Source organism: Atractosteus spatula, chromosome 19, assembly GCF_055471065.1.
Source record: "Atractosteus spatula isolate fAtrSpa1 chromosome 19, fAtrSpa1.hap1, whole genome shotgun sequence".
NCBI lineage: Eukaryota > Metazoa > Chordata > Actinopteri > Semionotiformes > Lepisosteidae > Atractosteus > Atractosteus spatula.
This window is the reverse complement of record NC_142724.1, coordinates 12,918,925-12,991,013: the sequence shown is the minus strand read 5'-3', so window position 1 is coordinate 12,991,013 and position 72,089 is coordinate 12,918,925. Positions and strand designations below refer to the sequence as shown.

The 72,089-nt window shown below is 41.7% G+C and overlaps 2 protein-coding genes across 6 annotated transcripts; one reads left to right on the top strand and one right to left on the bottom strand.

Moving 5' to 3' along the window:
• Nucleotides 1–16,659: 16,659 nt before the first annotated feature.
• pdyn (prodynorphin) lies at nucleotides 16,660–19,965 on the top strand. The gene is made up of 3 exons (XM_088937663.1): nucleotides 16,660–16,708; nucleotides 18,297–18,443; nucleotides 19,342–19,965. Exons 2-3 carry the CDS (start codon nucleotides 18,321–18,323, stop codon nucleotides 19,963–19,965), a joined length of 747 nt encoding a protein of 248 aa, XP_088793789.1. The 5' UTR covers nucleotides 16,660–16,708; nucleotides 18,297–18,320.
• A 7,564-nt stretch (nucleotides 19,966–27,529) lies between these two features.
• Nucleotides 27,530–65,931, bottom strand: LOC148818110 (3'-5' exoribonuclease HELZ2-like). Of its 5 annotated transcripts, none has more exons than XM_088937362.1 (21): nucleotides 65,735–65,931; nucleotides 58,350–58,546; nucleotides 56,004–57,152; nucleotides 55,123–55,306; nucleotides 53,762–53,869; nucleotides 50,992–51,509; nucleotides 49,340–49,972; nucleotides 47,645–48,443; nucleotides 47,201–47,276; nucleotides 43,606–47,113; nucleotides 43,312–43,397; nucleotides 42,073–42,210; nucleotides 40,835–40,990; nucleotides 38,813–38,957; nucleotides 38,572–38,688; nucleotides 38,133–38,325; nucleotides 34,567–34,701; nucleotides 33,901–34,113; nucleotides 32,606–32,762; nucleotides 31,234–31,401; nucleotides 27,530–30,583 (listed from the first exon to the last, which is right to left on the bottom strand). In XM_088937362.1, the coding sequence occupies exons 3-21, from the start codon at nucleotides 57,002–57,004 to the stop codon at nucleotides 30,474–30,476; spliced, it is 8,445 nt and encodes a 2,814-aa protein (XP_088793488.1). In that variant the 5' UTR covers nucleotides 57,005–57,152; nucleotides 58,350–58,546; nucleotides 65,735–65,931; the 3' UTR covers nucleotides 27,530–30,473. The 5 variants fall into 5 exon arrangements, 4 of the variants coding, with proteins under 4 accessions (XP_088793488.1, XP_088793490.1, XP_088793487.1 ...); XM_088937364.1 differs by having other exon boundaries at nucleotides 58,385–58,546; XM_088937361.1 differs by lacking the exon at nucleotides 58,350–58,546.
• Between the last annotated feature and the right edge of the window lie 6,158 nt (nucleotides 65,932–72,089).

Sequence of the window (72,089 nt, the reverse complement as noted above, 5' to 3'; positions counted from 1 at the left end):
GGGAAACCGGAGGATCCGCAGAGCCCTGGTATCTGCCTTGTTATTGGTTTTAATCATTATAATAATAATAATTGCTTACACTTACATAGCGCTTTTCTAGACACTCCACTCAAAGTGCTTTACAGGTAATGGGGACTCTCCTTCACCACCAGCAGTGTGCAGCATCAACCTGGATGATGCGACGGCAGCCATAGTGCGCCAGAACGCTCCCCACACAGCAGCTCTCAGTGGGGAGGAGAGCAGAGTAATGAAGCCAATTCAAGATGGGGATTATTAGAAGGTCATGATTGGTTATGGCCAGTGGGAAATTTGGCCAGGATGCCAGGGTAACACCTCTACTCTTTTCGAGAAACACCCTGGGATTTTTAATGACCACAGAGAGTCAGGACCTCGGTTTTTACGTCTCATTCGCAGGACGGCGCCTTTTTACAGTACAGTGTCCCCGTCACTATACTGGGCATTAGGACCTACATGGACCACAGGGTGAGCGCCCCACTAACACCTCTTCCAGTAGCAAACTTAGTTTTTCCAGGAGGTCTTCCATCCATGCTGAGCTTCAGTGGGTTCCCGGTTGTGAGTTGCAGAGTGACATGGCTGCATTATTTTGAACTAAATAATGAATCAATTCCTCTGAGCTAATTCAAGCAGCTTCGTCAGACGTTCTGATGCGAAGCTACAAGGTACTCTGCAAAAGTACATGACAAGGTAAGGATTTTGAGCTGCAGCTCCTTCAACTCCAAGACCACTTGGATTTCACACACTGGACTTTCTTCGCTGCTTTCCTTGATCTTATTCCCTAAAAATAAGATCAATTGATTTCATTTCATCAGGCTATGATGGAAGAAACCTTTGGTCTTGACAGGACATGGCTTGTAGGATCTCTGCGTCCTGCATCAAATTGGTACCATCAAATTCCATCAGAATTAATACTTCCCCATGACCCTCCATATAGAGAGACATGCACGTCATATATAGAACATATTAAAAGTCATTCTCTTTAGAAACAGCAAAACATGCTATGTGTGCAAGGATTTCACTTGAACTTTGTCATGTAAACTGAGTTAATGTTACCATGGCAGCAGATCAGGGTTGGCATGCCATAAATAATACTTGTGGGGGATGTAAATCTTAACAACCAAATTTGACTTCATTATTCCCAAGGCTGTGCTTTGTCACACAAATGAATCTGCACGACGCTTGCATGTTGAACAGGTGAAGCACAGCTGCAAGAATATGCACACCTTCTATCCTTTGACCAGCTGGTCACAGGAAAGACAAGAGCACCTGGTCAACTGCAGAGGTGGGGAGACCAGTTAGGTTCTTAGTGGAGATAAACCCCAGGTGATTAGAGTAGACAATCGCCTTAGCTGGCTTGTCTTCAAGATGTGGGGGATAAGCCTACTGGAACACATTAAGAACATACAAATTCCAGAAATGGTCCCAGTTTTCATCCCCACACCATTGTTCAATGCACATACTGTACCTGTCTGTGTACTGTATATAATGATGAAACACTGCAAAACTTTATCATCTCTACCAGGAGATCTGGACAAGTTAACAGCCCATTCTACATAGATGCACTGCAATGTTTTTTTTTTTTCTGTATTACATTCTGTATAGAAGGGGAGGCAGCTGGTGTAATGTGTACTTATTTCAGGGTCAGAGGTCAATCATGATGTCCGGGACTCTTATTGACCTCAGTCATGCGCCAGTGCAGTCACACCCAGACTGATTTCATTGGGGGGGGGGGGTGTCAGCATTCTCAGATAACCCTCTCGTGTCGCTCAACAATTACTCTCATACCAGAATGTTTTTTTTTTGTGCAAGTGTGTCAGGGATTGGTGTACAAAATGCATGTCTTTGGCTTCAGTTTGGTAGTGGAGTGAAAGAGCATACAAATATAGAGACACCACCACAACCAGGTTTACATCCACTCTGACAATATCAAACTGTCACAACAGGCTCATGATCTGTAAGATTTACAATTGCTACATAATTAATTAATGGGAATCAATATGTATATATGACTCACCAATTTATGTGGTCACTGTGGTGAGTCAGGGCTAATTTTCTCCTCGAGAGGACTGTTATGGTCCACTAGGGACAATGGCTGATCATTTGTTTATTGTATGTACAGTATATACATCCTCCCAGTCTTATTAGGATATATGTACATATAATGCGTGTAATAACCACACTCTCTGGTACAATTCCAAGGGTGCAGATAGCAGTTAAAAATCACTGTGTGAGGTGGTTGTTCTTCTCAGTAGACATCAAACCGCAAGCAGTGTACCAGACTAGTCTCCCCTCTGTTGGTGACATGCACAGACATAGACATTCTAAAAATGATGAGTTTTTCATGAAAGTCTTAATAAAAGGTGAAGATAACATGACTTAAGCTATAACACAAAAGCAAAATATATTTGGAATATTTCATTAACAAAGAGATCCAAGACTAATTACCCTCATTGGATTCTGAAACTGTTGGCACCTCCTTGAGCAGCAGTGGCTTCAACTAGACTTTCCTGTAACCGTTTATCAGTCTCTCTCACCAGCTTTTACAGATTTGGTTCCATTCTTCCTTACAGAACTGCTTCAAGCTGAAGACATTTGAGGTCTTGCTTGCCATAACAGCTTGCTTCAGGCCCCATCAAAACATGTCAGTGAGGTTTAGTCCTGGAGTTTAAGTGGGACAATCCGAAATGCAAACTTACTTCTTCGTCTGTTCTGTTGCCGATGTGCTTGTTGAGGATCTGCACAACCCAGAGGACGGAGGCTGGCCTGACATTCTCCTCCAGCATTTACCGACACAACAATGTGGTTCGTGCTTCGTCAATGGTTCATCATGATTTATCACGGTTCATCATGGCTCCATCAATGATGACAAGCCGTCCACGTCTGGAGGCAGCAAAGCAGCCCTAAACATGACACTTCCACCACATGCTCGGTGGTTGAGAGGAGGTTCTTTTGTTGTCAGGCAGTGTTTTCACAGGGTGCAGGGTGATAGCTCCTGGTGTATTACTTCCTAGATCAATTTCTGATATGTGGGGGAATTCACGGGGAGATTCTGATGGACATCCAGTCCTGGGAGTGTTACTGTGTTCTTCAATGTTTTCTGTTGGTTGATTATCTGACAGTGGATGAATGGAACTCTGAATGTTTTATAGCCCTCTCCAGACCGATGAGCATCAACTACTCTTTTTCTGACATGCTTCCATTAACATGTTTGGGGAAGATGTTTCTGATGATTATATAGGATAGGGCTACCCCAACACAGTTCCTGTTTACTTTTTAACCACCTCAAACTAATTACCCCCTTAATTGCATTAGTTAAACTAGGGGTTCACTTATTATTTCACATTCACTGATTCATTATTTTCTACTTTTCTATAGAAAAACATTGAACTGGAAATTATAAGCCATTTTATTTTATTTTGGTTTGTAATTCCCACAATGGTTTTTGGGGGGGTTCATAAAGTTTTTCTCGGCACTGTACATATACATCTACATCATTTAAGCAAATTTGTCTCTGATGCACGGATGCAGATGGAAGAATGGATTAAAAAAGCAAAGAAGTACATTTTCACCATGGGCAGAGACTAGCAAATGAGGTTATTGGAACTGTATTGCCCAGGTACACTTGGAAGGCTTTTGATCATTCTTCTGATCCTTTTAGGTTTTGTAAGATAGAAGATTACAAAGGAGCACCTCTGGGATCTCAATCTTTTATTCCTTAACGTGTAGGGCTGAGGTGAGAACAGTTCATTACAGAGTCTGAGAGGATGTCCTGTGGACTGAGTGTTTACTCAACCACATGGGCTTGTGCCATTCGCAGTGTGGACTGCTGTTCACGGGCAGCACAGCTGTAGGTGACAGATCAGTCCCCAGCTGTGTTTCGGCTCCTTGTTTTTTTAATTGGATTACTAATGATAACCAGATGTCCCCAGTGAAGCTCACAGAGCCTGTGATGTGCGCAGAAGTGAACCTGGATAGAGAAGCAGATCTGACAGTAAACATCATCATACCTTGCAGAGACAGAGCAACAGAGGGCCTCTCTGGTAGAGTCACACAAGTTACACCTGGAGTTCCCTGTAGTTTCCAGTATGGTGTGGTATATATTTTATGTGCGAAATATGGCAGTTTCGCTAGGAGGAAGAGAATGTATTTTCCAGTACTGTACCCAAGTCAGAACTTCCTTAAAACCACGTTTGCCGAAGAGATTGTTACAGATGTATCGTGGCCCTTATTTGTGTTTTATGTAAAAAAATAATGCTTTTATTTGAAAGAAGCTCGAATGTGAGGTTGTACACCAGCAATGGTTCTCCCCTCTCTTTTTTCTCTCAGATATTTCAAATGGGGGCTGTTGTCATGGCTTCTTTGTGTCAGTGAAAGCCTTTTGGCCTTGGATTCCTCCTAGACCCAGTGAAGGAGGACACCTGGAAACATCAATCGGGAATATTCCAAGCTACCGCAGTCTTAATTCCCTTTCCTTCTCTTAGGTAGAGCGGTGTGTGGAGATAAAAAGGGATAATTCAAGCCACTTGGTGCAAAATCCAATTTATTTCAGAATCAGAACAGATACAAATAGAAACAGCAGAAACATTTTGTGTGACAAGAGGCCCTGTTCCTCATTTGTTTTCTAGTCACTCACTAAAAGAGCTCCAAATAGCCCTGGTTAAGCTCATTATTTCAAACTTTTAATTTTAAGAGTATTTGGAGAGGTCACGATGCTTTCTCAAGAGCCCACTGGGTGGGATGCACCTACTGTACCTCTCAGTAGCAAATCCTTCTCGAATTTTGAGTGTATGGCACTCTGCCTCTGAGCTGCTTTCACTCCCATCAAGAGTCATTAAAGTCTCCCACAAAGAATAAGAGGAGATCATACAGTACTTCAGCATGCAATGCAACACCACAAATAATGGAAAATAAACTGAACCGAGACATAAGCAAATAGCATCAGAACTTAACTAGATGTCCAAACAGCCAATACAAATTAATTCATAAATCCGTGTGTGTGTAACATGCTTTTTATCCCCCACAATCCCAAAGTACTGCACATATACAGTAGGAGGGGACCTACTTCACTCCCGAGCGAAGTGCAGCTCCTATCGGTAATGCACAGGAGCCCTTCTGCACCAGCCACCCCAGTACTGCATATCAGGTAAATAACACTGCTTCCCCAGTTAAAAAGAGGGTGCACTTTAGGTAGGCCAGATTGTGTAAGCATGAGGTGGAATTGAGCCAGAACACCAGGGTTAACAGTCCTACTCTTACAAATATGGAATCTCTAATGGTAAAGCAGTCAGGACCTCAGTTTAACATCTTATCCGAAGGAAGCCACCTCCTACAGCACAGTGTCCTTGATCATCACATGGAGGCATTGTTTTGAGAAACGTTGACAAGAAAAAAGAGCAGCACCTACAGTATGTGTTTACCAAAAACAACACTTTCAGCAGCAACCTGCTTTCTTTAGAGGTACCCATTCCGGTGCAGGCTAAGCCCAGCCTTGCTTACAGTATCTCCTGTAATCTGAGGAGATCAGGTGGGAGATCAGGGTGGTTATTCTGCTTGGCTGTGCGCTCACAGCTCAAAGCAAACTATATTAACAGCAGAGTGAACAAATAGAAGTTAGGAGTTTAATTCGCATCTCTTTACAATCATCTGTACCTTGGTGCATGAAAACCACTAGAAAGCTTTAAAATAAGCCATTAGGCTCTGTTAAGAGATGACATTTCCTCTGTTGTTGCAGGTTTATTGACCTCAGGGCCCTTTCTTGAAAAATTCTAGAATTTAGCACTGTAATCCAGGTCACAACATTCTGTATGCAGTACAGCTGAAATCATAGTAATTACTCATGCAGCTGTCACAAGTCTAAAGTGGAGTTATCTACTGCTAGTAGCTCAGGTGGGGGGCTGCGTCAGCATGCGTAGGCTGCGAAGGAACAAGTAATAGGTTTATTCCATGCTGAAAAGAGAAGAAAGGAAACACAACGTTTCAGCTGTGGAGCCTTCTTTGGGTGTGAAAAGCACTAGAAAGTTTTAAAATAACCCGAAGAAGGCTCCACAGCCGAAACTGTCACGAACCGCATTATTACGAGCACCTCTCCCCGCCAACACCCGCGCACTAATTAATCAATTATCATTCCAATTGCTCTTCCCTATTTATACCCTCTCACTCCATTCAGTCCCCCCTCACTGTTGAGAATAACCTCTGGCTTTCTCTTGTGGGCGTTTAATACGCTCGACCTGATTCCTGGCTACCTGACCTTGCTTTTCCTCCGGCTTTGTCTTCGTCTCACCCCTTGTTTTGGATTTGGATGCTCTCGACCTGACTCTTGAGATACCTGACCTAGCTCTTCTACCTCGACTATGACTTTCGCCTTTTGCTCTTGGGATTTGAACACCAAACACTAGCTGCCTACATACTCCGCGCCGCATAGTGTCCACCCAGGTACTCTTAACGTCAGCCCTGACAGAAACGTTGTGTTTCCTTTCTTCTCTTTTCAGCATGGAATAAACCTTTTGTTTTATAACTTTGTTATCTACTGCTGCCTCGGTTGTACATTTCCAGAGAACAGACTGAGCTCTGGCAATTTCTCACAATGGCACACACCTGGAGCTTGCTAGTGACAAGACTTTTACCTTAACTGTAAGAATACAAAGCCCTCTGGCTGCATCTTCTTCCAAATATTTCTAAGCAATAATCCTGCTTCTCTTCCTTTCTTCCTCTAATTAAATGGGCATGGAACTGAAAACATGAAGCAGACATTCCCAAGAGATAAATGGCTCAACAGAATAAAGACTGCACATCTGTTGCAAACTGTCGCTTATATTAATCATCCATTTCTCCATACTGGGCCCTAAGGGAAAGGCAATTTGAACAGTAACAACACTTTTTGGCAATTTTTCTACCTTCATCTCATTTACAGTAACCACTGATCATTCAGTACGACCTGCGCTTTCTAAGCCTTGCGAGTGAAGATCCTGCTAATATTTTTTTCTGAACAGGTGACTGAGAGAAGTACTAGAAGTTTTTGAGTCAAATGACGAGGAAAAATCATCCAAATCTGTTATTTCCTGCTATGTCAGTGCTTCCACGATTGCCCGAAAAGGAAAACATAGCCAGCCCTTTTGAATTTATTGCTGTTGCTGGCCTTCACTTGCTAGAATGGAGAAAGATGCTTTCAGTGGCTCATTCATTCCGTATTGTGATTGCATTTCTCTACATGTGGGCTCTACAATAGAATTAGCAACCTGCGAGAAAGTAGCAATTAAATTCTGTTTGACCTTCAAGCACAGCGTCTGTTAACAAGCAAGGAGAGGACGGCGCATTGAGCAAACTAAAGAGTAGGAGGAGGTTGATCCGGGTGCTTTTCTCACCCAGCATCATTCTGATTCCCAGCAAGCACCAAAGGAACACAAGTATCGCACAACTGAGGAACACAAGTATTGCAGGAACTTCCGATTGTCATTGTCAAAATTGTCATCCGTTAACAATACATTTTCCAAGTGCAGGGATTTTCATACCTGGAAAACCAGTTGCATTAATATGTTCTATGTACAGGTAGATTCTGATGGATGGTGAACACGAGCAAAATGTAGGAACAAAAGGCCGAACACTGCTATAGTCTCAATGAAGACCAGTGAATTACAGCCAGTCTTTTCAGCACAGCAATAACACAGGAAAAAAGGTCATTCTTCACTTTTTTACCACACTGCCAGGCACTAATGTTAAAATAGCTGGTATATTTAAAACATTACATTACATTATCAAGACAGGATTCTTGGCTCTCTTCAGCATGACCCCTCAGACCCCATCACCAGCTGGATGTACCCCTTTGCAAAAGGCTATTTTCATATTCCTCTTGTAAAATGTATCCAAAGATATCAAATGTTACAAAAAGGAAAATGGTGGATGCAATGTTCTAAAACAGCTATAATCCTTTGCAGAGGATTTAGGTTTGAAGTTGAAATAAGCAGAGCTTTAGGAAAAAGTTTTATGAGAAATGTTTACATAAAAAATGCTTTTTTAAAAATGTATATATGTCATCATCAACATCTATCCTTAGAAGACTGTAAAATACTGATGTAAATAATTACTAAATTGGTTATATGACGAAATGCTTTAGAATAATCATTTTTTAACTGGCAAAATACCAATGGGATCTTAAAAGCTTGCATTAGCCTTTACATTTAAGCCTCACAAACATCCTCAATGGAAGAAATATATCTTTAGGTTACACATATCATGTTATCAAACAGCTGCACTGACCTAATATTCCTGAAAGACAGCCTGATAATTACAAGGAATAAGTAAAGATGAATATCTTTTCCTCAAGCAAGATGCAACATTTTTATTTTCATTATTGTGTAATATGTTTGAATTCTTGTTCAGACATGCTGGGAATCATAGAAATGCAATCAAATCTTCATAAGCAAACCAGATCAACACATCCTGCCCAATTTACAGGTGTCTAAAGAGGAGCTACACCAGCAACAAGTCCAGACTCTGGACTGGATGATGCGATGAATTGCAGAGAAGTTAAGAGATGAAAAAGTAAAGCTTTTGTTTATGTAAATGTAGATACTTTCATGTGATGGAACCTCTTCGATGAATGTCAGCGATGGTGAATACGACCTGTCACAATCGTAATCCCTCCTCTTAAGGGCGCTCCGGCTCTTTCACATTTTGCTGATTCTGTGCACCTGCCCCCAGTCCTGTCCCTCCTTATTTAAGCCAGGCGCTCTCACTACTCCTGGCTCTGCATTGGAAGTCAGACGCCCGGAGGTCCGCCAACCACCAAGTTGCCCTACGCCCGCGGCTTGAGGGCACAGGCCTCCTATCGGCGTCCTGACCCAGCTGAGTACGGGGCTCAGGGCGTCTGGCCTCATCATCCCGTTTTTATTTCCTGTCCCTGTACCGGATCCCTTTCCGGTCTTGTCTTCGTCTCAGATGGACCAACCGGATTTGAACCTTGGACTTCCCCTTGGACTCCCTTTGACTTGTTTGCCATGGTCACGCCCCCCCCCGAGCACCAGTTCACTGTCATCTTGCCCCCCTGTCTGTCAACCTGCCCTGATCCTCGTCGTCTCCTCCCCGTTGTCCTCCTCCACTCTCTTCCGGATTATACCGCCTGCACAGGGTCCAGCACTATGCATCGTTACATTACCTTACTGATTATGCTAGTGAGGCACAATGCCTTGGTGCAATGTAGACCACTTTATACGGCCCTGTAAACCAACATTTCCTTATTGTGGTCTCACACAGCAATTTAATTGAGCGCTTAACTAAATCTAGAACTTGGAACTAACTTGGTGCTTTTCGCTTTGTTTTTAAATTGTTTCTTGAGAACAAGTTTAAATCTGTAACTTTTGAGCAGCTTGGAATGGCAAGAAAAATGTCCATGTTAAGCATGTTATTAGCCTGGATATTAATTAGATATTAATTCAATTAAGCGGCTGAAAGCTCAGCTGAAATGATAACTGGCAGGCATTGGGGTAAGGGGTAACAGGAAGTCCATTGCAAAATCACCCACTAAAGACCCTTTAAAAATTTTTAATTGGACCAAATAGGCTGATAATGAGTTCAATGAGGTAATTAAAAGGCCGCGAGGAATTAACTCCGGAAGGCTTGAGGGGCCAGACTCTTGTGAGCTGGAGCTGTGTACCACTGCATCGGACTGGAGAGGAAGCTAACAGCCATCAGCTACTGAGCAGAGCAGAGCTTCCTGGTCCCAGTGTCTACTGGTTTAATTCCAGCTGAGCTCTCACTTAACTTTCATCCTTTCTGATTGACAGAACGTTGCAGGTTCTGAATGTTTTTTGTTTCCGAGATTTGGAAATCTTTAAAAGGTGGAATTTGACCAATGAAAGAGACATTAGAGACATTAGTGAGGCCACATCTGGAACCAAATTTGACCCAGGCAAAAAGCTTGACAGCAGAGCTCTAAAATGTGTTCAAGTAAACAGATTTATTTTCCAGCCCACTACACAGAAGTAGTTGATTCAATGAAACATAACTTAACGAACTACAAATGTCAGCTTCATTGTATTTCCAAACTGTTTGTCCAGACATTTCTGTAACAAAAAAAAATTACTTTGAATATCCTAGCCATTCTAGCACTAAATATCTTTAAGGTATTCCCAGGTTAAGGTCATTCTTTGCAATGTCTTTCTAGCTGTTATAATCGAGTGCAGTCCACAGGAGTTTGCCAGGAGAGAGACGTGACACTGTATTGTCAAGATTGTGCCTGCTTCCTGCTCATTCTTTGACGGAACACGTTCACAACTGAAGGTTATTGTCCAGTTCCATTTATTTTCATTTGCAGCTCTGCTTTCCACGTTTTCCTCCATACACTCTTTGTGATCAAGCACTATCTGTTGATACAGGATATATATAATGGCACAACAACAGAACAGGAGGAAGGGTCTGAATTTGTCCTTACTGACTCTTTGGGTTATGGATCTGAGGATCTCTTCCAGGCCTTTCAGGAAAGATTGCAGTGAATTTACTTGAATGACATGGAAGGACAACTCATCCCAGACACCCACAACTCTCAACGTCCAAAGAAGAGCTATGTCTTCTGAGTCCTAATACAAGTTTTTTTTGTTAAATATGTACTACTTGGGAAACATCCTGTTTCTTGCATCTGAATAAATATGGTGGTGCCACACCACAAGGTAGATTATGGAACATTGTAACTGGTCTGACAGATGCAGAGACTTACAACTGGTCTGTAGACATTCACAGAGCTGTAGAGATGAGGGCACTCAACTAAATTGTAATCTGACCAATCGAATTAGTAAATAATTTAGGTAACATTAACTGTTAAATGAAAGTTGTTTATCAATTATATCCTTTCAAACTCTACTGAACATTACAATTCAAACTGTCCTTTATAAACAGTAAATTTGACAAATAACTTCTGAATAACTCATCGTAAAACTGGGGTGTCCATGCTTTTGTGTGCAGCTGTCTGTACAGCAGCCCTGTAAACTCTATATTAACCACAACTTCATAGGAGGAATGAGTGTTTGGTGTAGAGCTAACACTGAGAAATAAGTATACTGTATCTCTGTCTTTATTGCGCTTACTGAAAAAGCTGTACTCCATAAATGGGGCGCTATTATTTTTCTATATACAGTACACATTGCATGTGCTGGCGGGGTATGTTGAATTTGTACTTTATCTGTATGATAATCAGGTTCCTCCTGAGTACTTAAATATGTTTGTTTTTCCTCATCCACACATACTTAATGATGTTAAGTTGTTTCGGATTGCTATATCACAAACAAAAATAAAACACAGCTAGTGCATTTTGTCGCACTGTTTTTATAGCTTGTTAATTTCTTAAATTGTCCTCGTAATAATGTCTTATAATAATGTCTCGCTTATGTCTTGGGACAACAATAAATTCTTTTCAGTTGTTCAAGCAAGCTACTTATCTGCCTCTTGTTAAAAGATTCTGGCTGTCTTTGCATTGGGAGACTATAGATCTTCTGAATTAATTAAATGATATTCAAAATAAACCAGATGATTACAAACTGATCAGAAATTGAGGAGTAGTATTCGATGTGTTCCATCCATCCATTTTCCAACAGCTTCTTCCAATTCAGGGGGATTGGGAGCCTGTCCCAGCATGCAAAGGGTGCAAGGCAGATGGGCATATGGGCACATACACTCTGGACGGGATGTCAACCCATCACAGAGCAGACACAGACACACATTCACACCAGGGTCAGTTTTACCAAAAGCCAATTAACCTAACAGAATGTTTTTGGAAATCGGAGCACCTGGAGGAAATTCATGCGAACCCAGAGAGAACATACAAACTCCACACAGATAGCAGTCCAGGACCGGGATTGAACCCAGGGCCCAACACTACCCACTGTGTCACCGTACCGCCCTCTGCGTGTTTCCATTTTTCATGTTTAAAAAAAAAAAAACTAAAAATGAACATTTCAATGTAAAATTCTGTCTGCAAGGAGCATTTTATAGATTGACATGTAATGAAATCGTGCCCATTGCTGGAAGAGACTGGGGCAATTGATTTTGGTTTTTTTTTAAATAATGTCATGAATCAGTGGCCTTTCTATTTATTTTACTATGCCTTGATAATACTACTACAACAATACCTTGTACAGAGAATGGCCTTGTTCCAGAGCAAAACGACAAAGCAAACTATACAATAAGCTTAACAAGACATCAGGAAGAAGAATAGGAATGTATGGTCGAGGTTGCTAAGAAACTGCTTATTCCTAGATTAGATCACCCTGAAAACAGAAAGATACATTACTTTTTTTTAAAAAATCAGGAACAACACAATATTTCAGTCATGTGCTGGCTTTAAATAATTCGACAGAAAGTATCCATTAATAATTTCCAGGAACACCTCACCTGTCTGCCCAGCATATTCTGCACCTCACCTGTCTGCCCAGCACGTCCTGCACCTCACCTGTCTGCCCAGCACGTCCTGCATCTCACCTGTCTGCCCAGCACGTCCTGCACCTCACCTGTCTGCCCAGCATGTCCTGCACCTCACCTGTCTGCCCAGTACATCCTGCACCTCACCTGTCTGCCCAGCACATCCTGCACCTCACTTGTCTGCCCAGCACGTCCTGCACCTCACCTGTCTGCCCAGCACGTCCTGCACCTCACCTGTCTGCCCAGTATGCCCAGCACGTCCTGCACCTCACCTGTCTGCCCAGTACGTCCTGCACCTCACCTGTCTGCCCAGTACGCCCTGCACCTCACCTGTCTGCCCAATACATCCTGCACCTCACCTGTCTGCCCAATACATCCTGCACCTCATCTGTCTGCCCAGCACGTCCTGCACCTCACCTGTCTGCCCAGTATGCCCTGCACTTCACCTGTCTGCCCAGCATGTCCTGCACCTCATCTGTCTGCCCAGTACATCCTGCGCCTCACCTGTCTGCCCAGTACATCCTGCGCCTCACCTGTCTACCCAGTACGTCCTGCACCTCATCTGTCTGCCCTGTACGTCCTGCACCTCACCTGTCTGCCCAGCACGTCCTGCACCTCACCTGTCTGCCCAGCACGTCCTGCGCCTCACCTGTCTGCCCAGTACATCCTGCACCTCAAATGTCTGCCCTGTACGCCCTGCACCTCAAATGTCTGCCCTGTACGTCCTGCACCTCACCTGTCTGCCCAGCACGTCCTGCACCTCACCTGTCTGCCCAGTACATCCTGCGCCTCACCTGTCTGCCCAGTACATCCTGCGCCTCACCTGTCTGCCCAGTACGTCCTGCGCCTCACCTGTCTGCCCAGCACGTCCTGCACCTCACCTGTCTGCCCAGTACATCCTGCGCCTCACCTGTCTGCCCAGTACGTCCTGCGCCTCACCTGTCTGCCCAGTACGTCCTGCGCCTCACCTGTCTGCCCAGCACGTCCTGCGCCTCACCTGTCTGCCCAGCACGTCCTGCACCTCACCTGTCTGCCCAGCACGTCCTGCACCTCACCTGTCTGCCCAGCACGTCCTGCACCTCACCTGTCTGCCCAGCATGTCCTGCACCTCACCTGTCTGCCCAGTATGCCCTGCACCTCACCTGTCTGCCCAGCACGTCCTGCGCCTCACCTGTCTGCCCAGCACGTCCTGCACCTCACCTGTCTGCCCAGCACGTCCTGCACCTCACCTGTCTGCCCAGCACGTCCTGCACCTCACCTGTCTGCCCAGTACGCCCAGCACGTCCTGCACCTCACCTGTCTGCCCAGCACGTCCTGCACCTCACCTGTCTGATTTTTGAACACCATCAGGCCCTGGTGATATTTTAGTTTTAGTCCATTCTAACCCCTGGAGAATGAGCATCACCTATAATAAAACTACCAGATACTGATGCATCTCGTTCTATAACACATGGCATGATGCTGACGTTTTTAATTCTTAAACCCTTTGTGAAATGTGCCTTTGACATGTTTATTTTTCCTTCATCACACTCCATTGTCAATCCCTTTCATCTCGTGATCTGTTTACTCCCACGTTCACATTTGTGTTACTGGGAAGCACGGGAGAAGTTCTTCCGTTACCTTTTGCCTCTCTTGCAATATGGATGGATGGATTTGAAGGGATTCAACAAGAAAGTCAATAGAAAAAGGTCTGTGATCAGGAGCCCACTAGAGGAAAAAATGTCTTTTCATCAGAAAAAATGACAGTCCTTTTCTCTTTTTTAAGTTTTTTGTCCAGATGAGTGCAAATGCATCTTTCATTGGATGTTTCATTCATGAGATTGAAGAACGATGATGTACAGGAAGCCATCAGAAGTTAACGTGCAAGGAAGGAGAGTGGCCCTCCAGAATATACAGAAGAGGCAACATTAAAGGACAGACGTACTGTACATAGCAGTTGCAGGTGTGCTTGATTGCTAAAGGAATATGGGTGGAGAAATGCAAAAGGCAAAAAAAAGCTTGCACTTTAAAACATCTTCCACCTCTGCCTGAGTAATAGTTCTACTGCATCTGACATAAAATACTCAAGAAAAAAATAATTGGGGAAAAAACATTGTTTTATGCATTTTATGAATTTATTTAAACAAAAAAGAATATAATTGCCTCAATAATTCTTGTTTGTAAAACTGAAGAGATGAGATTCAAATTGGTTCATTCCTAGAACAACAGAACTATAACATGCTATCTTGGAGAGTTATAATCAATCAATATTTTTGACAAATCAATATACTTTACCAAACAATATGCATTTTTCTTAATACATCAGTGAAGAATCTTATTTCAGATACAGAGTACTGTTCTAGTATCTAATCTAGTGGTGTTTGTTTAGAAAAAAAGAGTCATTTTAAAGCCTGATATTGCTTTTTAAAGAACAACGTTTAATTAACCCCCTTCACATTGTGAAGTATGATTCACATACTCTGCTGGGACATTCCAAATGATGAGTGGATGTAAAATGTGAAGTATGATTTTAAAAAAAATATTCCTTTACGCGAACACTTAGCCCCCATTATAAAATATAAAAATATTATAAGACTCATGGAACAGCAAGTTGCAGGGTTTGGTATACATTAAATATACCATAAATATATATCATGAATATAATTTATGTTCTCTTTTATCAGAAAAGTTTGCCTACGTACCTGAAACTTAAAAAATGAAATTATTAAATTAACTAGTTATGTTACAGTTTTTGTAAATCCCACAGAAACTGTTCTTTCAACATTGAAATTCTACTTATCTGTACAACAGAGAAATGCAGAATTTATAGTCCTGGTGGCCTAGACATGCTTACCTACATTACCATTAGAAAGTCCAGGATTAGTGTCAATTAAGGTCTGTGACATTGACACAACATGACATTACAGCTGCTAGACTGATGACAGTGAGAAATTCTACAGCTTTATGGCAAGTGTACACATATACTGTACATATACTGCATTTCTACATACCAGGGATATAGGTTTATATAGTTCAAAATTTAGAGAAACGACATATTGTTCTAAAAAGCTTCCTGTGTTCCACCATACGGTCGCTACTATAAATACATAGTCATCCATTTCTGGATACTTATTCCATAAATTCAAGGATAGGGACGTTGTGCTAATGGTCAGGTATATTAATGGAAACCGGTTTGTTGAGAAAATGCTGTTTGCTTTCACTGTGACGCGAGCCTGTAGTTGGTTTTTGGTCCTTGATAAAAAAAAAAGAGGCACGCTATTTTCTCGTATCGTTTGAAACAAACTCTCAGAGGATGGGGCGTGTAAGGTCTCCGTCTTTCCTGTACACATGGAAATATGTTCGGTGAATAAGATGAGCTCTTTCAGTATTATGTTGAAAATAATTATGCTTTCGTTTTCTGCTTTTAGCGTGCTTTCGAATACAGGAAATGTAACTTTTTACAACTGAGTTGACGACACAGAAAAGACTCGATTCTGTCGGAAGGGAAGACCCAATATTTATAGCTTTTAAGTCCCACTTTTGAAGGTTTTGACATCAGGTTTTAGAAATGATTAGTAAAAAAGACTATATTAAAAGGTTAATGATTAAACATTTAAGTGTAGTGAAAGTATAAATAATTGCAACAGGTTTAGATTCTCAATATTCTGTATTGGGTGTTTTTCCCTCTAAGAAGTATAAAGGCATTACCGATTTGTTTTGTTACTGCCTGAACGTCCAAACCTAATGTACTATATCATTCCTTACTGCATCGAGCATTTCCTCCATGCATTGCTTGACATAACAATAGAAATTCATTTACTCTCCCGTCAATACTAGTTAGACCCCAAACGATTAAAAATAATTAAATCTCCACCCCTATTATAATTAATGGCCAAAGCAATGTATTTATTTTTCAATCATGTCGGTCGGCGTGCACAAAGGCATTAAATTCTTGCCCTGCCAAGGCTGAGAGGGGAATGCGTGTGGGAGTGTGTGTGTGTGAGACAGAGAGGGGGGTGTGTGGGAGATTATTCATACAACCGATCATTCTTATTGGTCCAAAAGAAGAATCTATTCTGATGTCCCCCAGTGACACGACAGAGTCTCCGTCTTTATAAAGACGGGGAGCGGGCAATGGGATTTTAAAGAACCAAAGAACTGGGACTCATCATAACTTGACTCCTCAAGATGCACTAGGAGATTAAATTAAAGCAAGAAAAGAAGGAAACTCAGAAGCTGCAGATCAAGTGGCAGAGGTGAATCCGTTGGCAGGTGGAAAAGCACTAATTCGTTCACTATTGCTAAGGTAACTATTTCTTTACCAGATCATTTTTTTATTTGATAACGCATTATATTGGCGCAATATACTGCATTTATTATTATAATAATAAAATATAAAAAAACAGTATTGGCAGGCAATTAGGCTGTCCTAATGTTCTTCTTGCACTTTAAATGCTTGACTTTTTGTTTCTTCGGCTGCTATTACTTCTGGTAAACGTGTTATCGGACAACGTCTGGGTTTGGGAATAATCGCCTTATCTTCTTTTGCAGACGTGGTCATGCAAACTATTTCGAGACATTATAGGACAATAACAGTTTGAAGACGAGCCCATTAATATAATGGCTAAGAGCGACTGATGCATTGTTGTAAAAAATAATGTATTAATACGGGGAAATAGTGGGTATTTAAATGCAAAACTAGCCAGGACGTACCTTTAATTAATACTTAAATAGGCTACGTGTGTTTGTGTATAAACAGTACCTGCGTACGAGCAGCATTTTATATAGAGAAAATCATACTATTCAGGCTGAAGACGCGCGTAGCTTTACCATAGAGAAAAACCCACACTAATTAACACTTAATTGCAATCGTGATTGTTCTGTAATTGGCTTGATCACCTCTGCATTTGTGAACTGTGATTTGGATAAGACTGTCATCACTACCATTACGCTACCTCTGTAGTTACAGTAAATACATTTGAATTCTATAATTAGACTGGAACTACAATGTTTTTGCTGACAAGTTCTGTTAGGCTCAGTAGAGAAGATATACATAAGGGAAAACCTTTCGTGTATGTATATTGTATAAAAGATATAAGAGATTATAGAAACATGGGAGAACATCGAGTAACGATGTAAATGTTCCGTAAAATAAGTCTTATATCCCGACCCTTACGATCGTATTATTTTATGCTTATAAGACAACGATAATCAGAGCACTTTACACTACGGGAAATGTATATTGGGTGTAACGACAAGAAATACTCGTGCTGGTGTAATAAAGGAAAAAAAAACATAAGATTGAAATGTGGCTAGCGCACACTGGAAGAGCAACCCAAGTTCTGCGCAAACAAATTTAAAGAGTAAAAACTGATTAACTGTACAGATAATGTATCCTGTTTTGTAATATCAATGTATTATAAGCTCAATTAAAAGGTTACGGTATTTTATATTGTATACCTTTTATGTAATACATATTATACAGCAGAAGTAGCATATACGATGTACACCTACGCCAGTTTCTTGCATCTAAACGTTCGCAATAATTGTAACGAGTTGGATTAGGTGAGGGTACTTACGGTCGGGCGTTTTCATACGGTGATTTGATCTGCTAAACGCTGCAATGTTATCAAGAGCGCAAACTGACGCCCCAAATTTACGGTGTGAAGGCAGCGCTGTGAGACGGGGCTCGCGTTGAAGACGTGCTCCGTACAATAAGTACAACTTTTTAAAAAGCCATGTCTATAAGCCGAGCTACATGCGATCTTAAATAGTGTAGAGACTGTGAACTGGTCATAATGCGACAAGGATACCTTTTAGGTATGCGCTGTCTTTGTTTCCTCATAGTGCACTGTGCTAACCGTTCTGTGCTGGGCGATGTCTTTGCTTTTCAGCCATCGGGAGAGATAACGTTAAGAATGGAGTGGTCAGTGTTGGCTTTGGTTCTCTGTCTGAGTTTGCCATCCTCAGTCCAAGCAGACTGCTCTTCCCAGTGCTTAACCTGTGCTCAGCAGATCCCCAATGTCAACATCAACAGTCTGGTAAGACAGCATTAACTGTCCAGTTTACTTCGGGTGGTTGGGCTGCTTTCTGAAATACAACGTGACAGGGCGTTTTTGTTTCTTTGATATGTTGAATCACTCTTGGAACACCAAACTGAAAAAAAACATTCACCAACTCACGATAAATTATTTATTTTGTGTGCACATGCTTGTTTAGTCAATCATAGGCATGTATTTCCATTCCATTCACAAAATAAAGGTCTGCTTTTTAACGCCTTGCGCTCTGTGTAGTCAAGCTGAGCCACGTGGGACCGGAATGGGTTGTATCAGTCAACATTTACTGGACAATTTCTGTTCACATCAGAGTGTTTTTAAAATATAATCTTTGGTTATGTGTTAAACACACTTCGGTGTTTTAATCCCCTTAGCCAGAAATGAAGATTTAAGAATTTAGGGGTTTTGAAAACAGGACTCTTTTTAGATGGGGACAACATCGATTACACACGTTTCAGCACCATGGAGAGTTACATCGGTTGGTAAGCGGCTAAACCAGGTGAAATGATTTTGTACAAGTGTTACGTTTCTGTTGTTGTTGTTAATTTGATCAAAGATGTTGTCATCGTATAAAAACAAGTCACGTAATATAACTTCAAGAAATACTGCCATGTGCCCCCCAAATATTGTGAAACAGGAGCGGTGCATAGATTGACATCAATAACAAAACTGCTCCAAGTACAAATATGTTCGAGAAACTATAACTTCGGGAATTCTAAAGAAATTCATCGCGTCAATGGCGTTAGCTGGTTGTATCGGTGTGAAGATGAACAGACTTAACAGAAAGAAGCGTAGTTTCGGCATTCTGTTCAACGAACTGGTAAGTTAAGGACTCGAGGGCGCATCGAGTATATGTCGTGTTGACCTTATTTTCTACTTTCAGGCTTGCACGTTAGAGTGCGAAGGGGCTCTGGCGTCCACCACAGAATTAGAAAAATGCGAGAAAGCCCTTCAGATGTACTCCGCCGGTTTGACGGAGAACGAGCCGAGCAGAGCGGACAAAGAAGAGAAGGACTACTCCGTCGGCAACTTAGTCAAGCGGTACGGCGGATTCATCAAGAAAGTCGACAAAAACAAAATATTCAGTAGCTCCCCGGCGCGAGAAAACGCACACCTCAAAGGCCTGCTGGCCAAGAAGTACGGGAATTTGCTCCGGAAGTTTGGAGAACGAGACGCGCCCGAGCTGCTGCAGGACAGCCAGGTCGGCGACGGGACGTCGGAGGACGAGGAGGTGGTCTACAACGACGACGCTGCCGCCCTGAACGAGGTCAAGCGCTACGGGGGCTTTCTGAGGAAATTCGGTCCCAAGAGAAGCCACGACTCCGCCGAAGAAAGCAGCCAGGAAGAACTGCAAAAGAGATATGGAGGGTTCATGCGGCGAATTCGACCTAAGTTGAAGTGGGATAATCAGAAGAGATACGGTGGTTTTCTAAGGCGTCATTTCAAAATCTCTGTTCGGTCAGATGAAGAGCCTAGCTCATATTCCTACGACGGTTTCGACCTATAGATCGTGGGAGCCGTCACTGAAAATGACTTAATGAACTTCTAATGCAGATGCTCTGGAATTTTCACTTTCACCCGTAGCTCGTTTTTCATTTTCTTCGCTGGTAAGACCCGACGCCAGGCGGTTGCACTGGGGTGTGTGCAGGGAGCTCTCCTTAGCTTGTCTATCACTTCTGAAAACCGACAAAACAGTGACACTTTCATTGTATCTGTGAAACGAGAAGCGTAGGCCTGATCTGTATGTTGCCAAACATTATTCTATTCTTTGATGCTTGTTTAATAAAAAATAATAAAAAAAATAAATGCAAGTTCTTCCTGTGTCCGAGTTTTAAAGAAAATGTTACCTTTCGAAATGCTAAAAGTGTCGAGAATTCAGATGAAGATAAAAGATACCGTACAGTCTCCCTTGGCTGCACACAAGGTAATGACAGTGCAAGCCATTTTCACAATATCAATCCATCAAGGTTTATTTATCAATGCACGACCAGCACAACATACAGCGGGGTTGTCGGCAATGAAATGCTTTACTCTGCTTTTACCACACGTGTACCATAGCTCAGAATTGAGTTTAACCACGATTTCTTTTGATTTTATGGCACCTCACTCTGTTTTTATCACAATACACAAGCTGGGGAGCGGGGGACTCTTTTCTGCACGATAGTTTCGCTATTGCGTCTTCAAGGGTCTCCTCCTCGCTGATAGCTGAGCGTACTGGCGCAGTCTGGCTGCCATCGCATCATCCAGGTGGGGCTGCACACTGGTGGTAGTGGGGAGTCCCCATCACCTGTGAAGCGCTATATAAGTGTAAGCTATTATTATTATTATTATTATTATTATTATTATTAGAGGTGCAGCTATGTGCAATCCCGGGCGAAGAGTGGACGCTGTCACCAGATCTGTCGTTTAAATACAGCAAGCACAGCGCGTTTCTCCCATAGAGACAGGCATTTTCTCTTCTACAAACCATACTACTAAATACTACTGTTTTCAGCTGACTCCCAGGAACAACAGGTATCTGTCCGCATGTACAGTATATCACAATTCAAGGGAAGTCACTTCAGAGACACAGCACAATGTTCCAATTGTGATCTTTTTCTTAAACCTAACTTTCTATACTGTATTATCAATAATATCAATATAACGACATTTTGGCAACCCACTCCGTAAGGAGCATCCGTTGCGCGTACCACGCCCTGTACCCTAAAATACAACTCCTGCACCCCGAATTCTGCTTTCACAAGCCAGTACGACAGTTTTAGTACGACTCTCAAAGAGTTTAAAGGGGAAGTGAGATTACTGGAAAATGAATAAACTACTTTGACCGGGACACCATTCCGGTCTTGAAACATCAGTCATTTTACTGTTCTACAAGGATGTACAGTACTGTAGCGCTCTCGGGTTCACGTGGATATGCGCCCTCGCCGCTGACGCCTCAGGGACTATGCCACCCATCGGGACTCGAACCCGGGCCTCCGGCTTAACTCAACAAGGACCCAGCCAATTGAGCTAAAGGGAAATCTCCCTTCAGCCCGACGGCTGCGGTCCCTGCTATTTATTAACAGCCTGCAATGGTTGCCGTATACATTACAGTACAATATCTAATGATATTGAAATGTGTTGGTATTCTAGCCAGGCCTTTAGTGTACATCTGGCTCCCCCAGCCGCTTCAAATATTTATTACAAGCCCTTATACACTGCAAAAAACCTCGAAGCTTAGAACAGCGACTTGCACCTGCTTACAAACTGGAGCACCTGGTCACGAGAAACAGCTGGTTGCCTTTGCCCGAGACCGGCGTATGACGTCACTCACCCGAGAGCGTCAAGTTCAGCGAGAGTTCCGTAAACTTTCTTTAATTATTGTTTAAATTACATCATCGTAAGTATTTAAAAAGCAAACGACCCCCTTAACTGATAGCAAAACCAGCACACGTGTATACCGCATCATGTGCTTTACTGTTTATTTAAAATTCTTTTGTAGATTATTTACAATCTGTCCTTGTTTCGCCGTTTTTTAAAAAGTTGATTCTCTGAAGAAATATGCGTTGGCTCCCTCTTCTGTAAAAACGGTTTAATGCACCTCCAAATGTTGCAAAAAAAAAAGTCTGACGCACACGTGTTGTTAACAAAAACTGAACGCTAGTGATTAGTCATTAGATTTGAAAATATCTCTGTGTAGACATTGGGACGTATTGCTTCCAGGATATGCATCTTTTATCCAGTAAATATAACAAACTTAAATATGCGCGGAAAATGTGCTAATATGACAAAAGATACTTCAGTTGTGTGACGCATTAAAGCCGAAAACACAACACTCACACTGGAATCAGGAGGTGTCCTGTCATTGTGTGTAAGTATTTAATTAATTTGAAGTGTTATGAAGTCGCATCTTTGTTTATGAGCTATAAACTCGAACAGTTATTACGTAATCTATGATCTATTTAAAATGATCAAATGCCGATGAATTTCTGCAAAGCCCATTTTAATTTCTAACAGGCATGTATACAGCAAAAGAACTGCTGTAGTCGAATGAGGCCTTACTGACAGCAGCATTACTATATCATCTAGTGTAGTGATAGTAACTCCTGCACAGAGAAGGGCCCAGTCCAGCGCGTTTTATACCTTATAAACAATCCTCAGTGAGGAAAGACCGGAACCAATTGTCACGACCACTAACCGGCCCAGACCAACTCCGAAGAGGTCTAATCAGTCCCAGCAGCTGGAGGATAATTACAAACGCCTCCGCACGTGTTAATTCTCTTCAGACGTCTTACCGTGCGGCAGGCTGCATTATTTAAGCCGCCCTTACCCGCATAACACTGCTCGGTATTGAGTTCTCCACCTGTGGTTCTACCTAGCGTTACTTTCCCTTTGCTTTATCGGATTTTCTGACCTCTTCGTTTTGCCTTTGGACTTTGCTTTTCGTCTCGCCCCGTGGATTGTTTGCTACCCGTGACTATTTTTGGTATCGACCCTGTTGCTCTTGTTCCGACCACGAACCTGTCTCTGGTTCTGGATTGTTCGCCACCAGTGCCTTTTTACGGATCTCGACCTACCTTTCGCCTTCGGATAACGACCCAGCTCCTGGATAGCTCTGTCCGCCTACTCACCGCCCCAGGAAACCTGCATCTGCATCGGATCCTTTTCATCGCAACCCAGTCTCGTTACACCAATGGTAATAAAGACCAATTAAGAGAACAACTGATTCAAATCAAACCATAAAAAGGCCAGAGTGGAATGGAGACCAGGAGACATGGTGGATCCCAGGACCGGTAGCGAATATCGGTGACTTTGAGTGTGAGAGACCTCTAAACCAAGCTGCTTCTGCGTGTGCTGCTGGTTGACCAGCAGGTGGACATTAGGAATCTTTTTAGAGTGTTCTGGAGAATTGGTGAGCATACTTGAACTTGAACTTTCTTGCCATATGTAGCCGGTACAAGTACTGGTAAAATGGAATTCTTACTTACAGAAAGTCTCTCGATTGTTAAAACAAGTGTAAAAACACAAAGTGCGGACAGTGCATCAAGACAATATACAAACAAACAGTTAACAATGAACAAGTAAACAGTTTGAATGTAAACAATACAGATGTGTAACAATGACTGGAGATGTGCAATAAATAAGAAATCATAATGGGGTAGATGGTGATGGTATAGGTGTGGTCCGAGGGGCATGGCTAAATGTGTTCGCCAATCACACTGCTTGTGGATAGAAGCTATTGAGGAATCTAGTGGTAAGTGTGCGTATGCTCTTGTATCTCTTGCCTGAGGGCAGTGGGGTGAAGAGCTCGTGCCTGGGGTGGTGACTGTCCTCTGTAATGGCCAGAATTCTACCACGGCAGTGGTCCTCATAGAGCTGTTTAATCTGGGTGAGACCACAGCCAATGATCTTCTGGGCCATACTGACCATTCTCTGCAGCGCCTTTCTCTCTCGAGAAGAGGTGTTGCCGTACCACCCGGTGATCCCGGTGGTGAGGATGCTCTCGATGGTGCAGCGGTAGAAGTTCACCAACACGGGTACTGGCATCCCCCATCGTTTGAGGCACCTCAAGAAATAAAGGTGCTGCTGAGCCTTCTTCATGATAGAGTCAGTGTTCCCAGTCCAGGTTAGATCTTTAGAGATGTGAATTCCCAAAAACCTAAAGCTGGTGACTGTTTCCACTTCTGTTTCCATCAATACTGAGTGGGCTGTGAGTGTGTGGCCTGTGTCTCCGAAAGTCTGCTATTGGCATACATACGCTTCTTTGAGCTGTCCCGAGTGGTTTGGGACTTCTTCGACTTCTGTAAAACTTTGTTGGCACTTTTGGGAACATGAGCTCCATTTTGGAGTGCTAAGGTACATTTAGAATAAATTTGGAGGAGATTAGCAGATTATGAAAGATTTGGAATTCTTATGGGCTTAAGAGATCATCTGTGCGTGTTTGGGAGTATTAGTGAGTGTACGTGCGCTTCTTTGAGCATTTCAAACTATTGCCCTGGTACGCTGACCGTGAACACAGTACTGCAGGACAGCAGTTTCAGGCCCAGTTCTGGAGGGAGCACTGGATCTGCTGTGTTTTTCTTATTAAGCTCTAAATCCCCAGTGCTAATTGATCCCTTTAACTGATCCGCTTGATTAAACTCTTATTATAGTTTGTTCTGCACTCAGGCGTGAGCTTCACATAAACCCTACCTTTCAGCACACAGAACCGTCTCTCTTCAACTTCCTCACCTTTTTTTCTGACCGAACAGCTCTTGAAATCGATTTATGATGAACAGACATAGGTGGGGATGACACAGTATCAAAGAAACCTTCAATCAGCTTTCCCCCCCTTTCTCCAGAGATCCAATGGGTTACATTTCAGGCAACGCAGCTGAATGAAGTCAATTCTGGGACTCGGGAAGATATAAGGTTGATTCCAATTACAAATTCCACTTCACCTTGCAAGAACCCGAAAGAACATTTCACATATAGGTCCAAAAACGGAAAACTGAAACAAATTTGCCTGTAATGAAACCATTGGCTGAAAAAGAGACAGTGGCGTCCCCTGGACCAGGAGTTTGAGCCTCTAGACTAGGAGGTGCGGTACTTCAGATGAGGTGTTGAAGCACATCTACTTGTGCTTATTAAAGATCTCATGGCACTGTGTGTAAGAGTAGGAGGGGTAACTCTGGTGTCATGGCTGAACTCCACTTTGGACAAGCACAGTCTGGCGTCCCTAAATTTCCCCACATAATCCAACTGGTAACGTTAATCCAACTGTTATGCTTCATTGCATGAAGGTGAGTGCACTCAGGGGATCAAAGACGTACCATAGGTGTCACGATTGGAATCCCTCCTCTTAAGGGTGCTCAGCCCTTTCGTATTTTAGTTGATTATGCGCACCTGCCTCCTGTTTTGTCTCCTTATTTAAGCCTGGCGCTCTCAGTATTCCAGGCTCTACATTGGAAGACAGACGCTCGGAGGCCCGCCTACCATCAAGTCGCCCTACATCCGTGGCTTGAAGGCACAGGCCTCCTAACGGCGTCCTGACCTGCAGTAGCTGAGTCCGGGGCTCAGAGCACCTGGCCTCGTCGCTCCATTTTTAATTTCCTTGTACTGTACCATGTCCCTGTCCCTGGTTTTTAATCATCTTGTCTGGGATGGATCCCCCGGTTTTGGACTTTGGACTGCACCCCAGATTCCCCCTTTTGGATTGTCTGGACCTTTTTGCCATCGCCACGCCCCCCCCCCCCCCCAAGCACCGGATCACCATCGTCACACCCCCCGGTCTGTCAAGCCATCCTGATCCTCTTCGTCTCCTCTCCTCCGGATTATACCGTCTGCATAGGGTCCTGAACTACTGTACGCTTCGCGGGAGCCTGGACCGGCTCCTGTTACATTAGGTCCCCTCATGTACATAGCTTTAGGATGAAAAGTAGACAGGACAGGACAGGCCTGGCAAATTGACACAGTGGGCAGTGGTCAGCATTGCTGCCTTGCAGTGATGGGTCCTGGATTCAATTCCAGGGGTGCTGTCTGGGTGGAGCTTGCATGGCCTTTTGGTGTTTGCATGGGTTTCATCTGGGAACCCTGAGATAAAATGGATGGATGGCATATGGCACAAACGTAAGGATATAATAGTTACCTTTATAGACCAGAAATAATATATAGGTTGTGTTATTAATATAATAATCTTAAAAATATCATTAGCATTTGTGGAAAGTCATTAGCAAACTTGTTTTGCTTGGAAAAACTACGTACAAGAGCCCTTCTTATTGCACTAATCTCCAAGCCAAACACCTGTGTTATTAGTATCGTCATTTTTTTTAAACCCGCACTAGACAGACTCAGGAAATTACAAATAATTTTAACATACAACTTCACTGCTGTGATCTGGAGTCCTTTCTTGTGTATATAGAAGAAGATGAAAAATGAATGCAATTATGGGATTTGGAACAAAGCCACGTGTAAACACAGCTGTGTGACTTTTCCTTTTAAGAAATTTTAAAGAGGACACCGTACATTTTGAAATCTACCAAGATGTTAGAGTCAAGGTTATTGTAGCCATTAGGCTGGAAAAACCGGATATGCTGAATCAGAGCGGATTTTAGCTGATCTAGGGCTGACAGACGGTAATCAACGAGTACATTTAACTTTTTGTAGAATAATCGTTCATTTTGATTAGGATCATAATATTATCGTATTTTAAAAACAAATTTAAATTAACATCTACATCATTTTAAGATGTAATTATTTCAAAGTTATTTTATCTGTTGAATAGTCATCTATAGCCCTGATTCATACTGGTCCAAATACAACCTGAACAACTTTTCTCAGTCTGATGAGTGGAAGAACCCATCCGCTACTGTTAAGTAACACACGAAATATAAAAGCACACTTGATATGAAATTATTTTAGTGACGCTAACGTTGTGTGCTAGTTTTTATGTTTATTGATTTTATTTTTAGGACGCACCGAGGTAACTCATTTAGCAGTTATTGGTTTTCAGTATCGGAGCCACTTCAAAATATTGTTATGTCGGAAAATGTCCGTTTTTCTTTCTGGACGACCAAATTCTCATTTCAGCTATTTCTTTTTTTTTTTCAATTAAAAAAATGCCGTAAATCATGAACTGGATATATGCCAGATGTTTGAAGACTAAACAGGCTCTACAACACCTTTTGCTTAATTGGCCTGCGATCAACTTCTTCTCAAGAGCCAAGCCGGAGGCAGAATACAGAACTTTGATGTCGCATGATCACGAGGTTACAAAGGCGAGGCCATCTCGTCCTCTTAGCCAGTGGATCCGAGGATGTGGTCCGGAGGTTGTTTTTTTTTTTTGTGAAAGATCCCGGTGTCATAGCTCTGTTTGTAAACATGTATTTTATGTCTGAAAGTCGCTTCACGTATTTAGTCGACATCTCGTTCTCGTCCGCATTATAAAAGCAGACGTAAACATAAATGAATGGGATTTGTGCAGTCTGTCAATTCCAGAACCGACCCTTCCGTAATTTTGTCCAAATCTCTTCATTCCGAAACGATTGCATGTGGTAAAAGTAAAAGAAACGAGGAGAAAAACTGTCAGGCGCTTCTACAAACACAAAAAGACCTTTGCAATTAAGCAAAACCTTTTATTAGCAAGATACATACAGTAGCTTTCAGCTGGGCAAAGACTGTATTCTCTCGAACTCAAAAGGAAATTCATATCTACTTTATTAAATTATACACCAAAATACTTCATATAACAGCATGATATGTATGACTATTTCAAGTACAGAAGTGTTGTTGCTTATTATGAACGATATTAAAAATAAATTCAAGCAAATAGCTAATTACAAAAAATACACCATCTGTTCATAAAACCAGAGAGGATAAATAACTTTTAAGATTACACAAATTACTGGAAGATATTTTTTAAGAATACAAAATCACTTTTGGCTGAAATCACAATGTGTATATGTTTTTCAAAATAGAATTTAAAAATCACATTTAAAACATCTGCAAGAAACTGGAACTCTTATTATAATTATTATAATGTAGCTGATGCCTCTAGTTGACTTTATTAAAAAATCAAGTTAAGTTCAAATGAATATTTAGTCAACTTCATATGAGGGTCAGAGGCTTTTAAAAAAAGTGTTGATTTTGTCATTTATTTCCAGTGAATCTAGGTTAGACAGTATAGCAAAAATTTATCAGAAGTAAAAAAAAAAGCTGCACGATACGTAGGTTTAAAGAGCTTAGTACAGTAATGCTGGTAACTGTTTCACAACTCTTCCCAGAGCACCCTGTGGGTTAACCAAGAGGGTTAAGCCAAATTTACTATGAATAAAACACTCATTAAACATTTTCCATCACACTTCATTCTTGGTGCTGTTTTTCCCTGTGAACCGCATATTAAAACAATTGTTTTGAGAGGATCTGCTAAGCTCTCTTCAGCTGTCACGGGCAGTTCCAATACGAACACCTTAACAAATACGACTGCTGGATCAAAGCTTCAGAACTTGGGTATCAGTCTGACCCGGAGGAAATCCATATCTTTGCCAAGGGCAAATAAGATAGAGATGAGGAGGACCAACACAACGATATCCTTTATTTCTCTTGAAAGAGATGGTGTAAAAATGAGAGAGAGAGAGACTTCATGCTGTTTTCACCTGAGCTTCAAGAACTACAAATTCGTAATCACATTTTGTCATGGATAGATCAGATAAAAGGGCTGACAATACATTTCACAGCTTCCACATAGGAATGTACAAATAGATTATAAATACATACAAGACATATTCTGAATAAACCTCATTCACATTCAAAGCTCGTTCAGCGTCAATATTGCTTCACAGTTGCTACACTGCTCATAATAAACCCATATTTAATACAAAATGCATAAAAAGTTAAAAGGGCTATAAAGTCGGAATTAAAAAAATTAATATAAAAAGCCATTTAAATGAATTGGCCCTAATGTGATTGGATCTGTCTTTGAATCTGTCTGCCCTGCGATAGACTGACGTCCCATCTAGGGTGTCTCCTGCCTTGTGCCCGTTGCTTGCTGGGATAGACTCCCCCGTGACCTTGTACTGGATAAGGCATCAAGAATATGAAAGGATGACATGACATAGTAGCCAGTACTGGGGGACCGTCCAGCCAAAGTGACCTCATTCTTTCTGGGACAAAATGAGTGGAAAGAAACACACACTTGTGTGAAGACCCTGTAAACACTGACTTAAGACGACCTGAAACATTGACTTCATTTGGGCTCCTTGCCAATACCACATCTCCTTCAGATCAGTAACACGATTACAATAAGTACATCTGGCTCCAAAGTGCTACTGTATTACATCTTAAAAAACAGTGGCATTGCAAAGCTACTGGAATAATGCATATCAAAATGAAACTCCAAGTTTCATTGTTCTCCTGAATGTGCAGGCAATAATTGCGTGTCCTATAAAAGCAGCACCATCACAAAATGATCATGAAAGTGACATGCAAAAATAATAAAACACCTGTATTTCTGGATATTGTAATCAAAATAGTAGCAAATGCAAAAATCTCTGGAATGATCCCTGAATAAATTCCCTGGAATGTTCAGTGACACCTGCAATAGACATCAAGTGTCCACGAAAGGAATAGGAAATATTTACCCTTTAACCTTGCGCCAAGCTTAAGAAATTTCATTGCAACTTCAAGCCTCCAGATTCTAACACTGCTCTGGGATGCTTCATAGAGAAGGAACGAAACTTTACAATACCCATTGAAGTCCAAAATAAACGATCCGAAACAATTAACACTTAGAAATAAATGCACTTTCATGTTAATGTATTTTAAAACCACATTGGAGAGTAAAGGGGAAGTAGTTCCGCCATAATTTCAGCCCACACCTTTCTAGTTATAATTCAGAGTCCAAACCACTGCTCCCTGAACCCACATTAACTTCAATGGTACTGGCAAAGTCAACTCAATTGACTTCTTCAGGCTCAACAGACTGAGAATGGAACACACTTCTTCTTCTTCCAAAGATCTGCAGGAGTCGGTCACGAGATAGCCAGTGCAGCTATTGAGACTCAAGCCTTGTTCTGCCATCAGAAAATGACTGAATAGGATTCACGGATCAGTTAACACACAGCCACCCATGAGCTAAATGGATCGACTGGCTTCCCTTCACTGTAAGCGTTCCTTCATTGTTATTGGTCTTCTGTAAAAGGGAGCAGGGATTAAAGAAGAAAGATGGTACTACCAAATGACGAGGACAAGAGGAAATAAGCTGAGAACAACAGAAAGAAATACCTGTGTATGGCAAACTCCTTTAAGGTAGAGAAGGACACAAAGACCTTCTCTATCTTAAATGGCAGGTGAATCGAACCCTAGTGGTATTGCAGACACAAAGACTTCAACAAGTTTCACCTAACCCATGTCTTCCACCAGTTGTTAGAGATATTTTTCTACTCGACCTGTTTCACGACATGAAAAATAAAGCTGTAAATTAAGTTAACACCGCAGACCTCAGTGCACGACATGCACTATGTGTAGCAGAAGGATGCCCAAAGCCCGTCTTCATTTGAGTCACCTTCTGCACACGGAGAAGGTCTCTGCGTTTATAACCCAGCCCTGGGATGTGTAATGCTTCAGAAGGTGCTTCCAGGCAGTACTGCAGTTCAGCAATTTTTGGTTCCCTAGAAAAAACACCATAACATGGGCTGCACCAATATCCACAATGTCTCACCCAAGAAAATAATCACAAGTGTCTCAAGCCTTTTCCTACATCAACTACAGTAGTATATATCCTACTGTGATGGATCCCTCTTAGTTGGTAGCATAGCGGTGAAACCCATACAACCTTCCCTTTATAGGGGAAATTAGGTGGCTAACAGATCAACCTTGATGTTAATCTGCCCTCCCAATCCTGTACTTATCCATATGAGTGGATCGGGAAGTAAGTAGCAGTGGGAAAAACCCCACATGGTCGACCCTGTTTAGGCCAGCCTGCTCTGCACGTCTTCTTGTTTACAGACAATGATCCAGGCTGCTCCTTAATAAGGAAAGCTTTTTTTTAGTTTTAAACCAACTGGAATTTTTTAAACCTTTAAGTTTACCACAACAAATCTCACCCTGAGATCTAGGGCCTTACCATCAAGCAGAGTGTGAGGGTCTGAGCAGATGTCTGTCTCCTCTGAACGTCTTTTATAGAGACATCCACAGGTGCAGCCAGCCTTAATTTCCTCTCAAGAATGCAGTTTGCTGTATTTGGGATGTCTCAATGCCGCCCTCTAGTGGCCCAGCCCAATTTGTTACATTCCAATTCTGTCTGCCCTGTTACACCTACCTATGATACACAGTCCTTCCTGGGCTCGTGTGATGCCCACATTGACTTGGTTGGGGTCGCCAACAAATCCCACATATTTGAAGAGCCAGCTCTTGCTGGGTTCAGTCTCAATCTCCGAATCAGGACAGGAGCGCACCGTTGACAAGATCACATAGCGCCATTCGCTACCTAGTAGACAGGGAAATAAAAAACACAAATTAGGTAATAATCAGAAAGGTCCAATTTTAACCCTGTCCATAAATCTGTGAGTTAAAATTTGTATTTATGAGTTTTTGTGAAAATAAGGAAGACCTGTAGTGATTAAGGAGGAAATGAAGTCACCGAGGTATGGAGTTCCTCCAGGTGTTCCAGTTTCCTCCCAGAAGCCAATTAACCTGCCATTATGTCTTTGGAATCTAGGAGGAAACTGAAGCACCTGTTGGAAACCCACACAAAACAAGAAAAACGTACTAACTCCACGCAGTTAGCCTCCCAATTCTGGAACCTAACCCAAAAAAATGGACCTGGTGTGAATGCGTGCATGTCTGTGTCTGTGTATCTGCCCTCTGGTGCACTAGCATGTACACTGCCCTTTGTGTGATGCTTGCTGGGATAGGCTCCAGCTCCCTAGCGACCCTGAATTGGAAGAAGTGGTTAGAAAATGGATGGATGGCTGAACCACTGAAACAAACACTTCACAGCGCAGTTTGGATGGGACATGTCGTGTCATTTTAACCCAGGACTTTGGCTTTGTTCAAGGGGTATAAACCCACCATCACCCAACATGCACTGCATGGGCATCACTTTTGGGTGGTACACATGTGAGAGAAGTAGCAAGTCTGTTTCCTTTAGCTGCGGAAAAGCAGTATGTTTGGCGCCTTTATGTAAATGAAAACGAAATGAAAACACCAGTTGTGTTTTAGCTTTATTCTTACTGCCACATATAAAAACAATGCTCACGATATCCAATTAGAATTTTTTGCAGCTGTGATTTAAACACCTACAGTAGGATTGTATGGCTATTGTGTGGGCAGTATTTGAAAACCACCAGAAGGGACTGCTGTGTAGCTCAGTTTAAAAAGTGAGCTCTTGATGGTTGAGCCATTTAGTTCCGACATTGCTGGTTGAAGTCTAGGCTTTGTCGTAAGTTAACTGGGCCTAAGATTTCCCAGACAGCTGAACACATCTAGATAATTGTCTATGGGGTTGAAATGAATTGAGATGTCCAGTAAACCTTTGAATTAGTGTGCAACAGTGACACCTGAGACTAGATGGACGACAGTGGTTCTGTCAGAGGAGAATATTCCCAGCTTTTTTTTTCTCTCCAGGGGCATGCTCATGTCTGACCATTTCAAAGGGGAAAAGTATAAAAAGTCCAAAAAAGAGAACTAACCTTGGCTCTTTGTGATAGTGCTTACTGTAATTTTTTTCATTTGTGCTCTGTTTAGTCTTTTCTTGATCTCCGAAACCTGAGCATTGTAAGGTGTGAGAATAGCGATGCTTTCTGGGCAGATGTTGGAGTCATTTATCAGGAGCTCAGCCATGCGCACCTGTGGAGCCAGAAAAAAGGCAAAAATTAGGTTCAATAACTATTGTACTTCTTATTTATTTGGGGAATGGACCCTTACAAAAAAAAATAGAAAAAACTGGAATAACCACAGAGATAGGACTTCCTGTATATGTAGTATATATGCACTTATACAGAGTTACAGAAATACACATTCACATCCTGTATTTTAAATTATTTACTAGAAATAATAGCTATTGCTTTCTATAATTAATGTCTTGTCAAATAAAGAGAACACATACTGTATTGTGAAATAAGCATTCCTAATTCCTAACAAACTCTGACAGTAACATAAATAAACCCCCAGTGCAGAACAAGGAAGATGGAAGTGGGATGTGTCCAGAACAACCCTGATGTTCTGAACCTTCCCATCCCTAGTATGACCTGAAACTCCATTTCCCCTGCTTCTCAACACTTATGTTAACTGGCTGATCCTGTTTGGCCAGGGTCATAATTCAGATACTGTATGTTAAACTAGCGCCCCTGACATAGAAGCAGTCTAAGGTTTACTAAGGTTTCACTACAAGACTGAATTCCACCCCCGCCAACTCCAATCATAAAGCTCTATAAGTTCACCACAAAACCCAAAGAATAGACATCCTCTATCTCATGCCCCCCTCTTTTATAGAGAGAAATCAGCTTGCTGATAGAGACAATTACAGCTGCTTTCTCCAATTACCATGTGAAAAATGCAAAACCATATTTAGCCCTCTCTCTTGGTCTCTAAAATGTTCCTACACCACCCTCTAGCAGCCTGACCTTGTATGAACACTCAAGATCTAGCAGCTCCTTTACACAAACAATACTTTTCTTCATAAACCATAGGGATAGCTGTTTAAGCAACTCTACACTGAATTTTCAATTAGCCCACACTTGTATGTTAAACAATTTTTCTTGAATCATGTTTTCATGCTGGTTTGAAGACCCCTTAGTTTACTTTAGTCAAACTGTTATTGCTGTTTCTCAGTAAGAAAAATAACTTGATGCTTTGATCTGCTTCACTAAATTCCACTCAAACAGTATATATCTGTATTATTTGCACATCTAAACCAATGTAATTTGTTGTGTAAGTTGCAACAGCTTGATAAAAATCTGCTGACAAAGACACGAGTGGTACTAACAGCCTGGTTTACTTCTTCGATGTTGGCTTTGGAGTTTTCGTTTCCTTTCTCAGTGGACACTACCAGGCTTATCTCCTCTCCCACGATGTGTGCAAAAAGTGTCTGGGCACTCTTTTTGAAGTTATCCAGAAAGACACTTGTCTCACGCTGTACTGCTGTCTTCAAACGGCCCTCATATGACTCCAAAGATGGAAATTCACAAATGTCTTTATGCTGAAGTAAAGAGAAATCAATATTTAGAAATTCCCTTTTATTACCCATTATTATATGAACAATAGCTCTTATTAGAAATCACTGTCTCAACGCATGGTCTCTCTTCAGTGGCCAGTGCTAGAATAACAGATTTTCTTGACTGATTTCCAGTAAATGCAGTTGTTGAGATGCAATGCAGATTTCTATGGCATAGGGGAACTATTTTCATGAAAATATACAGAACAGGTCAATAAAAGTTGAAAAGTTTGTCTAAAGAAAGTGATTTGAAATTATTTTTAGTGTAAGAATAATATACCAAAAAAACACAAACAAATGGTGTATGTCATCATTTTCTTATTTCTTATTTCTTACAACATTCAAAATGTTGTTTCTGAACTTGTACTAATGACAATCACATTTGCAATTAATGTAAAACCAAAAGTCTTCCCGTAGTCTCCAGCGGGAGAATCTTACCATTCTGTACTGGGTATCAAGCATCACGGCTCGGCGCATGTAGCGCTCAAACAGAGACTTGGACATGCCCAGCTTTTGGGCCATCTTGTTCTTCACGATGGGACGCAGCTGTTTTTGATCACCAAGCAGCACGATCTGAAAGGAAACTGCTGGTGAGCGACCGCGAGTCTGGAGCTCGGAGAGGAAAATGGCGCTTCATTTAAACCTCTGATTTCTAGACAACCTCATAAAATCAAGCTTGCAACTGTTACAGTAGCAAGAAGCTCAAAAACCTGTGGCAATCCATGCGTGTCTTATATACTGTAGGGTTAATAAGTGGGCTTCAAGCAATATCAGCTGAGACAGCTAAATTCATTCAAAACTACACTTTGAGAAGCACCTTTATCCCACCTATTTTAGAGGTTTTAGAGGTGTGCCTCTAATTATTAGGTTTATCTCTGCTAAAGCCTTGGCAGTACGTGTGGGTAAGCATTTATCTAATTTGCCTTTCTTTTTTTCAACCATTACTTTTCAAATTAACATAACAACCCCCATCTTCTAACATTCTGAATCAGTTCTGACATCTGTTATTTTAGGTACTCAGCCTTGCCAAGGACTGGGAGCCTTTCTATAAAATGTGGTGACATTCAGATGTCTTCCTTACCTGTTTATTTTGAACTATACAACAGTTTGTAAACCTAACCCTATAAGAGCCTCTAGAAATGTTTTATACACTTAAATTGGGAGAGAGAGATTCGTCTTTGCCATCTCTTGTTTCACTGTCATGTGAGCACTAAAGGGTCTGGTGTCAGCAGTTGAATCCCCCTTTCTGGGATCCTTTAAGAAAGGCCTTGGTGTGATTCTTGGATGTCTTTGGATTGATTAAAATATTTACAGCATTCTTTTCCAGCAGAATGAATTGTATGACCTCCTCTTATTTGTCGACATTGTTATAATCTTATGAACTCTGAGAAATATTGAATAAATAACAGCGCTTTCCTAGAACTTTTGGATGGAAAGGCTGGCGTTTTCTCACTGTATTTTGAACACACCTACAATTGTTGGTCTGGCCTATTTATAACCTAATTATAACCATTTGGCAGAGTAAAGATATTCTTTGCCTTTTGCCTATGTGATCACAGACTTCTTCAGTGTCCTTCAGACACAAAGCAGGCAACTACAAGTGAATCCCAAGGGATCATTGTGTCTGCTCCCAGTAATGATTCCAGTCTGTTAGGTCTCTACTCCCAGTAATGATTCCAGTCTGCTAGGCCTCTGCTCCCAGTAATGATTCCAGTCTACTAGGTCTCTGCTCCAAGTTATGATTCCAGTCTGCTACAGTAGGTCTCTGCTCCCAGTAATGATTCCAGTCTGCTACAGTAGGTCTCTGCTCCCAGTAATGATTCCAGTCTGCTACAGTAGGTCTCTGCTCCCAGTAATGATTCCAGTCTGCTACAGTAGGTCTCTGCTTCCAGTAATGATTCCAATATGGTGGGGGATGAGGCCATGAGGAATTCAGACATGCTTGCTCTGACCAGGTAGTCCATTGAGCCATTCAGCTTTTGGCACAGTGCAAGTAACACTGCATTGCACATGCTGGAGGAGTGGCACCCCACTCAGTCAGTCTTGAGTGACCAATACCCAGCTGGCTCCCCCCCCCCCCAGTCCCAGGTGGTGCTCTGTCAGCTGAGCTTTGATGCCTAATAAATACTGGATACAGTCAGGTGTGACATCACCCAGGCTACAAAAACTGTGATCCCTGAGCAATAGAGCTCAACCTGCCCTCAGAGAGAGTGCTCCTACTGATCTAACCACTCAAGAGTCCTACACTTTAAGGCTGCCTGTATCTGGAGTGACTTTCTTGGCTTATATGCCCCTGTCTCACAGGTTGTGCAGGAGAGGGTCAGCAAAACCATGCAAAACTCAAGCTCATGCATTGAGTCTCAGAGCCACTTACTAGCCAGTTCTCAATGGGAGAGTTTGCGGGAAAGCGCACACAAAAGCTTACAAAAGCTCTTCATAGGTATGGAGATTTCTGAAACACCAATTAAACATCATTATGAGAAACACAAATATTAGTGTGTAACACTAGATAGCTAAATAGCCCTCCTTACACAGTCTTAGCAAGTAGACATCCAACAGCATAACATTGCATAACAGTGTAGGTAAAATCTCTGGATCGAGAAATGGGAAGAGCTCTTCCCATTGATTTAGAGAAATGGAAGAGCTCTTATCAGTGGTTAATTCTGTATTTAAAACAACAGGAATACAGGAGATCTAGTACAAAAAGTTGTATCCCTAGTCTTCTATCAAAAGGACTTCTAAGATCACAGCAGTCGCTCAGACTAAAAGCAGGGAAAATGATTTGCAGGATATTTGCTGTGTTGTGTGTGATGATCTACAGTAATCGAATTTGAAAGCATGCTGTGCTACACAAAATAGTTCCTGTCATACACCATTGGAGGCGTGGAATAATGAGTATGCTGATGTCATGCACTGTACCAGAATAATGTCACCTGTCCACTTCTAGACTGATGAAAAAAACACCAGATTTCTATCTAACCTTAGTGCAACATTTAGCAAACAAGTCTTTTCTGCTGGGTTATGTATCTCTGCGTTATTCTGGTGGTATACTACATATGCTGTACAATACAGGTCAGAAGAGGTCAGAAGGGACCTAGTGCAATTCTTAGCATTCTGGCTTTTCAGTCTGTACTGTTTGTTTATCATATGATAACGCTTCAGAAGTACAGTACCTTTGACGAGTTGGATTTCCCACTTAAAAGCAATATAAATCTGTTTCTGACTAAATTAAGAGTCCCCATCTAACTTACAATCTCAGTTACTGTGTGTTCTAACATCCCTCAAACATTGAGCATTAATCTAAGTGTCTATTTAGTTTGTATTTCAGTCGTGAGATTTCCCAGTTCAGATATACTGTATACAGTATATGGCTGCACAGTTATATGCTTGACAATATTCATTTAAACATTCATCATAGACATGATTTTCATCTAGTTCCAAACCAATCAGTGTTAAAGATAATGCTCATTTTAGGCCGTGCTGCAAAAATGGCCTAGGGCACTGAAACAGTATCAAGAGATTGGCCCATCTGTTTTCTAACCTCTTTATCCAATTCACGGTCATGGGAGAGCTGGAGCCTGTCCAGGCAAGCAAAAGGCATAAGTCAGGGTACCTGGACGGGACACACACACTCACACCAGGCACAGTTTTCCCAGAAGTCAGTTAACCTACCAGCATGTCTTTGGACTGTGGTAGGAAACTGGAGCACCCAGAGGAAACCCACACAAACACAGGAAGAACATACAAACTCCACACAGAGAATACCCCAGTTCCAGAATTGAACCCAGGACCCCAGCACTGCGAGGCAGCAGTGCTGACCACTTGTGCCGACCTGAGATTGTCCCCTATTTCCTTATTCTACTTTAGTCTCTACATTTGTCAAAACGCCCACTATCTGTCGCAACAGTCCAAAACATTTTGTATTGCAAGAAGAACTGCTCTCAGGCTTTGACAGTGCCAGGACTGTGCAATTTTGAAAGACAGGCATAAAAACTCCAACGGACCTTCTCAGGTTTATGGCTGACCAACGGGACCAGGGCCTGAGGCTCTGTTGCCATGGCGCACTCATCAATGAGAATCTGCCGCACACTGACTTTCTGGATGAGGTTTGGGGTGGAAGCAGCAGTACAGGTGCACAAAATGACATCATGGCGCTCCAGTTCATACAGTCGAGCCTTATTGAGAACGTCCTTGTATCTACATGAAAGAAAGGAAGAGAAATCAGTCATATCATTTTATCTGACCAATCAAAGTCTGATGACCAATCAATGATGTCTCAGACATCTAGAAACATCAATGTACTGTACCTGTCTACTACAATACATGAATGACAAAAAACCAAACAAATCTACAGCAGGCAAATAAAATGCAGGACCACTTATCCAATTACAAGAGCTGCAATAACAATTGGGCAGAAATGAACGGAGCTTGAATCATATTTACGTCTGGATTTCAGCATCTGTCAGGTCCTCCCCGTTCTTAATCCTTATGTCAAAGGTATTTATTTCCGTCGAGAAAGGATTTTCCTCCTGTCTTATGCGGTGGTGTAAAGTAATGGACCTAAAACAAATCAGGCATAGAAATCATAGTTGGTTAACCTATTTACAAACACGCCCTGTGCATGACTTCAGTCATTTAAGGAAGAGCTAGGGAAAGCTCACTGCCGGTGTCCAGAGCTGAGTACCTGAGTTCTGGCTTGGATCTCTCCTGCCGCAGTGACTTGGGCGAGAGCTGCAGGGTACTGCCAGGATAAGGGTACTCCAGCATCTCCATCTGTCGGCTGTACACCCTCAGTGGCTTCATCTCCTCCCCAAATTTCAGCAGGTACTCTGCAGTCCACAGGCAACATCACACAACATGGATGTTAATATTCAATTCAAGCTTTATTGTCCCCTAGGGGAAATTTGTTTTACGGCACAGTCAAACACAACACAATGACAAATACACAACACCAAAAGGGAAGAGAATACAGTAGTGTTACAGGAGAAAAGAAACAAGAGACAAGGTAGTGACTTTGCATTGTTTAAGAGTGTAATTGCAGTGGGAATTAAAGATTTCCTGAGTCTGTTGGTTTTACACCTGGGGGCACAGAGGTGTCTCCCAGATGGGAGAAGTGTGAATTCACAGTGGAGGGGGTGAGACACACACTCCCTGATGCTTTTGGGTTTCTTAGTCACCCTCTGTTTGTAAAAGATGCTTAAGTTGATTTGATTATTCTCGATTATTTTGCGACTTATATTCACTTATTTACCCAGCCTATTGCAATTACCGGTACTTACAATATATTGCCAAACCAACAAGTGAAGCAGTATGTTAAGACACTTTCAATGAATGATCTGTTGAAAAGTGTAAGGATAGTTTTATCTACCTTAAAGCAGCTGTGTTTTCTGAGAAAGAAGAGTCTCTGTTGGCCTTTTTTATAGATCGTGTCACAACATTTGTCCCATTTTAGGTTTTTGTCAATGACCAGTCCCACGTACTTATAGTCATCGACTATTGTTGAGTTAGTTGAAGTTTCGCTCCTCTGAGCTAGGCCAGAGATCACAGATGTGTTCAAACAAGCTGAGACTTTGTCCTGCAAATGGGCCAAATGTAAACCTGTACTCCGGCAGGCTTATGACTCTTTCCAAAGTCAATGAAAAGCAGTCTGATTTGATTTTAACCTTCTTTATAAATCTAAATCCAAAACGTTGCTCTTGAATCTGGAATCTGAATTTAACCCAGTATCCCTCTTTTTTCCATATACTAAGTATTACATATAATTTTCAATTTTCTTCTTTTATTGCTCTTTCCTATAATAAACATATGCAAAAAGAAATTGTGTATTTGCTGCTGCCTACATTGCTACATAGTGCATGAGCGCAGAGGTCCTACAAACTGGTCTGTAGCTGTTAAAAGCATCTGCAGATTCAGACAGCTCAATGAATGTTTCAGTTTCCACGCTTTCTATGGGTTGCTGTATTTCAATGTATCAGGTGGTCCATTTACCATTGCAATAAGTTTAACATTCTAAAATAAAGTTAATGTTGAAGTCTTTTACCCAGGTTTATATTATAGTCACAACTGTAACGCTGACTGCTGTTCAAGTAAGTCAAGAAAATATGAGGTCATAAAATGTTCCATTCTGATAATTACTGCTTTCCACAAAACTCATTATTGCTCATTTCTTAATACATACTATCACTGGTACAGATTACATGATACCCTGCAAATATTGCAGACTAAAGGAAAGCTCCTTACACTAAAGAACATTTGGAACACAGTCACTGTGCCTCTATAAGACTGCATGAATTAAACACGTATGAAATCTTAGTGAAGGCACTACAACAAATATTCTATAAGAATAAAGAAGAAACATCAGTAAAGATGAGAAATGATTATGAATTATGAACTTAGGAAGAGTATCCCACATCTTATATATTCAATGAGGATATGTAAAACAATTGCAATATGCACAGTGCATGCTAAAACAAATATGGTAAAAAAAGACCATAGAAATTCTTTGGAGACCACATTCACATACCCTTTTTTATATAGAAGGTATATTATTATATTTTGCATTTAAAACAGTTACAGCTACTGCTGAACTGCACTAATAGGATTAAATTGCTAACTTTCTGCACCAAGGCTCCCGAGTCCCCTGAACTCGTCTTGGTTCGTACTGTGGTGGAATATGAAAAGATGAGAGAATAAAATGGACACGTGCCAGCAACCACATCGACAGACTTGTTGGAAGGGCCGCAGTACAGAATGACTTCCTTCTTCTTCCTCTCCTCGGGGTCTGTGATGTTTCTGGGAGTCTTATGGTTCAGCTTGAAGAACCAGTACACGATGTAGGCGCCTACCACTGTTTTTCCTGTTCCTGAAACACCAGATATTCGGTTTAAATAGATCTGCTGTCACAGCCAATGTAAATATCCCCTTGCTACTAGTTTCTGTGTGTTTAACTTAAATATTTCATATACAGCATATCATATGAGCTTGTTTGAAACATTATTACATAGTAATGAGAATATCTTCTGGTTTTAATTAAGCTACGGAATGACGTTTCATGAGTGATCAGTAGGTAACAATTTTATAGAAGCTCATGTGGTGTCTAGGAAACACAGAGGTCTCAAATACAACTTTATAGGTCACAACTAAACACACTCTCTGAAGACTTGGGACAATTTAATTGTGACCGCTTAAAAAGATGATTGGATAAACTATGTAATATATGGATCATGTCTGACCAAAATTTGAGTTCCCTTCAGTCTCCATGGAGCAGTGTTGTGTTAATTGAATTGGTTGCCTGCTTAATTTCAGATCAGGTCAGGTTTCTCCAGGACCAGGGTGAGAGACCCCTGACTTACCACCTGTACTGCAACAGTAGCATATTAATTGAAAAAGTCTATGAAATATTCACTGGTATTCCATTTTAAACAGGCAGTGATATTAGAATAGTGATATTCTTCTTGTAAGCAACTCCAATCTTTATTTTTATTTATGGTATTTTACACACAAGCCAACATAAGGACTCTTTTCTGAGGCAATTTTCTTGTCAGCATAAACAAAACTGCCTCAAGAATAACAAACTTGCTGTATCTCTCTGAGAACATTTCAGGTGCTTTGGATACTCCCCACACGAGTCAGTAATTCAGTGAGTACACCAATTTGACTTCCAGTCTGCCTGGCTGAGGGAGTGACCAAGAATGGTTGTGTTTAGAGAGCTTGTCTTCTCCCGTGAATATGTTTATTGCCAGTATTTTAGAACCTGGATAAAGGACATATTGTTTTGAATATATTTCTTTATCATGAAAACAATGTTTCAAATCAAACAGTACAAGGCTGAAATAAGACGTTTTTCACAGGAAACAAAACAGAAATCTGTTTTTATGAGAAAGCAATTTTCTCAAAACTGCTTTAAATTCAAAAGTAATTTCCCGCAATTTCCTTGTTTCTTACCAGGTGGGCCCTGAATGAGAGTAAATTGATTTTTCAGCGCCTCTTCTATTGCATTGTTTTGACTCTCATTCAGTCTGGGGAGACCATGGGGAGGGTCTTGTCTCATGATTTCCCTTTTTGGGATTACAGATTCCTCACCTGCGAATCCAACAGAGGGTCACAGAGACAAACAAAGAATACACTGTTTTTACAAATCACTTTAAAATGACTGTTTAAGGTATAGTATCAAACAGTTTGTAGCCAAGTTATAAATTTCTATGTTATGTATTTATCCCTCAATTTATGAATATCATAAACTGAAAATGAAATTCCTTTTACATGCGAAACCTTCCGATTTGTCGCCTATGTTGCATTCTCCAAGTTCAAACCTAATTAAATTGTCTAACTGGTTAACAGCACTATGAACAGTATGAAAATGTTTAGAGGAAAATAATACATATTGTACATGAATAAACACCCTTACCCTAACCTGTAGTTTTTATAGACTTGGTCATGAACCAAACTATGCTCTTTACTTCAAACTCTTTTGATATTGAGATTTAAAATGTTACATTTACACAAATCTCTTCACACTGTATGTACAGGAGTCCTATGCACTCCAGGTCCTTGACCACTGAATGAGTGAGAACGAATGAGCTGAGAAGCAGGAAGCTCAAGGACGGGTCTGTAACTATCCGCCCAAATATCAGTGTTTACTGTAACAAAATGTTCATGAAGTATAGTGGAGCTTCTAAGTAGAAGAGCACCTCACAGAATTTCATCATAATGCATAACATTTCAAATATATATTTTAACAAATGTGAAAAATGTTGTGTGGAAAACAAGAGTGTGTCTGAAATATCCATAATAGATGCTCTTTTTAACACTCCTTGTAATCCCTTCAATTCCATAAACTGCATGATATTTTAGCATGAATAGCCAATTTAAATTTATTTATGGGGATGGCTTAAGGTTTAAATAATTTAGTAACAGAAATCAAATCCTTGAAACGGGATTTCTCACTAATTGTGAATTACTGTACATGCGAAGCTAGGGTTGGTCTACAATCTAATAAAAATGTAAGATAAATGTTAGGAAAGATAGTGTGGTCTCTCATCAGGTTCACTATCCACCAGATGCAAAAGAATTTGTAGTAATAGCGGATTTATCCTGCATATCCTTGTTCAGTTGTAGCGCAGATCAGCAGCACAGCAGTATAACTGTTACAGTCTAAACGTGCAGCAATACTGACAATCTTACTTGCTCTGGGAATCCTGTGTCCAAGTGCTATCTTCTGAACAAGTTCATTTGCACACTTGAGGCTGTTCACAGCAGTTTCTTTGCGTCTAAAAAAATGCACATCATTAATACATTGTGAATCATGCGACAGGGCAGACTTTCTCCATTTTTTCAAACACCTTAAAAATTGTTCCAATTGTTCTAACGTCCTAAAGGCTCATTATCAGCTGACTGGCTACTTCTGAGGAAATGGGCAGCATGCCTCTTGAAAGACATTTGAAAGCATCAAAGGAATATATCAGCTACTGTACTCACACATCTGGGAGGAGTTTGGGAATCAGCTCCACTGTGAATTTTGTTTTCTTCTGGAACACACAAGGTGGGATGTTCTCCATGGGGATATGGTTGAGGTAGAAACCAACCTGTACAGCTTTGTTTTTTGCACAATCCTTAGGTTCTATAGCGTATTTAGTGATACCATGGGCCACCCATGTGTAAAAGCCTGGGTCCACCTGCTCATCATCTCCTGAAGGACAGTTCTGCTTTAAACCTCTTTTTCGAATACACAAGAAGCACTTCCTGAGATCACATTCAATAGCCCATGCTTTTTTGCAGTCTAAAGGAAGAAAAAAGGTTCCTTCTATGTTCTTAACATCCATCTTAAAGTCCATCTCCATATCTTCAATGATTATACTGTCGCTATCCTCCACTGCTGTAGAGGCAGATTCCATTTCACACAGTGGCCTCCAGATTTTCATATAGTCCTCACTGTCATCATAGAAATTCTTGGCTGCATTCTTTGCGCCTCCAGAGAAACATGTACTGGGATCACGAGCATGTTCTAGGCACACTTCAAATTTTGGACTGACATTCAGTAGCTGCACAGCAGGCATATAAAAACCACGTTTTACTTCAGCAGTTAACTGGACTTGTAGAGTGTCCCCAGGCTTCAGACTGAAGGGCAGCTTAACAAAGTGCTCATGTTCAAATTTATCAGTCCGTTTTTGGAACTCTTCAGATTCTGAAGTATTCATTTTGGAAGACTCGGACTTCTCAGATTCTTCGAAGCCATCACGAAAGACAGATTTTGATATGTGTCTGTTGTCGCTTTGATCCAACTTTGTGTTCATCAAGAGAGAGCAGACTCTTTTCCAGTCTTCCTTCTTGAGAGCTTGGATGATGTCCTGCCACCTCCCTTGAGGGAGGTGGCCGGTGCATGGACAGTCCTGCATCAGTCTTTTCAGCTCAAGGTGGGTCTTGGTGGTGTCAGTGGAGTAAACCCTTCTGCGCCATCCCAGACTCATGCACTCTTTGTCCTTATCGAACTCTGGCTGGTCTTCTAATTGCAAGTCCCTGTACATAACGGAGTACTTCTCTGATAAAGCGGTTTTGTCAAAAGGAAACGACACCTTGAAATTGTCACCATCTGGGTCAACATCCACAACAAATGCCAGCTTCTGTGTGCTTTGTTTTCTCAGGTTAATGGCAAGAAAAATTATTTCAGCCTTCTTTTGGTAGTCATTGGCTTTTTCATTCTTCTCAATAATCTTTCCACACAATATATCAATTTCCTGTGGTGAGTATTGAACCGGAGTCTGACTGAGAGTCGCATGGAGCAGCCTCTGCAAAATCACGTCCAAGTAACGTCGAAGAGGTGAGGAAGCCTGGGTGTAGGAGTCGAGCTGCAGGGAATAATGTCCAACCTTTGATTCAGGTTTGGAGTTGGAGCGAATTGTATAAGCTTTGCCAAGCAACCTCCTGAAGTGTAATATCACAGGCAGCAGCTGTGGGTGGATATCATCGGTAGAAATCAAATCTGTTATCTTGTCAAAATCTCTCTTCTCAGCTGCACTCTGTAGCCTTTTCCATGTGGACGTTAGTATACAAAAGGTTTTTTCAACTGCAGCTCGCAGAGCACAGCCTATATGGTAAGTTAAGTGCGCAGACATTGGTATTATGTCATTGTATTTCTGTCGAAAGTCATTCAACTCCTCAACCTTTGGGCCTTTCTGGCATCTCAAAGGAGTTAAATACTTTGATAAATCTTTGTTAATCAAATAGTCAGATACAGAGCTATTGAACACAATCATGAGTTCTTCAATCATCTGATGGGCTCTCCTCTTCCCTGGGGCTCTGTAGTCATCAGGCTGATCGTAGCTCCAGTCCTCTTGAAGCCTGTCCTTTCTATGGACTCTGGAAAAGTGATAAGCTACTAGCAGGCAGTCCTCCAAAGTTCCAAAACTGTAGTCTTCCATCATGTAACGTTCTCTTATAATGACTTCTGCTTCATCGTAAGAAAACTGTTTGTTGGAGTTTATGCGGGAAAGCACAAAACTGCTCTTCACAATTCTGTCTGTGTCCTTTTCTACTTCAAGAATCAAAGATATTGCCCTGCGATCACAGTTAGGCAGAAGGCTGCATAGTTTCGTACTGAGTGATGGGGGGAACATGTAAAGTGGCTCTTTGTCTGGGCGATAGTATGTAGCTCCACGTTCTCTGGCATAATTGTCTAAGTCTCCATCCATGGGAACACAACTCGCCACATCTGTAATATGAATTCCAATTTCATAGTGGGTATTTAAATCCCTAACACTGAGGGCGTCATCTAGATCTTTGGCATTTCGTGGATCAATGGTAAAAGTTTGGTATTTTCGAAAATCATGCCTTTTTTGTTTGTCAGTTCTGGATTCACTGCACTTTCTTATTTCATTCAAGACAGGTTGAGGAATGTGTGGCCTTACTTCAAATTCTGCATCAAGAACCTTTAGCCCTTCATCTAAAGATGTTCCTATAGTTAGGACCTCTGTGATGAAACCTAAAGGAAAGCAACAGTGCTCTTTCCATCTCACAACCTCCACAACAAATACGTGCATTCTCTTAGACTGTTCATTGAATGTTTGGTACTTAACTGCCTTCCATCTCCCATCTTCAAACTTAAAAACTGGAACTCGGTTACGATTGTTCTTGCAACATAGAGTGCGAATTTTGGTGACAGTGTTGTTTACAGGTATCATGACCTGAGTGACAAAGTCTTTGCTGTCTTTCTGCTTCTTTAAATCGACATCTTCAAAGGTGCAAACAAACACTCTGGACTTCTCAGACTTCTTGAGAATTCCCATCACCTTCCCAAAGACAGATCCGTTTTCATTGGTAATTTCCACAATAACCTCATCCCCAGAAAAGGTCTTGCCCATGTTCCTCCGCCCTTTGATTCTGATATGCACAGCTGGGTTATCAGAAACCATGACGTAAGCCCGATCATAATTTTCTATTACAATTTCCCCAGTTTTGTACTTGTTTGGTTGTTTCTTCAGTAAAGCCTCCAATGAAGCCTCTTTCTCTGGATCAGAATGAAACGTCTTCATGGGTAGGTTAACATTTTCTGTATCATCCGTAGACTCTTCTTCTGAGGTCTTAAAGGGCACATCACTGCAGTCATCCATCAGCTCCTGCAGTATTTCATCTGTGCTCGTAATCACTTCTGATATGACAGACTCAGAATCACTGCCAGTGTCCTCCTCATCCTTATCAAACCGTGCGATCTCGGCCACTTCTTGGTCAATGTGCTCCATGGTGAGGTGCTGTGGGAGCGCACTGCCCTTCTCGATGCACTGCGCTATGTAGCTCCTCCAGATCTTAGAGCACTTCCCGAAGTAGCACAGAGCTGCCGCATCTCCAACCACAATGACCTGGGACTGCGCTCTGGTCATGGCAGTGTTCAGCACTCGCGGCTCGTTGAAGAACTCCAGAGCAGCTGAGCTCAAAGACAGCAGGCTGTCTCGGGTCTGAATGGTCGTCATCACGACTACTCTGAACTGCCTCCCTGCCCAAGAGAATACAAAATTACACATCAGCGTTACATTCTACATCCTACAGTGGCTCCAGTCATAATTGGTGCGTCATCCAATACCTTGTACGTTTCCCAAATTCTCCACTGACACTCTGCCCAAGTATCTTTTCCGCAGTTCTTTTCTCATAAGACCAACCTGATATTGAGAAGAGAGAAAGATTTGAAAATGAAAACCAAATCAATTGTACAACCATCTACAATCCATAATGGAAACAAGGCTGGTAACATTTCTCAGAAGATGGTGTTATTGTGCTGATTTCATAAAAGAAATGACTGAAGTGCCTTGAATTATGAAAAAGGTCCACACTTTTATGATGGTAATGCTTGCATATGTCTGACACACAAATAAATACAATTTACAGACCTTGGTGTCGCTGAAATATGTTGGCCAATCTCCTGACACTTTTTTGAGCCAAAATGATTTTCTTTTTTTAAAAAAAAACCGAGGCACACAATAGTTTCCACAAAAATCAAATACAACAGCAAAGGTCAATATTTTCATACCTGGGTCCCCTCAGAAAGAACACAAACAGTCTGTTGTTCAGGATTTCCCCACTGAGAGGGCCAGTCTTTGAGCACACTCTGCACTATTTCTGCTACTTGAGCAATCTCCTCAGAATTGAACCAGGACATGGTTGTGGTGTCCAAATGGGAACTCCCGCGGACATGATGGAACATCAGTGGATGGACCTGAGGATGAGTAGGGACATTTCCAACAGCTTTGATGGCATCACTCTTCCCTACATAGAAGTGAGTCGACACAAACTCCACTATCTCTCTCGTGGAGCGATAGTTCTCATTGAAGATGATTCTGCTTCTCGAGGCCACCTCATGCTTCTCCCCCTGGTAGAAGTGGAAGAGGCGATTCAGCAGAGTGTGGTCAGAGTGCCGGCCCTCTTCCACTGAGAACAGCTTGGGGCCCATCTGCATGTGGTCTCCAGCGAGCACCACTCGGGTCCCCTTCCCAGCCAGAGCCAGGGGCATCAGAGCAGCGCACTCCAGCATCTGGGAGGCTTCGTCTATCAGGATGTGGGTGAAGTAGCCGGGAGGGAGCTTCAGGGGCTGGAAATAACTGGCCAACACTGTTGTTGTTATGACAACCCTGAAAGAGTCTAATGTCTTCCTGTCTGGGAATTTGAAAGACTTGCAATCTTCTGAAAGCAAGCAGTACTTTAAGGTAATGTCATCAGTGGCGCCCAGAGGCACTCCTTTTTTATTTGCCTTGACTCTCAGGGGTAATGCTTCAGGGTGTCCAGAGTTGACATAGAAATGGAAATGGTCCTTCACATATAAATCAGCAGAGCTGAAACAGAAGACACAGAGCTTTGTCAGTCACTACATTCTCTGCATTTCTGTTTAATGTCATTTGGGATCCATACAGTACATACAGTATAACCATGGGATAAAACAAAGGTGGTTCCTGTTCACTAAGAGGTTGTAAAATTGTTATTATTATGTGGTAAAAGGAAGCCACACTGCATGCAAAAAAAACAGTTTCTCACAAATCTAGTGTCTATGAGGTGCTGTTAAAACTCACAGAGAAGTATATGTATTATTCTAAAGCAACAGATGCTCTCCATGATACAGATGACTTTTAGAAATCAGTTACAAATGTACTGGACCTATTGATTCCAATTAGTAGCATTTTCGCCACCTTCTTTTACACATGTAAGGCTACATATCTCTACCAGTGTCGCTGTGTGTGAATACAGGAGTCGTACACTATATGCAATAAGGTTACTTACAGTATCATGTGCACAACACATCATCACCATTTAGAGAACAAGGCCCTTTTGAACTTATAGCCTTATGTAACTTAATGACCTTTTAGTGTCTTACCTAATCTAAGGTATTGTTACTCAGTTACGTCTGCTGATTTTGACTTATAGTAAATTCAGAAAAGCCAAGTTAACAATGTTTTCCTTCTGGTGAAATCTTTAGCTCAGTTAACAAGGCTAGGATTAGAACATGACAGGACAGGTCTTATGGAATATATATATAGAAAAAAACATTTTAGTTAATGGAAAACTGCTTCAGGTCCTCCAAAATTTGCGGCATTATATAAACAATCTTTACTATTCCAGAACATGCTGTATTGTTCGTTAGGCCTTTTAAACAAAGGTTTTAGACTGTCAAGTGATCCGCATGAAATACCAAATCTACACGAAGTTCGCTATCAATTCCAGCTCTAGGACTAACCTGTTTGTATGGGTGCAGATAAGAACTTTGGTGCCGGGTTGACGAACAACTTCCTTGGCTGCTGTCGCCAGTGTGAAAGTTTTTCCAGTCCCGAATGGTCCATAAATCAGTAGTGGAGCAACAGGTTTTTCTCCATCTGTGTCCCCAATGATGTAAGCCATGGCTGCACTCTGCTTTGCATTGAGCTTGGAGAATGTCCCACTGTGCACTGGCACAGAGCAGGCCGTCACATCTGGCAGCACTATCCCCACATCTGGAAGGAGGTCGACAGCCTGATGCCACTCGCAGAACTGGAGCCGGTTCAGCTGAAACTGGACCTCCATCTCACGGGTTGTGTCCTTCAGGAGACCGAGGTCTGAGCAGCACCGCTTGGAAAGATGGAGGTGGATCTTGTTTTCACTGCTAGCATCCTGGACAATTATTGCTTCGAACACCTTGTTGTTATTCGCTGGAAAGGGAGCTATAAGAGCCGATCGAACTGCTCTTCTGAGCACATAGCCCTCGGGAGTGTCAGTGGTGAGTGCGTAAGGAATGGAGAGCGTGGCAAAAAGCTCACCAGCGGGAGCGATCTTCATCCCAAACTGGGACTCCGAGAGGATTTCAGTCAGGGAGACAGGCCCTTGTAGACTCAGTCTAGACATAAGCAATGCAGCAGAAATCAGCATAATATTCTTCCTTTCTGACATTTTATTTTTGCCTTCCATTGCAAAAGATAGTTCTGGCAAAGGAAACTTAAACTTTTTCTAGAAAAAAGAAATTAGAACTTTAATCGTTAAAGCCTGTGTACAGTCATACTTCCTTAATCTACACATTGAGGTGACTCCATTTAATGGAATTATGTGAAATAGTTTATCTGTTTTAAATAACAATGAAGCTGGCCTTACTTTGATATGTTTTGCACTGAAAGGGGGATGTACTTTTTTTAACATGTAGAAGAGTACCACCAGGCAGACATTTGATCCTGAATTATTTCTCTCTTACCTGCAAGTTACTATGACTTTAGCACTATCAACATAAAATCGAGGGGTCAACCGAAGATGACAAATATTTGTCTTTTAAATACTAGGGACTCAGAAGTCATTTTTGTTTTTTGGTCAGTGGATATTGGTGAACCAACAAACCCTAGTGAATCTCTTAACAAACACCGCTGGGAACTTTCTCAGAAAGGGGCCCGTTAAGGACAATGATTTTTGTCTTATGTACACTTCCTAATGCAGTCTCGATACTGTTTGTGTTCAACCAAGAGTGGCAACTTATCATGTCAGTGTCTTTAACAGAGGGTCACCCTCCTGGACTTGGGAACCCAGAGACTACTGATTTACAGTCCAGCCAAGCTCTTTGCTTAATTGAACTCTCAATTGAGAACCTTTAATTGACCTCTTACTTGAAATTATATAGTGGAACCTTTGCAACACTCTTTTTCTACTCAGATGTTGGAGATTATTTTGATAAACACAAACATCTTTAAGATGTGTCTAAGAGCTGAAAATAATTAGGGTTAACTTGTTGAACAGAACCTATTCTGAGGTAACTCAGAGCTCATCTGGGACAGAAACCAGTAGGATTGTGGGTTCCCAGGGTGGGGATAGGTTACATCCCCTGCTGTATTGGGCAGCATGTACGGCTTCTCTAATGAACCACAGATCTGTTACCTTGAGGCCACCTCCTCCTGGGCCAGCTCTTCTCTGTAGAGGAAGGAGTGCATTCCGTCTCTGTAGTTCTCCCTCGTAAGGGGCTCAGTTCCCTCTGCTCTGGGTTTGTACCGCAGGTTCAGCTGAGGCGGCTTGTACTCCTTCAGCAGACTCTCCTCTGCCTCAGTCCTCTCCAGGCAGGGGACGATCATCCTGTTTCCACGGTGCCAGCGCTCCAGGCTCTGGCCACAGGGCCCGCTGCCCTCGGGCGTCTCCGCAGGGGGAGTCGGGCTCCGCTGACCCACTCGCACCCGGAGCTTCTGCAGCAGCACGGGTCTCGTGTCAAAGTCGAACACCACCCACTGCTCGTAGAAGCCCGGGCTGAGAGATTTGAAAGTGACGGGGACGTCGCAGCTCATGTGGGATGTGCAGAACGTGTTCCCTGTGGCGTAAGTACAAGGACCTTCAGGACCGATGTCACCCAGAGTAAAAGTGGCTCCTTGTTCGTGTCTCAGCAAGGCGACGTGCACCAGAGGTCTCTGAGAAAACACACAAAAGAAAACAACTAAATAATGACTGATGCAAAAAGACATTTTCATGGGAAAAGAACTCTTTCACAAACTTTTTCACTTTGAACACTTAAACTCAGTGTTTTATTTTCTGATTCTGTTCCAAAAGTTCTTAGTTCTTATTAGTTACAGACACAGATTAAGTACAGATTTTCTAGTACAAAAAGGGGCTTTTTAACCTTATGGACGGCTATGGTGAAATTAATGATGTAACAGAACCACCACAATACTTCATATTAGCTCCAAGTGTATAATTAACTCTGAGTTGTTGAGATCACAATTTTCCAAGGATTCCTGTCAATCTGGACTAAAGATTGGTAAATAAAAAGCTCATTTACTTCTCATCTAAACTAAGTTGCATTAACATCAGTTCTTATAATGGTAGTAAAGAATATTGGGGACTATAAGATTAGAGACAACTATTGGAGACAACTAGATTGTTGAAGTTCAGAACACAGACATATTTATACTCAATCCTCATGCTTACCTATAGTATAAGGCACCTCAGTACCTATCTGAGCTACTATCATCCTACTCCCCACCTCATAACCTTGACTCTTCTAATTCTTCGAATTCTGGTCTCCTATCTGTCCTCCAAGCCCATCTACACTCTATGTGCAACTGGGCCTTCTCCTGTAATGCCCTAATGCTCTGGTACTCTATCAGAGAGTCACCTTCTCTAAACTCCTTCAAATTCAGACCATCTTTAGAAAAGCCTTTACTGAACTGGTTCTGTTCTTTACCTCCCTGCTCCTACTGTATTCAGTAACCCCATCTACTGTCTCCTCTCACTGTGTATTCTCATTGTGTATATCCTGCGTCCTGGACCTGGTGTACTATCTGTGTAGAGTTTGTATGTCCTCCCCACGTTTTTCCTTCCATGGATTTCCTTCCATGGTCCAAAAACAAACTGGTAGATTAATTAGATTCTGGGAAAGAGTTCCCTGGTGTGTGTATGTCTGGGGTTGTGTCTGTCTGCCAATCCATCCATTCCAACATGTGAATTAGCTGTGTCCTAAAACTCATTTTCTATGAAGCTTGTAATGTTATAAGGGATGACTGAATCCCTTATTTGCTAAATAAATCTTATTCCTAAAATTTTTGGATTCCTTATTTTTGGGCCTCAGCTAATGAAAAAGTCCTTAATTTCCCTTAAATTGTTTTTACGGCCTGTTCTACTTCAGTAGTTTTAGTGCTATAAATAGTACTCAGGTAACGATTAGGAAGCAAGTCTACATAAATGCTGTTTGGTAGAGGAAATATTTTAGCAGGGTGTACTCTCAGTAGTGAAATGTGTACACAAATTTGAACTGGCTTTTAAATTACCAATGGCAAAAGGAAAGCAATCACAGAAACATTTGCACAAACAGTGGGAGTACAGAACGCCACTGTCAAGCTGAAAGTGTACAGGGGTATCATGCTGGACTTCAAGCGTTCAAAACCATGTTTTGCAATGATTTTAAAATAGGGTATTCTACGGGTACTGTAACAATTATTGAAAAAGCAGTGCATTGTGGAGGGTCTTTAGTTATAATTAAGAGCTAAAATGTATGCAATAATGAATATAAAAATACTAAATATCTGAAAGTGTTTTCTGCTTACTGTGCCACTAACAGAAAGAAAAGGACCAACTGTCACGATCGCTACCCCTCCTCTTAAGGGCGCTCCAGCTCATCCCCGTTCAGCCTCATTCCCCTCACCTGTTCCTTATTCTAACCACCTTTCAGTCCGCCTTAAAAGCCAGGCGCTCACGTCATTCGGGGCTCTACATTGAATCCCGTTTCATGTGAGCCCGGGTCCTGCTGCGTCTGGCTCCGTCATGTTTTTAATTTTCTGTTCCTGTTCTCCCCGCCGAACCCGACCTGGTTCCCGTTTTTAATCTCCTGGATGGATCGCCTGGCACTGGACTGCTTGTGTTTTGGATTCCCCATTTGGACTTCCTCTTGGATTGTTCGCCCCGGACTCAGTCCCCCTGGACACCTGCACACCAAGGACACGCCCCCTGTCTCCATTCCCTGCATGACTTTTCCCCCACTGTTTCCTCACTATTCTGGATTGTGTCGTCTGCATAGGGTTCGGAAAGAACTGTTCGTGACACCAACCACACAGGATTTAACTTCTTCATGCACTACTTTGAAATAAGATATACTGTAGGGACGTTTCATATATCACTCCCAGTGAAGGATTCTGAAAGCTTGTTTGATCAAGAAATGTTGTCTCACCTCAGTTCTAAGATGAAATTTCCATTTTAGCTCTGTGTCTGCCCGCTCACATGAAAGACTCAGTTCCTTGTCACACGTGATGTGGACATCATCCACCTGGTCAGACATCTGCAAATGCAAATTAAGTTATGGCCATCAGAATGTACTCCGTTTGGTATAATGCTGTTTTTTAATGGGCGGAATAATAATAACTTTTATTACGAATGAGGTTTTCCAAACCCGGCACACATGGTGATAAAGAAAACACAAAAAAGTACAATAAAAAACAAAAGAAAAAATAATAAGAGCATATAGGTTTATACAAATAGAACATAGGGCAATCAGATATAGGCCCTGGTAAAAAGGTGAGTGATGAGTTTGGATTTTTAGAAGTTAGAATTGTCTCTCATAGAGTCAGTGGAAGGTAATTCCATAACACTGGAACTTGAAGTATTTAATGTGACTGAAATCTAGAAAATATATACCCTTTCAGCATTATCCATATTTTATTCATCACACCAATAAAATAATTTAGCATTGGTCTGTGATGATTTTCTGAGTTTTTTAATATGCTCACCAGGTCTGTGTCAGCAAATGTAATGAGATGTCTGTCTGTGTGGATGTATGTTCTCATTCGTCAGTGTACAAAATGTACTTTATAGAGGCAACAAGACACAGCCTTCAGCTGATCCAGTAGAAGTTTAGTGAATATCAGATAACCATTGCTTCATTTTGATCTGTGGAGATCTATTTGTTAAGTCTAGAATCCATCTTACCAAGTTACATTTCATTTGAAGTTCTTTGAGAGTTTCTGAGCTAGTAACAGTGGTTGTATTGCATTGAAAGCTGATGGAAAAATCAACAAACGAGATCTTACCAATGCCCATGCTTGGTCAAGCTGCTGACAGACCAGGTTTAACAATGCAAGTACTGCATCATCTACTCCCCTCCGTTCTCTGCTGGCCAACTACAGGGGTCAGTGAGGTTCTCAGTGCTCTTTGAGATGTGTTGCTCTATCCACTCCAGACTTTTCTCTGGGAGAGATGTCAGAGTAACCGGCCAGAAGCTGTTAAGCTCACTTGGCCTGGAAGTTTTTGCAATGGGAATAATAATACCACAGAGAGGGCACTCAGGTATCAAGGGACCATGCCTTTGTATTTCTGTGATTCCTTCCCTTTATCTTGAAAAATACATTTTCACTCCCAAATATCAGATATGATGTGGACACAGAAAGTAGCAAACATCCTGTTGCCCTTTGAAAAGAAGAAAAAGGTAGGTCTACCGCATGGAATTCTACCAACTGGACATGGCTGCACAGGTACAGAACCCACCACGCTTGCAATCTTTGCAAATCTTCTGAACTTGGCAAGACTGGGACTCACAATGTGCACTTCGTTGCTGCTGCTCCTGTACTCCTTCAGCAGGAGGTCCTGGTATGAGAGCAAGCCCTGCTCTTCCAAAGTTCTCCTTTTCTCTCGGGCCTCCTTAGTCCGCATAAACCACTCCTCCCTCTCCTCCACTGAGTGCGCGTACACACAGCTGTCACCATATTCACAGGTGTCGGGCCTGAGGAGGAAAAGATGGCAAGATTCTCAATCCCAGCAGGCCTTGCTCTGAAACAATTTAATCTTGTGGGAGGTTTGGCCTTTTTTATACCGCTCGGCGCAGCTGGTGTTGTTCCACTGTGCCAGCAGTGGGACCCAGTGTTGCTTTTGGTTGAGTGGTTCAATTGCTTCATGACACGCATGTATGGCAATATGCCTTTTTAAACATAATGGATATACACATATGTACATAATGCAGAGTGGTGTATTATAAAAATAATCTCAAAACAAGCTCCTCAGTTTCTCCAGCTCCATCTCTCTCTTAGATGTTGTTGAATAAATAATAATACTCAGACACATTGGAGTAAAACAAGTACAGTATATACGCATCTACCTACAGTATATCGAATAAAAGCAAATTAGGAGCTAGGATAAATCACCTGGGTAGAATGAACAACTCTATGGAAGACAAATAATCATCTTCAAGTCCTGGGTATGTAATTTGGCACTAAGAGTAAGGGCAAAGTTTAATCTTAATGTGGGCCCAGTCTGCAGCTAATACAAACCAAAAACCGCAATCACAACCGGTTTCCTATTGCTCACAAATAATCCTATTTGCTTGGTGCAATGCATTCCTGTGTATTACGAAAAGAGTTGAAGGCACTGATCACCACTAAGGACTAGTGTACATATAGGGCACTGCTATGTAACTCCTTTACCTGTCACAGAGCACAAACTCTTGTTTGCGCTGATGGGGTGGGGAACGGTATTTCCACTCCGTGGTGGTGTCCTCACTGATCATCTGAGTATGCTCTAGAGATGAACAGTGGTTTATGAAGCTTTCTTGTGAGGAAAAAGTCAACAGGCAAACCTTACAGTAGATCTGAACCGGCGGAGGCGCTGGGGTCGGGTCTGGGGCTATGGCCTGTCTCCTCTGGGACAGCTGGACCAGATCTTTGCGATTCAATTGCCCAGCAATCTCTGCCTTCCACACAGCCATCTCCACCTCGCTGTGAGCATACGAGCAGCGCAGAGAACCGTGCCAACATGGCGAACCCTGGGTGATGTGCGGGCAGTACTGCAGGGTGTGGTGAGGAGGATGGTGGCGTATCTCATTATACACTTTCTTATTCCACCCTTCCACCTGGAGGTGGACCAAGAGGGGTGTCCATTCGTGGGCCGCTGGGGACGAGCAAGTGTTGTTCCACCTTTTGGGAGCAACTGTTTGGGGTTTGCTGTAGAAGCAGGTTTGGCAAAGCTCCTTGAACTCCCCCGAGAACTCAGACAGGATGCCCTCTGCCACGCTTGGTGTTGGGATGATGGCTCTTTCGATGGCGGTCATCTTCGTCTCCTTGACCAACCGCATCAGAGAGCTCTGATCAACTTGGCGCCGTTTCTGAAAGTTCCACACTGCTGCCTCCTCTTGACTTGTCGCGAAGGTACAGCGGTTCTTGTGGCGCCTGCAGCCTGATCCCTCCACGAAATAGCGGCACACTTCATACTTCCTTGGATTCACAAAATGAGGTCGGCGGGACACTGGTCTCCACCACCCGGAACCTTTCTGTCTGACCAGAAGCACATCCCCATTGCACTGATGGTGCACTTTATTGAAGGAGTAAGTGATTTCATTTTCCCTCCTGGCACACAGGGAACAAGCTGCTTGCAAGTCGTAGGTCTGTAAAAGCTCTTTGAGGAGGGAGCCACCTGGATGTGCGGGCATTGTTGCTTGTGTACCGATCTATAGCTCTACACCATTACATGTAAAAGCAATAGGCACCATGAGAGGTAGCAATATACACAGGAGGCCCTTGTTGCACGTGGTTTTTGGTGGTTGCAGCATATTCCCTGAACTGGTGGATCAGCTGATTCTAAGAAAAAAAGACACAAAACTATTATTATTTATAGTTGCCTTCATTATTCTAGTTGTTACAATGGTTGTAGAAAGCGATTCCCGGAGCCTAAAAACAGTGAGAAAAGGACGAGGTACAGTATTTACTATGCTGTAGATGGCATGAAAGACAATAATCAATCTGACAGACAGGTCTATTTAACTAGGAGAGATGCAATTTTAATTAGAACAAAAAAATCATTTTTACAGGTTTCTCCAAATATTTGTCAAAATGATTTCTGTTCAATGCCTGTGTCAGATGTTGTACTTCATTTATAACTTGCTATATCACAATTCTCTAATAAGCACACAAGTTTCAGTGAGTTCTGTTGACATCACATTTCAGATGCTCCATTGTTGTAAAGAAATTAAACTCTTGCAACAGTTACCAAATATGATGTCATACCTATTTTATATTATCTAAAAAAAACAGCTCTGTTATAGTTCCTTGGAGACTGCTAGTTAAGATAGCTGGTAGGTCCAAAAAGGACTTCTGATACTCAGTCAATTGCATTTGCCAAAAATACAAAAGAACACTTTTACAAGCTAAATCAAGCTTATCTCAGGTTCACAGCCTGTTTCATGTTTTGTTAATGACTGGATAGTGTAAAGGCACCTCACCACTTTCTGGAATGTGAAACCTGTTTTAATTGATTTCTCATGCAATTTAACAAATTCAGGGGCTCTTTAAGATAGGGCATTGAATTCTGGAATACTACTGCAGCTTGTGCTTTAGCATAAAAATATATAAATGCAGGCTGAACAACAAAATGTAGTAAAAAAAAGTATCAAGAGAGCTGTAAGAAGACAAATAGTGGCTCCACAAGAAGCACTGACAGTGTCTTGCACAGACGCACTTGCCCAGTTTTATTTGGGGGGAGTCTGCTCTATACTTTCTCATTGCCCCCTGTGGCGTTACGCGGGGGCGTGATCAGTGTGGATGAAGGGCGACGCCCTGCCTTTGTAGCCACAGCTGTTCTGGCTGCCTGCGGACGAGCCACAGCTGTGAGGGCTCTATAAAGGCACACTGGACAGAGCCGGAAGGGGAGGAGTTTTTTTATCGGCAGTTCCGGAGGGGATTGTACTAGTGCTAAGCGGTTTCTTTTTCCCAGGCTGGAGCCCGTTAAATAGGGTAAGCATAGGCTGGATGTCGCGTACTTTTCTTTTTTTTTTGCACCTTTTTGTTATTTCCGATTCTTGTTAATCTCATACCGGTACTTCCGTCCCTCAACTGGAGCCGTTGACTTTTGTTTTTAGCGGTGCTCGCCGCGGCTCTGCCCACTCCCACGATGTCACGCCCCTTTTGCTGTGGTGGGCGTTGTAGCTGTGAGCCGAGAAAAATTCGACTCTAACAGATCTTGGTTTGAACAAAACCTAGAAAGCAAGGAGATACTCTACAGCTTGGGTAGGGAAAACCTTTAGACTTGTTATAGATCAGTGTTATCAGTTGTAATAATAATAATTGCTTACACTTATATAGCGCTTTTCTGGACACTCCACTCAAAGCGCTTTACAGTAATGGGGATCCCCTCCAACACCACCACCACCAATGTGTGAGATTTAGCTAATATTTAATTTAAAAATGACAACTTCTTGACATTTAACACCCAAATTAAATTGGGTGTAACTTAGCTAACTACCTGTCTACATTGAGTTTTCTCTCTCTGACTTTTTTCCTGTCACACCCATACTCAGCCATGCAAACACACTTGGTCTGTAAATGCAAATTAAAAGAAATAAGATCACAGCACATGATCTTGCCTGTTGACATTTAAGGAGTGTGGTGAAGAGCAGCACTTATTCTTACTCAGGTGACACACGCCCAGGAATTTAAATGAAAATATGGTTCATAATAAAAGGACAGTGCAGGATTCAAAGCACAAGCTACTAGTGCTAGTGTTACCAAAATGAAAACTTCAAGCTTTTACGCCAAAGCCAGGCATCTGTTTTATTTTCTTAAACCAGTAAGGAATATACTGTAGCTTATGCTTCTAGGATTTGTGAATGAGGAAGGCATCTCGTAAGAACATTGACCAAAGTAAAAGCAGTTGGTCCTTTTGTGCTTTTCTCCTTTACTATTCATGTTTATTTTGGCAGAGTTGGCCAAACCACTTCACTTCAACATTTTCACTGGCTGTATTTCCACAGTGAACGTAGAGAATCTGTTTGTGCATGTTGGGATGATTTAGGACATAAGTGAGGATGGCTGAGAAACGAAGACACCCAATCTCGGTTCAGGCTACATACAGCATGTTATACCTGTACAGCGTGTTCTGTGACGTTGGTGTGGGTGATTTCTGGCCAGCAGCTGTGACCAACTGATTCCTAGAGTGTAATTTAAACAGACTGAATGAAAAGGGGAAATTGTCTAAATGCATTGTGCAAGCATGACGGAAATACAGCACAATCATAATTATGGCGTAAACATACGATCGTTTAACATTCCTAAGTCCCGAGCTGTCATTTAGGCCCGAGGACCTGGTGCACTGAGTGACAGCCATTAATAAGCAAGCTGCTCTTTCTGATACCAAAACTGTTTGCACCAGAATGCTGCCTGTACGACGCCCTTGTTGACCTCCCCTTTTGGGAGCGTGGCAAGTCAAGGCACAGTCTGCACCATGAGACCGCCCTACAGCCCACAGTTGACAGAATGAGCACCAGCCATGAAATTATCATGAAGGCACTGTGGCGATGGAGATGGATACTGTGGACTCTACCCTGACTTCTCCTGCCATATCAGTGGGAGTTTCCTCACCACACCTTGCAGGTTGGTAGGACAGATCAATGCCCACTAAGTGCAAAACATGCAGGAAACATCCAACCCAGACAAGCTGGACATACAGTAGCTCTTGTATTTGAATTACTACAGTGGATTGCTTTACAGAGGCTGGGCTTTGGAAGCCTGAAGCACTATCACTCAAATCAGACATAACATGATATTACGGAGGCTTGTTTATTCTTTGCTCCAGGTGTTTTGTTTTGTGCGCTGGAGGGAATACAAGTCTGGTTTCACTTCCTACGAAGTATCCATTGGTTTTTGCTTTATAAAGAGAGAAACAAAAGGGATTAACTTGAGTTCAAAACCGCAAAAGCAGTTTCCAAGCAACCAGATCCTTGCTTTCCTCCTGAGAGAGAAGATAAGATACTCCACAGTACATTGGCATATACAGATAGGTTCTTCGGTCTAGGACGCAGGAGATTGAGCGAATTCATCATAGCGCATGAAATCCTAAACATTTGCTGAAAGGAAATTAAGATAAATAGGAAATGCATATTTACACAAAGGTTTGTGGGCTTTCTAGCTAAGCTATTTAGGCCCAAACATGGCTCTTTCAAGACTTGGCACAATGAAATTTCAAATACGGGGCCTCCTCACACTTGAACTACCAGTTCACTTCAGTTGCCAATTTTCAAAGCACTAAATCATTTGATTTTTAAATTAGGACATCTAAATGCATATAATCTCACAAATTGAGAGGGGTGTTTCTTTTCTAAATATGCCAATTAGCCGAATATTTACATGAGTGTTTTCACTTCAGTACAGTCTTACGCCTGTTTGTTCTTGTTAACATAATAATCCCCATGAAGTTGTATGACGTTTTGGAGTCAAGGAGGTATGATGGGCGTGCTCTTTGCTTGTGCAAAACACACTTGGGGTTCTAGGTCTGGAATAATCCGCTTGCTTTGAAACCAATGGTTGTTCACCATTGTTAGACATACTGTACTGAAGATAACTGAGTCTTGAAAAGGGCAGACAATTAAAATGCATTACACAGATTGTAGCATCATGGTTAGCCATGCTTATTATTTTGTTAATTCATTCCAAAATGTATTTTACAGCTAGGCCACATGTTCATTATCGGAGGAGTTACACCTGTACATACTGCATCCCTCAGATTTAATGGGAGTGTTTTGCTGAATACAATTTCAGAAGAGATACAAACAACTGGTCTTTATTTTGACTTTCAGTACTGACTACCGGTTAATTCTCCCATAAGCCACTTTTTGTCTTATTTGTCTAACAGGTCTGTGTTTTTTCTGTATTTTGCAGGAGGGGCAAAATAACAGAACTTTGCCACACTAGCCTAAACACAGGCCTTCATAAAAAAAAAAAGAAAGAAAAGATGAAAATGATTTCATTGAGCTGCCTAAGAGCATTTAATATTGGGGAAACTCACAAAGGGGCCTTTCTTGAAAGCAGCTCAAGCATGCAAAAACAGGACATGATACTGTATAAGTATGCAAAAACAGGATGTGATGCTGTATTTTTTGTCAAGGATACTTCAGTGTTTATCAAACACTTTTGTACATTGCAAGGAGTTATGTGAGATGTTTAACAGTGAATAAACGCATTTAAAATGTATGAAACCAATACTTATGCCTGCATCTCTGCAAAGACACACAGAAAAGATACAAACAACTGTGCCCCTGGCACCAAACATGAGTTATTCACCAGCTGGCTTAAGCAATGATGGGAGTTCCTTGGGTGAGAGTAGACATCGTTATCACTTCTACAGTGATGGGCATGCCCGTTTTCAGTGCTTCGTGTTTTAAAGCTCAATTGTGATCCCTGATGAAAGAAATGGAAACATTGGCAGTACAGATCAATTAAGTGACCAATTGATTCAAATTCATTAAGACTCGAAGGTGGAATGATCGCAGAAGACATGGCTGACCCCCCCAGGACCAGTGGTGCATATCAGTGACCTGCTAAATCATTCAAGAGCTAAACTATGTTGAATTTACAGCGGGTTCATTAAAACTGGGCTGAATTCTGAGCATAACACATGTTCCAGGCTCTCAATATAAATATGCTAATGGCATATTAGTAGGACTACAGGGTGTTCCCATTAACATCCACTCATTCAATGTTACTTTGCACTGACGTAATTCCTAAATGGAGGTACACCCCGCATAGCAATGCTGACAATCCCCCCAACTAATGTCCTTAACAGAGTTCCAACCCAGAGTGTAGGCAAGTAAGTTTGAGTTTTGCATCGCACGCCACCATCTTAGCCATGTCACAATGATGCCCAGCCTCCCAAGAGACGCTTCTGGGTCCTCTTACTTCCTGGGGTGCGTTTGTGTTCTTTATCCGCGTTGTCTACGTGTCCGTCTCGAAATACCCTTGCAGTTCTTAAAATCACGAGTGGAAAGAGAAGTGCTAGTGATAGTGGCAGTGCTCTTGCTTAAAGCAAGGAAAAGCATCTTAGAAGTGGTATTGATATAAAACTGGCTATGATAAAGAGAAATTGAAAAGGTGAGCATGCAGTTAATATCTGCATCATTGTTTTAAATGACAAGTTCCTTAATTATGAAACATAAGAAATATGGATGTGTCAATGATAACATATACATAGTGCTAAAATACGTTTATTAAGGTCTCTGTGCTGTTCAAGGGGTAAGGGACAATTCTTATCAAAACAATTTCCTATTTATGTTGTTTCAAACATTTCTGTAATACAGTAACTTAGGTGATGGTTTCAATGGATAAATGCACCTTACTGAATGTACTGTAATTCAAACAAACTGTATTATTGCCAGTTGCCAGTACGGTACATGTTTAAGTTCAGGAACAAATCCTTGCTATATTCCTATTATACATTATGTGAAAATCATCCCCTGTAAGGGTGCCATTTGCATAAATGATGTCTTTATGGTTCCTGACCCCTCTTAATTACCCTACTATCTTATGGGAGAATATTTCCTGATCAGTGTTGTTTCATTTAGTGTTGCAATATTCTGGCTTCTAACTCTGGTATTAATGTTAATAATGCATTATAAGAGAGTTTTACCCCCTTCATTAGAAAAGGAAATTTGTGGCATACCCTGCACTATATTGCAGTTTTTTCCCTCCCTCTGAGAGTTTGTTATATTCTATATACTGTATACCTCAGCTACCAACAATGTCACTGAGCAATTAAAAAAAAAAACTAGTTTTACAACAGTTCCATTTGTCAAGCTGCAATGCCAATTAATTCCCAAAGTTGCTCCTTGTGCTCCTGAGCTTAAGAATGGGATATTTCCGAGGTTCCCTCTTAATCCTCACTTTTTTCCTCATTGGATATTGATCCAATGTTACTGTCCTAAAATCTGTTTTGTCTTCCACAAAGCTGGGCAAAGCACAGTATCAACACAGACCCAGGCAATCTCCAAAAACACAGACATGACCAATATCTCTGTGTTTCAAGTGGACTTAGTCAAGAAAATGTACTAGAAATGTTTGTTGCATTATGTATTGGGAGTATCAGAACGCTTAAATTTCACCTCTTACCGTACCCTATTCTTTAAGGTAAGAGCGTTTTTTGAGACTTCATTCAGCTGTACCTTTTCTTGTCATGGGCAACAGTCAAACGTCCAGCTGGCCAAGCAATTTCACTAATATTAAAGACTGACTGCATCATTTTAATGAGATTGTTAAGCCAGCCTTCTGAGAGTAGAGAAGGTAAGATAAATAGAAGAGAGAGAAACTGGAGGAGATTCAGAACCATAGACTAGCATCTCCTTTACAGACCAGACTACACAACATACAGGTCATTTAAGCACTGAAGAGACCAACACCAGGATTTATGTAAGGGACTGTTGACTTACTGTATATGTTGACTTAATGATGCATATTACAAAGGATCCCACTTATTAAGCATTCATTTAAAGGAATAATTGAGTCCTGAAAAGAACTTTTAAGGAATAAGTTCCCTCTTTTCCCTATACAATACTTGTCCATCCAGTAAAATGTTTCTATTGCTTTCTGCAGACAAAATATCCCTGAAACTCCAATGTTTGTCAATATTATTGCATGCCTGCGACTATGTAAATGTTTGTCTTGCAGCTACACTGTGCCAGAGAAGAGAGGAAACGCACAGCTGAAAATATTCTGTTTATTTTTCCTGACAATACGGTGTGTGTGGTTATTCTTTTGCAGTATTTATTTTTATATTTTGCTTTCAAAGGAAGCTGGTATCAGGACTTGATCTTTCTTATTCATAATTTTAACCTCTTTAAGTTCAATTATTCACACACCCTTACGTTCTACCAGTATAATGACCCACATTTGTGCTTATTATTTTTGTTCTTATATTCTACCTCTTCTGTGTACAGCTGTATGGAAGAAGGCTCCACAGCCTAAACATTGTGCTTCTCTTCTCTTTTCAGCATGGAATAAACCTTTACTTGTTCCTTTGCAGCCTACGCATGCTGAGGCAGCTACCTACTTGAACTACATACTACAGCAGAACTACAGCCAGCAGCCATATCACCCTGCAACTCACAACTGGCAGCCCACTGAAGCTCAGCAGGGGTGAGCCTGGTCAGTACCTGGATGGGAAACCTCCTGGGAAAAACTAAGGTTGCTGCTGGAAGAGGTGTTAGTGGGGCCAGCAGGGGGTGTTCACCCTGTGGTCCATGTGGGTCCTAATGCCCCAGTATAGTGACGGGGACACTATACTGTAAACAGGCGCCGTCCTTTGGATGAGATGTAAAACCAAGCTCCTGACTCTCTGTGGTTATTAAAAATCCCAGGGTGTTTCTCGAAAAGAGTAGGGGTGTAACCCCGGCGTCCTGGCCAAATTGCCCCCTGGCCTTTAAATGTCATGACCACCTAACAATCTCCATCTATGAATTGGCTTCATCACTCCATTCTCCTCCCCACTGAGAGCTGGTGTTTGGGGAGCGTACTGGTGCACTATGGCTGCCGTCGCATCATCCAGGTGGATACTGCACATTGGTGGTGGTGGAGGGGAGTCCCCATTACCTGTAAAGCTGGGAATGGAGACTAAAGCGCTTTGAGTGGAGTGTCCAGAAAAAGCGCTATATAAGTGTAAGCAATTATTATTATTATATAAAGTATTATTATAATATTACAGTACTGTACATAACACAACAGTGGTGATTTCTCAAAATCTGAATTGATTATTTGATCAGCCACGAAACGCAAGGAGTTAAAGTAGTCACTGGATTTTATATTAGTGGAAAAAGTGCTGCAGTACTTTAAGAACCGAAAAATTTGAAAAGGCTTTCTTGTGCTGAAGCAGCACCTTGAACTTCACTTTCTGTAAGGTCAATGCAAAAATAGATGCTCTGGCCCTTTCACCTGGATGGTAAAAACAGGGGTCCGGTCATTAAGAGTTGCTGTCTATCACTGCAGTCATCAGGACAGCTTGGTCTCCAAAAGTTTAAAACACTTACATTTCTTTATTACCCGCCTTCAGCACGTTCTTGTACAGTTAAAAGCGTTCACCGTACCGTACATTAGACACACTGGTACCAAACTGAAGAGTAGGTTTTTTTCGTTTATTTAAAGCGTTTATTGTAGCTGAGAGGTAGCCCACATGATAATCTACAGTATCTTGCCGTAATGAAAACTATTACAGTGCGTCTAATTATTTACAGCGCTCACTCCTCAAAGGCATTGGCTATTCACACAACGGACTATTTCTGTTCCTCTCGTTCACCTGTAACGTGCTTTAGACTCACCGATGTCTTTTGAACAACATTGGTTTACAAAATAGCAACGCAGACGTGAAACAGACCCTCACTAAAAAATTGACCGAAATCCGTACTTACATCAGTGCAGCCATTTCATCTCGGCACCGGGATCAATAATGTAGCAAAGTTTTGATTATTTTATCCACACACGTACCGTTTCACATCGCGTGAAAAAAAATAATAGAAAGTGGGAGATTATACCATGTTTTATTCCTATAATATCAAGGTCATACTTTTCTCCGTTTCAATTTTGTGTATTCAAATTTTTTTGCCTGTTATCGTCTTTACAACAACAAGGAAGGACGTGCCAATATTTATAGTAGTCAAGCGAATCAGGAGATCTAGGCACCTCCTTTTTTCAGTATCCAGTATCGGTTTACTGCGTAAGTCTTTCCTTCAGTTTCGTTTCTGTCTCTTCACGTCCTCGCAGAGAAGCGGCACTGTCCTACTAATCCTCTGCCTGCGGTGGTCGCTGTGGTGCTTTATGACGTTTTTGTCACCAAATTGTTCGTTTTGCTCAGAGTTGCGAACGAGGATGTTGCTTGTCAGATTTAAATTCACCCCTCCAGAGTGAGAATATATATAGTTCTAGTTATTAGTTCAATTAACCTTTGTTTCACCAGACTTCTTCAACTGGTTTTAATTAAACCTGCACCCTGTATTCTGTACAGTACCTGTAGTACTAGGCTTTGTGATACCACAAGCAGAACCTGGGTTCAATTCTGGACCTGGGATGCTGTCTGTTTGGAGTTTGTATGTTCACCCTGTGTTCAGTCCAAAAACATGCTGGTTGGTTAATTGGCTTCTGAGAAAATTGGTCCTGGAGTGAGTGTGTGTCTGCCCTGTTTTGGAATGGTATCCCATCCAGGGTGTATCCTGTCTTGCACCTGTTGCTTTCCAGGACAGGCTCGGGCTCCCTGTGACCCTGAATTGGAAGAAGTGGTTAGAAAATGGATGAATGGACAGGTGCAGTTAATGACAGTGTCATTCAATCCTCAGACAGGAGCAAATGAATGAAATGTATAGTATTGTAATGTAATACAATACTCTGTATGTAATGTATAGTACAGTATTGTTACCACCTTGTAGCTTGATCTCTTTAAACTGTTGGTTGAAGCACAGCACAGCAACCAGGGAGAACCCAGCTGGGTGATGTGCTGCAGCCATTAAATTTCAGTTACCCCACTGGTAACAGAGCAGATCAGGCAGAGATGTGATAAATCGCTTCACTGCTTTAGTTTTAAGTCTAGTTTTAGGACACTAGAGTTGAAACTCCTTCTGGTATAAAATTGCTCTCCAGGATCTTTAGTGACCAAGTACTGAGGATCTTGGCTTTCAAGTTTCATCTGAAGGATCAAACTCCCTGCTGCACATTCTCAACTCTTCATTGGTAGTTACCTCCTATATATAAATCCAAGGAATAATTTAAAACATAACTTTGAAAGCACTCCTTTTCCTCTTCTGATTACTGCATTTCTTGCAAAGATGAAACAGATGACCCCTAACAGACTATAATGAATACTTATAAAGCTTCTGTCTGCCTCATGGCTATGAGTTGGAGCTGATTGTTACAGGGTTAGAGTGTAGAGTCACACAGCCTCATTCCAATTCAGTCCAGATCAATACCGATACAAAAAGAAGGTTAAACCACTTTATATATATCTTCTATAGATGAGGGTGACAAATGCCCAATTAGAATTCTAAGACAACAGTGCAGTGCAGAAAACAAAACTGATAAAAATGTATATACATATTATATCCTGCAATGCTGGATATACAAGTCTCTAAGTTTAAAAACTCGTCAACATGACATACGTCAAGTGATGATACCAAGGCTTGTGTGGACCTGCCCAAAATACTGCTGATGTGCCATTCTGGTGGAATGCTTTTCCTGCCTGAATTTAGATTGTGGTTTTGGGCTAGAAAAACCAGTTAAGTAGATGGTTCACCAGTTCAGAATGTTTAAGAAAGGAATATTTCCTGCTGTAGAACTAGTATTCCCTGGCCTTGTTCCATATACAATGTGAATAAATTAGTTTTACGCCTTTTGTTTCAGAAGAATTCTTAGAAAATCATCACCCCACAGACGGATGGGGAGACATGCAGAAGAACTGCACCCTGAATTACTACCAACCAAGGCAGATAAAAACAGTTGAGGGGATTTCTACAATGTGGTAATTATTTAAATTCTTTAAATGCACATTTTTGTTTTGATAGCTGGCCTTTCATCAATTTCCCAATCAGTGTCTCCTTCAGGCACGGTGGTTAGCATTGCTGCCTCGCAGTGCTGGGGACCTGGGATGCTGTCTGGGTGGAGTTCACATGTTCTCCATGTGTTTCTGTGGGCATCCTACCACAGTCCAAAAACATAGTGGTAGGGTAAATGGCTTCTGGGAAAACTGGCCCTGGTGTGAGTATGCATGTGCCTTTGTTTGTGTCAGTCTGCCCTGTGATGGACTAGCGTCCCATTCCGAGGTGTATCCCGTCTTGTGTCCCTTGCTTGCAGGGATAGCCTCTTGCAACCCTGAATTGGAAAAAGTGGATAAAAATGGATGGATGTTTCCTTTTGGAAACATTTACAGTAGTTACTTTCTGTTTCACAATGACTCCACACACCCACTCCATTCTCAATTTATAATACTCCCATCAGGAAGACGGTATAGGGTACCAAGGTCCAATAAAAAACATTTATAAGAAGTCCTTTGTCCCCTCTGCGATAAAACTACTCAATGAAGGTCTGTAAATTCCCTCCTCTACTGATTTATTTATTCACCTATTTTTGTATCAGATACAAATCACAGTTGTTGTGATTTCTTGTGATTTTGTGACTCTTATGTGTGTGTGTGTGTGTGTTTTGTACTTCTGTGGGAGAACCCAAAGACCAATTTCCACAGCAGTGGACAATAAAGTGTCTATCACCTGCAAAGTAAGAAAAGTAGCTGCACCCAAGCTGGTATTTATGAAACTAGAGAGTGACATTTTTTTTCAATTAGACATAGCAGTACGAATACTTATTGTGACACAACTCAGGGTGGGGGCCGTAATAGCATTTTAAAAATTGGCAGGCCCAAGAAATAGGTCATCAGAGCACTGGGAAGAACATTATTCTGGAATGAGGTGTGTTGCTGCCTCACCCCTCTGGGACTCCACAAAGCTTTGTTGTAAATCAGAGTTGTTAGGCGGCAATTCTAAATAATGAATAATTCTTGTATGGAAATAGTGTGGTTATAAGTCATCCTGTAGCTGAAGTACCCTATGAATAGTTTGGGTCCTCCTAGAATATTTTTAATATTTCAAAATGATTCAGAGAACCTTAGTCTAAACTGAGAACGTTCAAACATATATGATACCATGTTTCTCACCTTTGGCAGTCAAATAGGAAAACAAATAAAGTACATCAAGTTTGGATTTTAATTCAAAATGATGATGATCTGCACTATGGACGACTGTCCAAGGCTAAACAAAACAAAGATAATCCTTTTGTACTGACTGAACAGAATTCGTAGGTAAATTTTAATGAAAAGACCCGTTCGTAAGGTCTGTTTTCTGAGAGTGCTCAGTTAGAAAGTAGAGTCAGAATTACTTAAATTGGTTTATGACCATATTTTTTAATAAACATACTAGCCTACAGGGAGGTCAATCTCCTTACAATGTGGTGTGAAGACAACAACCTCACCCTCAACATCGGCAAAACCAAGGAGCTGATCGTTGATTTCAGGAAACTGCAAAACGGACATGCCCCTATCCACATCAACAGGACTGAAGTGGAAAGGGTCAGTAACTTCAAATTCCTTGGCGTCCATATCACTGAGGACCTCACATGGTCTCTCAACGCCACCTGTCTGATCAAGAAAGCGCAACAGCACCTGTACTTCCTAAGACGGTTGAAGAAGGCTAGGATATGTCCCCAGATCCTAACTAACTTTTACAGATGCACTACCGAAAGCACACTGACAGGTTGCATCACAGTGTGGTATGGCAACTGCAGTATTGCTGACCGCAAAGCCCTACAGCGGGTGGTGAAAACTGCCCAGTCCATCACTGGGGTTGCCCTCCCATCTACTGTATATAGGACATTTATGACAGACGGTGCTTGAGGAAAGCTCTAAGCATCATCAAAGACCCCACACACCCCAGCTACAGACTGTATGACCCTCTACCATCTGGAAAATGGTACTGGAGCATTTGGGCCCGGACTACCAGACTCAGAGACAGTTTTTACCCCTGCACTATCAAACTATTAAACTCCCAGCCTCTCTCACCTCACCTCTCACCTATGATCTGAACCTCACAGTGCCTTCTTTCTTACCAAAAACTCAAACACACATTGAAATCTACCTCTACCTTACATGTCACTCCCCATAATCTTCTATCCTTTTATTTCATTCTGTTGATGCATGTTTTTGCACATCTGATGTTGTTTTGCAGACTGCCTGTTGTCTCTGTCTTTTTTATTATACAATTGTATTGTTATTTTTTTTGTACTACTCATCGTCTGAGAGCTAGTTAAATAGCATTTCGTTATACCACATACCTGTATATGAGTATAATGACAATAAACTTGAACTTGAACTCAGACAACGTACTGAATGTCGGCTTAGACAGCACTATCTTGCGAACTATTCTAAATGCTGCACATGAGCGTTAGTATTTCCACTGTTGTGGGGGACAGAGTGGGCACTCAGGTGGTGCGAAGTCGAGAGAGTACTGTTGTACTGTTCTGTAAGCACGTGCCAAGACGTTGGGTGGGAAGATATAGACATTGTTGTGTTATGGGGATACTGTACTTCTGCGAGATGATGAAGTGGTATGTGTGAATATACCAGCACACAGATATCCAGCACTGCGATATTACTACGTAACCACACTGTGGAAGGTGTTGCCAGGATCTGTTAATTTAGCCTTCACCCAACGTTATGTTAGGATAAAATAAAGCTGGCTTGCTTTCATAGCTCCAATGACTTATACTTCATAGTCCCCACAGCAGAAGAGTAGATTGATAGACTGTAATGAATTATTATTGTTGATCGATAGACTGTATTTTGTGGGATAACTGTCTTGTCTGCTCTGTGGGTGCACTGTTGGTTCTGGGAGATCAGATGAACCTGATGTGGGAGAAAAAGGGTCCCCACACCCTCATGAAGTCAGGTCATTAACTCTCTGAATATACTATATAATATGTACAGTGTACAGTGTAGTGTACAGGAATCTATTGGACTCGGCTCAATCAGCTCAGTTAGAGATTTTAGAGACTGAATTAGTGATCGAGAGGAACAAATGTTCTCTTCCTTGATCTCTAACCTTCAGTAGTTATAGTCTTTACGTGATTTGCGTCATCCGGGATGCGACATTTCGCTCGTTGTAGCAGAAGAGAGCGAAGCGCATCTACTGTTTCCCACCGCCTCAGCGTTTGTTGTTCTCTGTTCATTGCAAGGGGCCAGTGAGAGACTTCCGAGCTTGGGCTCACACTTGCTGGAGACCGGAATGCTTCACCAGAGCTCACCTTTCGCCAAGTTGCTAAGCTGATTCCAGCCAGCGCATGAGTACTGGCGGTACCGGTATTGAACATTGTGGCGAGACGGAAACACTCGAGAGCTGTAGCTCCCTTTAAAGCCAGCAGATGGCGCCAAAGACCACTTCACAATTAAACCAGGCGAGGCGTTCTCCAGGAATCCCCCACGTGATGACTTCCCGTAGGAAAAGAAAAACCAGGCATGGGAATTCAAACTATAGAAATGAAGCGACACTTTTCAAGTGTACCTTAGAGACGACAGTTTGAGTCTGCGCTTAGACTCTGTAGACGATAGAGAAGGAAATTAAGGAAAGTCATTTAATAATAAATAAGGGAAGTCATTTAAGGGGAAAAAATGACATCTAGAGTTACAGGCGTTCTGCTATAGTAGTGGTCATAGTGGAGAACAGTTGCATAGCTTAAATCGACGAGAAATTTATTCAGGCTTACTGCAACAATAGCGGCAATAGCGCTTTCAGGGAGGATAGAGTGGGAGGGTGTGTTTGCTTTTCCCAGAGAAATGTCACTGGATTCGTTTCATCATTAGAATTCTGATCTTCAAGGCACAGAAAGTTCCTATTGGATTTAACACAAGATACTGTAGATATCTTATTTTGGGACGAGCTCGCCTTTTAGAGACTTAGAGTCCTCAATTACAGGTCTGCTCTGCACTATAGTGTTATATAGAGGCATGGGTGTAGAATACAACCTAACGCATCCGAGTTTCCTCCGCTCTCGCCAGCTCATGTGGTTCAATGCCCTGCTCGTTGTGACTTCGGAGACTTGGTTACACAGCTAGACTGCATACAAAGTGCAAGCACTAGCATATATTTCATATACGCAAGGGAGAGTAAACGCGTAGCATGTTCCATCTAAATGAGAACAGCAGTATAAGTATACAGATGCACGCTGTGCTTACAG

Coding starts and splice junctions, on each gene's coding strand:
- LOC148818110 (XM_088937362.1), bottom strand. CDS start 57,004: ATGCCCGCACATCCAGGTGGCTCCCTCCTCAAAGAGCTTTTACAGACC. Junction 42,211..43,311: donor ACACAGGATTCCCAGAGCAA/GTAAGATTGTCA, acceptor TTGGATTCGCAG/GTGAGGAATCTGTAATCCCA. Junction 30,584..31,233: donor GGAAGGACTGTGTATCATAG/GTAGGTGTAACA, acceptor TGTTTTTTCTAG/GGAACCAAAAATTGCTGAAC.
- pdyn (XM_088937663.1), top strand. CDS start 18,321: ATGGAGTGGTCAGTGTTGGCTTTGGTTCTCTGTCTGAGTTTGCCATCC. Junction 18,444..19,341: donor ATGTCAACATCAACAGTCTG/GTAAGACAGCAT, acceptor TTCTACTTTCAG/GCTTGCACGTTAGAGTGCGA.